At 35.1% G+C, this 72,089-nt stretch overlaps 7 protein-coding genes and 1 pseudogene across 7 annotated transcripts in view; 6 read left to right on the top strand and 2 right to left on the bottom strand.

Moving 5' to 3' along the window:
* LOC122277689 (stigma-specific STIG1-like protein 1) overlaps window positions 1-683 on the top strand; it is an 892-nt gene extending 209 nt beyond the window's left edge. The window contains exon 1 of the mRNA XM_043087780.1: window positions 1-683. This exon is cut by the window's left edge and continues 209 nt beyond it. Coding sequence (XP_042943714.1) covers window positions 1-384 — 384 coding nt within the window. The 3' untranslated portion in view covers window positions 385-683.
* Window positions 684-1,470: 787 nt separating this feature from the next.
* Window positions 1,471-2,351, bottom strand: LOC122275211 (proton pump-interactor 1-like). Its single transcript, XM_043084193.1, has 2 exons — window positions 2,076-2,351; window positions 1,471-1,978 (listed from the first exon to the last, which is right to left on the bottom strand). Exons 1-2 carry the CDS (start codon window positions 2,197-2,199, stop codon window positions 1,749-1,751), a joined length of 354 nt encoding a protein of 117 aa, XP_042940127.1. The 5' UTR covers window positions 2,200-2,351; the 3' UTR covers window positions 1,471-1,748.
* Window positions 2,352-16,248: 13,897 nt separating this feature from the next.
* LOC122277523 (stigma-specific STIG1-like protein 1) lies at window positions 16,249-17,104 on the top strand. Its single transcript, XM_043087528.1, has one exon. It carries the CDS (start codon window positions 16,362-16,364, stop codon window positions 16,839-16,841), a length of 480 nt encoding a protein of 159 aa, XP_042943462.1. The 5' UTR covers window positions 16,249-16,361; the 3' UTR covers window positions 16,842-17,104.
* A 13,860-nt stretch (window positions 17,105-30,964) lies between these two features.
* On the top strand, window positions 30,965-31,809 carry LOC122277507 (stigma-specific STIG1-like protein 1). Its single transcript, XM_043087503.1, has one exon. The coding sequence runs from the start codon at window positions 31,101-31,103 to the stop codon at window positions 31,578-31,580; it is 480 nt and encodes a 159-aa protein (XP_042943437.1). The 5' UTR covers window positions 30,965-31,100; the 3' UTR covers window positions 31,581-31,809.
* Window positions 31,810-36,285: 4,476 nt separating this feature from the next.
* LOC122275204 lies at window positions 36,286-48,284 on the top strand (annotated as a pseudogene).
* Window positions 48,285-48,431: 147 nt separating this feature from the next.
* On the bottom strand, window positions 48,432-49,893 carry LOC122275205. Its single transcript, XM_043084178.1, has 3 exons — window positions 48,989-49,893; window positions 48,800-48,847; window positions 48,432-48,709 (listed from the first exon to the last, which is right to left on the bottom strand). The coding sequence occupies exons 1-3, from the start codon at window positions 49,827-49,829 to the stop codon at window positions 48,582-48,584; spliced, it is 1,017 nt and encodes a 338-aa protein (XP_042940112.1). The 5' UTR covers window positions 49,830-49,893; the 3' UTR covers window positions 48,432-48,581.
* Window positions 49,894-64,843: 14,950 nt separating this feature from the next.
* LOC122277262 (probable WRKY transcription factor 31) lies at window positions 64,844-67,719 on the top strand. The gene is made up of 6 exons (XM_043087201.1): window positions 64,844-65,314; window positions 65,496-65,594; window positions 65,717-65,881; window positions 66,044-66,412; window positions 66,527-66,640; window positions 66,763-67,719. Exons 1-6 carry the CDS (start codon window positions 64,997-64,999, stop codon window positions 67,468-67,470), a joined length of 1,773 nt encoding a protein of 590 aa, XP_042943135.1. The 5' UTR covers window positions 64,844-64,996; the 3' UTR covers window positions 67,471-67,719.
* Window positions 67,720-70,901: 3,182 nt separating this feature from the next.
* LOC122276551 (aspartic proteinase-like) overlaps window positions 70,902-72,089 on the top strand; it is a 7,224-nt gene continuing 6,036 nt past the window's right edge. The window contains exons 1-2 of the mRNA XM_043086373.1: window positions 70,902-71,075; window positions 72,000-72,089. The exon at window positions 72,000-72,089 is cut by the window's right edge and continues 288 nt beyond it. Coding sequence (XP_042942307.1) covers window positions 72,006-72,089 — 84 coding nt within the window. The 5' untranslated portion in view covers window positions 70,902-71,075; window positions 72,000-72,005. The remainder of the gene's footprint in view (window positions 71,076-71,999) is intronic.

Here is a 72,089-nt window from a genome sequence, read left to right as displayed (position 1 = left end):
GAGGAAGACAATGAAACTACTTATAATGATGAAACTTCTGATCTTTCTCCGGCTGAAACTGGCCGAGAACTAACTTCTCTTCGAGGAGGCTCCCTCCGCTTTCTGTCTGAGATCAAACCTCGGGTCCCTATGACATGCGACAAGTACCCTAGGGTTTGTCGTGCCAAGGGCAGCACGGGGCCGGATTGCTGCAAGAAGAAATGTGTTAATGTGATGACAGACAGACTCAACTGTGGGAAATGTGGGAAGAAATGCAAGTACTCCGATCTTTGCTGCAAAGGTCAGTGTGTGAACCCCAGGTCCGACAGAAAGCATTGCGGAAGCTGCGGCAACAAGTGCAAGAAAGGGAGTTTATGTGTGTACGGGATGTGTAGCTATGCGTAAATGATGAAAGAAATCAACTCCACAGCATTCAGGATCAGTTGGCATGGCTGCAGGCGGAACTGGCTTCCTATACCTGCAAAGTAGTTCATTACATATGTAGTTTTATATTATGAATTTGTTAATGCGTGCGTGTGAATTAATAACACTAATGACGAACAATCATCAATATTTGATAGGCTTTGCCCGTTATTGATTAATGATTATTATTTTCTTTACCTAGCTTTGTGATGTAAATGGATCAGGGACTCAAGATTTCTAAAGTTCTTGTAAGAACTCAATTTAGTTCGGAATTAAATTAATGGTAAAGACATAAGCGCCATGCATGTGATCACGATCGATAAAATAGATGGATAATATCTACAACGCCGCTTTGGAGCGGTCCGGCCATTTTTATGAGAAAAACAGCCCTCCTATCATGAGGTGCCACATCAGATATCACACCAAGTAACTATTAGACCCACCCACACCGAATCACGCATAACACTTAAACATCAAACCCTCCCTCCTTTCTCACTTTCTCATTCCAACACCATCCTCACCATCATAATAGATAATAAAATTTAAAAAAATATATATCGTAATTTTTCACTTTTTATTTATGAAAATTCTGAATTTAAAAAAAATATTTTTATAGATATTTATTATTCAAAAGTATTACAATCATAAAAAAAATATTATAAAAATAAACTTATAAAATAATGTCATTTCATAATATTAACTAAATTTACTTTATAATAAAATTAAACATATTGTTATTTTATAAAATTAAATGTCTTTATACTTAAATAATTTTTCTTATTAAATATGTTTCTCAAAGATATCAAGGTTTTGATAATTTTGATGAATCTCAGAGTCGCCTTCTGCCTCTTAACTGTTCTCTTTATATGTTTTCTAAAGTTGTATAATAGCTTTCAAGACTCTTTATTTGTCTAACAAATAAGCAAGTTTTTTTCTCTTTTATTAAGGGGATTGCAAGTATGGTTGTAAAGGTAAATTTCCATTTTTCTTTTTCCAGGTTATGAATCTATCACAATACCAGAGCATCAATTCTCACTTGGTAAGAAGGTCAAACCCAAACAAAATAGAGCTTCAATGAAAGCAAGTTCGTGGATTCAGAAAACATTTATGAAATTTGATCTTAAGAGTCAAATTAAATTTGAAAGTTCATACAGTCAAACTAAATGTATGTAGCTTCTCTCTTTCTGACTGAGCTACCGGCAACATTATGATTTTAGTGTCAATCCCCTTTCAGGGATGTAACGAACGGGAATAACTTAATTCTTTAGGACTATGAACCTAGCAACTCACACACACAAGCATAGAAACTGGTTCATGGCTCTTTCTACTTAGTTCCAAGTCACGTTTTAGAAAAGATAGTAGTACCCAAGCACCAGCACCAGCAAGGCAAACACAGCAGCAGGAGCAGCCCATATCCAGTAGTTAGTGGGCTTCTTACGTTTCAGGACTACTGGAGCTTCAACACTTTCATCTACCTTTTCTGGTTCAGCAACCTCTGACTCTGCTTCTACCAGTTCTTCAGGATCACTATTAAGTGCCGAACCTGAGGCATTTTTCTTTGCTTTCTTTTCACGCTACTAAGATAACTTAATTGGAGAAGATGTGTCAATTCTAAGCCCTACAACAAACAGAAATAGTAAACCAGAAATTATGAAAATACAGTAAGTTAATAATTTCCTTAAGCTTCTTTTCAATTTCCTTCTGAATCCTAATAGCTCGTTTGGCTTCGGCTTTCTCTTGAAACTTCTTTCTTTCCATGGCCAGTTTAGCTTTTGCCATTTCCTCTTCTCTTTTCATCTTCTTCAACTTTGCTGCATCAACTTCATTGTCCTTGGCATGAGTGTCCTTTTGAATCTCTTCTAACACAGAGGTCTCCTTGTCTTCTGCTTTAATAGGCTCCAAGGTGGATTTTGGGTGTGCTGCTTTAATTTTGGTTTCCTTCTGGGGCTTTTGGCTAAGAAAAGAAAGAACCCAACCTGTTGCTAGGGTTTTCGAATCTATCGCTAGGTGAATTTGTCCGTCTCCTTGCCATAGTAGTGAGAAGGGCTGCCGTCACGAGCGATTCGAACCACTGCAGCTAGAAGGGTCCGAAGCTTTCTGGAGATGGCTGAGAGTAGAGCTGCAAATGAACAGAGCCGCTCGTGAACAATTCGAGATCGACTCGTATAAACTCGACTCGGACTCGGTTCATTTAATAAATGAGTTGTTCGTGAACATTAATATTGGTTCGAATATTAAACGAGCAAAACTCGTATAATCTCGACTCGATTCGGTTTAGGCTCGTGAACAATATTCGTATAAACTCGATTCGACTCGTTTTGAACTCGTCACAATATTCGTAATATTTATATGTATATATTTACATGTATACTTACATGTATTCTTTTATTATATATATTGTATATGCTATGTATATTATTTTTTATACTTTGTATAAGTAATATATATAAAAAATAATATATGTTGTCATTTTAAGTTTATATATAAGTAACATGTTTTATTATTTTACAATAATAATTTATCTAGTTCATAAAAGAATTATTGAGTCAAATATAAAAATTTTATAAAAATAAACAACTCTAATTGATTGCGACACTTTCTTAACTAATCATATTTTGATTATTTGACCATATTTAATATTATATCAATGATAATCGAATATTTAATATTAAATTAATAGTTTAATTATGTAATTTTTTAAATGACTTTAATGTATTAGGCATTCTTGATGCCATATGTATTGGAAAGTGACAATGAATTAATGTTATATTGATATCTAGTTAAAATTGATTAAAAGAAATAATCTCATTTATTTATAAAAAAAAAAAAAAAAAAATCTCATTTGTGCTTCAGCCAACCAAAAATAAAATAAAATTGTGGATCGGATTTTAACCGAGCTCAAGTCGAGCTACTTGAACTCGTATAAACTCGTATATTTTTTGTACTCGAGTTCGAGTCGAGTTCGATCATCATTTATTTTATACGAGCCGAGCTCGATCAGAAATTTTCAATATTTTTCGAGCTCGAGTCGAGTTCGAGCGGATATATATGCTAAACGAGCTCTTGACCCCCTGCTCGAATTCGATTCGATTCGGTTCGTTTGCAGCCCTAGCTGAGAGGAGTCGAGGAGGGGAGGGGAGGGGACCTAGAATGGGGTTTTTGAGAAAGGAAGGATCGGGGTGAAAGACTGAAAGCAAATTTTTCCAAGGATTGAGTGAATCGCGGTTTAGAAATGCAAACCATGAGACGCGTACGTGGCGACCAATTACTGGAGGGCTGTTATTTGAGAGTTAGAAGCCCGACCGGTCCCCAGGTATTCTCTAATATCTATTAAGCATTCAATGTCGTTGACCGAATAATTCATATATTCAAACAAAGATTAATGTTCTAGAACTCATTTCTTCTATATATAAAAAGTGTGTATGAAACGGAAAACCTTGTTTTAACGGTTTTTCTTATTTTTCCGTTAAAGTTAACACCGTTTGTTTTAACGGTTTGACATATAAAATGAAGATATAAATGTTATGAGAGATAGCATTCAATGTTGTTATATAGTTTATTAATCACAATAATTATAATACTTAATAGTTTATATAATAATAAGTAATTAAAGATTAGTTATTATATTTTTCTCTTTTTCCTTAACATACACACATGTATTAGGTGCATAAGACATAAATCCCTAAGTATAATATACGTGTATTATACGTTTCATTAACTCAGATTATTAAGTATTCCAAATTTAAAAATCTCATATAATATATAATACAAATGTGTTTAATCAAAGTGTTTTTTTTTCCCATGGTAGTAGGACGTAGCTTCCGTTAAGTTATATTCCACACGTGGGCTTGCTATAATGGGTACGTGACAAAGGTCGTGATCCTTGAGCTAATCAAGAAAGAGTAAATTCGGCCAACAATTTCAAAATATATTTTAGGATTTATATATATGCTATATATAGAAAATATTATACCACAAATTTTATAAAAAGATTATGTTTTAACTTTATGTTGTCCCTGATCGACTCAACCAACAGCAAAATAAGAATTTCAATGTTATCTCTATTGATCGTCTACAGGATGACATAAATTGATGAATAATAATACAAATATCAAACGACACATATTTTGAACTACCGTTTGTGTTAGACTTTTATTAAATTTTTCGTATACATCTTTGCTAAATTTATGGATGTTATAAACATGTACTGGATTATATGATATTTTAAACTAATTTTTTTATTTTCTCCAATATGCCTTAAATTATTAAGTGACATCAATAATTTTTATAAAATATATATTATTTTTTACAAATAATCATTTCATAAAATTAGACAAACGTGCTTTGCACGTTGCTCTCACCTAGTATATATATATATGCTTATTTCTTTTCCGCTAATTTAAATCTTAAGTAGCTTTTTATTCACGATGACTTGGTGACATGATGTGGGTTAATTTCATGTTGCTGTAAACTTGTGATCAGTTTTCATCGGATATTCAAATTATATGTAATTTGAATTATTAGTATTATTATTATTAAATATTCATTGCAGTATGCTACTTAAGATTTTTCTCGATGTTAAACGTACGCGCGGTGCATTTACGTATGTAAACATAGGTACGTACATATGCATGTGAACGAACACATTAATTAAGGTACGTACGTTACGTACGCGCGGTGCATTTATATACGAATATAATTTTTGGCATAAAGACTTGAAGATGTAATGCTTCGGAGTTCGGTACGCAATGGACTTTCTCGATCGCTCCACTGTTGCTAATAATGAAACAACCATATATAATATAAATATATATATAGCATGCTAACAAGAAGTGGGTAGAGCACCGTGCATGACAACCTCTAGACGTCACATGAATTAGGAGGGTCACTTCTATTGATTTGATATATTTATATTTATAGATCACTCCGTGTCTGTATACATACATACACATATATATATATATATATATATATATATATATTTGTGTGATATCACAACTTATCTCGATATGTGAAATATTTAATTAAATATATATAGTACTAGCTAATTAAAACGTAGAATCGAGATTTAAACTCAATATCTTTACCTTAATATCATATGAAATCTCCACTTATCTAAAAATTTAAATTGATAAGAATATGAAGATTTTGTTATTTAATTTAAATCTTAACAATCAATTAATTTTATTTTATTTTGGGATAATAATTTTATTCTATCACATTAGAAGATAAAATTATAATCAAAATTAGAATGATGATAAAAAAAAAAAAAAAACATTTTATATTCCATGTAATATTTTTCCATTTTTCGAACTACATGAGATATTAAGATTTGAAAATTTAGAGTTAACATACAAATACGAGAGATAAAAACAAAATATGATACACTATTTACCATTACTATAGCTTGCAACATGATATATATATATATACACATACTAGGTCAGAGCAACGTGCAAAGCACATTTATTTAATTGGGTGAGATAAGATTTTTAATAATATATATATATATATATATAATATTTTACAAAAAAAATTAATTAATGCATAATTTAATGCAAAAAAAGAAGAAGTAAATTTTAATTATTATTTTTAGATAATAATACGTTAGTTAAGTATAATATATTTCAATAGGTATATTTTGGCCAAATATCATAATGGTTAATTTATGCTTGTAGTTAAATTGTATTTTAGTTAAAAATGAAATATACAACATTATATATATACATGTAGGTACTATATACGTTCAGATTATTTTTTTTCCTCTTATTTTTTTTCTTTGATTCATTTGTTTGTTTATTTTTCTTTTTCTTTTTACAAATATATATATATATATATATATATAAAATAAAAATATCAGCTAGCACATCTTGATCATACGATCTTTGTGCTTATAAATTAATTCCTATGCTTTGCATGCATGTCTTTTAATTAACAATTAATACTTGTGGTATTAGAAGATCAAGTGGCAAAAACATAAAAGTAAAAGCAGAGTTTTTTATTGGTTTAAAAGTAAAAGAAACTCAGAGGCAAAAACGTAACTACATAACAAAAACAAGAAATATTATTATTCATTATTGTTCATATGGTATAGACACTTATTATAATAGAATATATATATATATTTATATATGCTTAATCAATTAATCATAACATCGAATTTATCAGAAGAGATCTACCCAAAAATATACTATTATTCAATAACTCATTTCACAATTCATCAATATGCATGATAGTTTTATTTCATAAAAGGTTATTAAGTTTTTTTAATTTAATTTTGATTTTTTTATTTAATTAAAATTTTAAATTTTACTATACCTTTTAACATTCACTAAATTGTAAAATAGTTGTAAAAAATATTATGTATGTATTATTAATTTTATTTTTCTTTTTAGGTCGAACACATTGAGTATGATCTAACCATTGTCGTATAATAAAATAAATATAAATGATATTTACAGTATAGAATTGTGTAAACTTTGCATATTTTTTTTAAATATTTAGAACCCAAGTACAAAAATATTACTATAAAAGAAATAATCAAGTTTTGAGAAATATTTTTAAAAGTTAAAAAAATGTTAGGAATTTTGACAATCAACCTGCCTATTTCTGTACTTTTTTTTTGAAAGTTTAATATTGGGAGCTGGAAGTGGTGGGGGGCAAGAATGAGTAATGCAATCAAACTAACAAATTTCAAAGCAATGGGGTCAGATGAAATCAATGTCGCTCAGAACCCAACCTAACTACTACGAGATATTTCTTATCTCTACACTTTGGGATACCGTTCAATTTAATTTCAAGCTCAGAAATATTAAAAATAATGATAATAATTATTTAACTAAGATTAAACACAAAAAATAAAATAAAAAGAATTCTATGTATTAGAAGATCAGGGGCAAAAACTTTTAATTAGTAATTAATACTTGTTGTATTAGAAGATCAAGGGGCAAAAATGTAAAAATAAAAGTAGATTTTTTTATTGGTTTAAAATAAAAGCAACTTAGGGGTAAAAATGCAACTACACAATAAAAACAAAAAAATTACTGTTTATTACTATTAATATGAGATAGACACTTATTATAATATATATATATATATATTTCTTAGGTAATTTTTGTTATTGGTCTCTAAGTTGTTATTAATTGAAAAGATATTAAACTTTAAAAACAGTAAATCATAAATCTATCTTAAAAAAGAATTAACAGCTTAATTTTAGTAAATTAATACTAAATAGAGCGTGACACGAAAGAATGAAGACTCAATTGCCCGTCACTTGTGTGGTGCCTACAAACCTCCAGCCTATTGGAACACTTCATTATCTTAAAAAATATTTTTTATGGAGTTTTGAGAGAGGAAAAATAAAAACTTAATAAAAATATTATAAAGTTAAAATATTATTATAATATAAATTTTGTATATTATTTTTATATTAAGATTTATAAAAATTAAATTATTTGTTGTGTCGTTTGAAAATAAGACTCAGTTACAGACAACCGGTTATGTAACCGGGTCTACACCAGATCTAGATTCATCATACTTGCCCGAGTCCAGATTGATCCGAATTTTCAAGTTTTGGGCCGGATTAGAGAAAAAAAATTAGAGGATGGGCCGGATTAGCAGCCGACAAGTCCCTCACACATATTGTGATCGCCCACTATTTTAATTTTATGAGTCAGGAAAATTCGTGGACTAGACCGAGTTGCAACAGCCGAACCTCCCGCCGGATGACTTGGACTCCCGGCTGACAGAACAGCAGATCCATCGCCTCCAAGTCAAAACTCTCGCCAAAAAGAGACGTGCAATGCAAATCAAATCCACATGTTGCTTTGCAAAACTCTTAACTTTAGAGTGCTTTTGTAACTGATTCTAATTCTAACAACGATCAATTCAAAGGCCTTTCTATTAGCTATCCATGTGGGCAATAGGCTTTGCCTTCGTCATGCATGTAAACGTAGCCTCCATACAAAAATATCCCTTAAATTTACGAAGGATGAAGTTACGAGAGAAATAGATATATGAAATAAATTTTATAAAATTATTATATTATTAAGTTGGTCTGTAAATCACATAATTCATATTATGTTAAGCACTTTCGTAGGTCATATATTTTAGACAATAATTGAATTTCTCAATTCTATAATATTTCTTAATAGCTATTTGCATAATAAATCTTTTGAGCAATCTCAAATATATAATAAATTTTATAAGGTTCACTTTATGTATTTATCTATCTTATTCCAAACTCTCAAGTTATTTATTGTTTAAACTTAAGGGAACCTGGATACGTCCTATATATACATTTTAAGAAGTGTAAATTTCTGTTGTATGTTTCGAATTTATGACGTTGGTCAAGCCTAAGAAATAAAAGTTAATAAATGATATTTACATGCAATCTTAAAGATGATCGGTGTTGGCAGCTCGGACTGGCACTTTTGATGATTTACTTGTACCAATTACTAGCAAACAGATTATACATGATCGAGTAGCATGGATGCATAGAAAGTGATGATCGTATCATACTACTATATATTATATATATATAGGAAGCATGCAAAATAAAGCATGGAGTATATGTTTGATCTATGACAAATAAATCTAGCTTTCAGATATAATTTAAAGCTGATTTAATATTACTATATAAGTTGATGATTTTGTCATGAGGATATGCATGTACTACGTAGTAACTAACGAGGGGTGATATTTCGTTTTATATTAATTTAAACGATTGGAAATATCAGGCGTGAATTAACAATAAAGATTTATTTGGTCTTTTTAATTGTTATTAATTACTCAGATCTGATACATGATGTATTTCCTCTTAAAGAAAATAATTAATTTCAGTTACGTTGAAAGATAGAGGAGATCGGAAGTCATGATCATATCAATATGGGTGGCCGGGAATCCAAACAGTTGGCTATATATGCTGTTTTATAATTAGTTAAATGCTCGACTACTAATTTTTACTACTTTATTTTAGTACGTTTTAGATTCATTTTAGCTTGGATGTTATTGATTAATGCTACATCTAGATGTTGAGTTGAGTTGGGTTGAGATGAAAGTTAAAAGTTGAATAAAATATTTTGTAAAATATTATCTTTTAATATTATTAATATTTAAAAATTTTAAAAAATTGAATTGTTTATTAAATTTTGTATTAAAATTTAAAAAAATTGTAATAATTAGACGAAATGAGTTGAGATGGATTTGGGATTCAAACTAACTATGCTAACTGCATGCCCAATATAACAAGGGAAAAGCGAGAAATTGACACCATTAGTGATGCTTCATGGAGGTCGAAGCAACATATATGACAATATATATTTTAAAAGAACCAGTTAAGAATACAATTAGAATTTTATTAAAATCATTATAAAAATTAAAAATAAAAATTATTCTCAAATAATATTACTGACACTACAACAAAAAACATTTTTTGGGATGAAAAAATTTCGTCCCAAAGTCGTCCCAACATCACTGTCCCAGAAGATATATTGGGACGAAAATCACAATTCCGTCCCAAAATATATCTTTTAGAACGATTTTGAAATTGACCGTTCGATACCGTTCGAACGATGACCTTTTTTGTCACGATTAAAATTCGTTCCAAAATGGCGTTCGAATGTTTCTCATTTACCGTTCGAACGTTAATGTATCTTTTGAACGGTTATCAAGATACGTTCAAACGATCAATAGAATTACGTTCGAACATTAAAGGAACATATCGAATAGTAGAAGAGATCGAACGGTGCTGATCAATGTTCGAACGCTATGGTAATGACCTGCGTTTGAACGTTTTTTTGAGCATCTGGTATCGTTCGAACGGTTTGGTCATTAATGTTTGAACGGCTTACCCATTAATATTCGAACGTGACACGGTCGTTCGAACGGATAGTATTTTTATTAAAACCAATAATTATAAAAAAAAACTAAATAGACATCCATAATATTTGAAAAACATAAATTAGGAACTGTTTAATTATTCACAAAAGTTTTATAATAATTGTGAAGAAATAAATAACCATGATACTAGCATTGTTCATACGTAATTAGATAATGTCATAAGCTAGACGTAAAAAACTATCAGTTGGTTGGAGGCCTGTACTGTTGCATAAGTTGTTGCATTTGGAGTTGCATATCTCTCCTGAACTCTGCTTGTTCTTCTTCATGTTGTTTGAGGCGCATTTCCATGTCTCCTTGTCTCGCCAATTGAGTCTCTAACTCTTGTTTTTTTGCAACCAATTCTTCAATATAACATGTATCAAACAAACAATGCAAGATATGTTAATTAAGTATTTATATTATTAAATAATTAGATAGTTGTTTTATATCTTTCAAAATATTTTATTAATTATAACTATTTGTATTTTAATTAACATTTTAGTTAATAATTATAACTATTTGTATTGTAATTAACATTCATTTTATTAATTATAATTCGGAATTTATATTGTAATTCAAATTCATTTGATTACTTTTAACTTTTAAGTATTTAAGTATTATTAAATCTAGATTTAATTAATTCAAATATTAAGTATTTTTGTGTTATTAAAACAAAACTATTTGTATTAACCTATAGTTGAATAATTCAACTATTAAATATTTAAGTATTATTAAATCTTAAATAATTTGTAATTTAATTCATTCTCATTTGATTACTTTAATCTTTTAAGTATTTAAGTATAATTAAATGTAGATTATAAATAATTAATTTTTAATTCAATTCCTACATTTAAAGTATTAATTATTTTAACACTGATCAACATAACGTTCAAACGGTACTAGTCACCGTTCGATCTAAGGACATACGTTCGAACGGCACACGAATACCGTTCGAACGTACTAATTCCAGATTACAGTCGTCTTCAACTTCCGAAAACCTCAACATTTACAGTCTAAATTACATCAAAAGACAGCAAACTATATGACGAACTCATTATAGCAAACAAAAACACTTATATAAAATCTAAAATGAGAATATATTTAAGGAGAATACTTGATTTGGATAGATAAACCGGAAAATCCATCTGTACCCAATGCCCAAAACTTAAATACTCTTCACCAAACGGTAAAAACAACCTCTTAATCCGAAAATATAAGAGATTGATAGAACTTAATAATATTTGAGGGCTGGATTGAAGAATAATGGCGTTGGTTGGAAGAAAATGAGCGTGGGAGCGATTGGAAGTCGACTGGAACGAGTGCGAGATTGTAAGATTCTGTCGTGTAAATGTAGAACATTGACGTTCGAACGGTTATTTAATGAACGTTCGAACGTCAAATAGATCAGCAGGAAAATTTTCCCCCTCTAATTAAACGTTCGAACGTGAAAATTACCGTTCGAACGTTTTCTTATACGTTTGAACGGTTATTTTAAATCGTTCAAACGTCAAATTAAAATGTTGTTTATTGTATTTTTTTTGCACTATACATTTAAATATAATAACTTGTAAATATACTATAGTTTAGAGACATAGTAATATAACTATATAATATATAATCAAACATATATTATATAGTTTAGTATCATATATAGTATAAAATATCATATTACATCTGGTATTATAGTCAAGTACATATATTAACCTATTATATATAACATATATATGGTATCATAGCATAGGGTTATATGTATCACATGCATATATATATATAGTGTTTATTATATTATATTATTATTATAATATTATTTAATAATAGGATATCTACTATTATATATAGTGTCATCTATACTACTAGCAATTAGAGTGTATTATAATGATACAAAAACTAAAATTGAGTATATATAGTGTCATTTATAGTGCTAGAATAGAGAATGTCATCTAATTAGCCTATAACTGTAATATAATATGAAAAATATACTAAACAAGTCATGTAATACATATACTATTAAATATATATATATTAGTTAATATCACATATAATATATATGTTATATAAATACATGAACATAGTTTCATGTATATAGTAGTCTATATTATATTAATTATACTATATAATATAACTTATACTATATACTATATAATATTCAATAGTATAATATATTTTAATTAAATATAATATAATATATACTATATATATAAAAAATTATAAATATAATATATAGTGTTTAATAATATATAAGCGCATTAAATATATTGCATTTAATATATTTAACAGTTAAAATATATTATAATTGAATTAATTATTATATTTAATATAATTAATACCAAATATTGCATTTAAATAATATTTATTATCATGAAATTTGTATTAATTAGGGAAGAGTATTAATTTTCAGTTAATACGTTCGAACAGTATTAATTTACCGTTCGAACGGTACCACGTTCGAACGATTCAAATAACGTTTGAACGGTAAATATGCATCATTCGAACGTTTATAATTTACCGTTCGAACGGTTTGTCAATTTCTCTCCAAAATAATTTTGCCTATCGCGCCAATATTACGTTCAAACGGTAACAATTAAACGTTCGAATGGTTAATCATTAATGGTCGAACGGTTAACTTATTTGGGACAAAAAATTTCGTCCCTAAGAATAGTGTTCGAACGCGTTCAAACGGTCTAGCATTCCGTCATTATTTTAGAACGAAATTCAAATTTCGTTCCAAAATCTCACTTTTTGGGACGATTTCCAATTCGTCCCAAAGCAATTTCATTCCAAAAAATAATTTTTATTGTAGTGTGAATATATACACTTATCATTATTAATCAATATAAAATATAACACAAGTGTTCGCCAAAACTCTTTAAAAAAGTCTTTTTTTGGTTTAGTACTTTCTTTTACATATTCATGAAGGCAATGTGGTAACCCTCGTCACAAGCAAAGCTTCACAAAAACATATGCCTTATTAAAGTACTTGCAGCATTAATGTCCTTATAATTCTTCTGGAAACAGCTCTGATAAGCCGGTGGGGTCACCAAAATCTATGGTTAAAGCATATTTTAAAAAAGGAAAATGTTAGAACTCCCGCTGGAGGATCCCGTTGAGCGTTACTATTCTTAGTTTTTTTTTAGTGATTAAGTAAAAATTATTTAATATTATTGTAAAATTTTTATATTTTTTAAATATTTAAAAACATATAAAAAAATGATGTGAAAAAAAGTATAAAAAAAAAAAAAAAATTTTAACCTAACGGAAGCTCAAGCGGTGGTTAGCACTATCATTTAAAAAATAAAGCCGCCACAACTGCCACTGAAATATGGTCTATTGACCACCTTTCATGTGACTAAACTATTACGTAGATTCGACGTGGTATTTTCTAGCTGTGTACAAATTTCCATTTGCTTCTGTTAATATTAATTTAAGGCTAAAACATTCTATATAATTATTGACAAGTTTAGCCGTAACAACTACAATATTTTTAAATATATATATATATTTAAAGAAGATTTGTTGGGAATTAAAGTGACAAGTACGTATTTGGTTAAATTAAGATCACATTGTCAATGCTGAGAATCATATTATTTTTTAAATATATAACAAAATTATTAAGGTCAAAATATATACTCCATGGAAGTGCTTCTGTACCGGTTTTTCTGATCATGATATGGATGGAATTATAATATTCCTCGATCGGGACGTTCTTAAACTAATTTAATTTTGACCTTTGTATATAGTACTGTTTGCAATCTTATACCATATATATATATTGATAGAAATTAATCCAAACCACTTTATTCATCAGCAAAAGTATTAATACATATCTGTATCAGCCCAAAGATTAACTGAAACTATGAAATCTGGGACCAAACAACCATATTAGGAACATATATGCTTAGCATGTTGAGCTTATAACTTGTGTGCAACCATATTTGAACGAAGATGGATCAAGTCCTTTTAATGAAGGATATAAGAGAACATATATGCCTTCATGGAGAATGATTAATTTACAATTGATCTTTTATAATTCTATATAATTAAATGAATGGTAATTTTGTACCGCTAAAACTGATCATTTTCATGTAAAATCATTACTTATATCTCAAAAACCTAACTTAATAGAAACAAATAAATTTAATTATTTATATTATATTATTAACATAGATCTCATAATGCATAATTTAACTAGTATTAGCTCCCACAGTCACATTCCTACATGCAAAATGTAACCAGCTTCATGGAAGCGTATTAATATACAGCTCACACGTACACACCGTACCTGAGTGTATGTGAAAATGTATATTCCTATTAGATGTAATATATTAAAGGTGGTCCGTCAATCATGGGAAGTAATTACGTACTAATGATGATTTGCTTCTCTCTTCTGTCGATTTCCTTGCAGGGTTGGTGGGATATAACTAAACAAGGCATGCACACTCGAGTAGTTTTAGAAGAAATCAAATACGTACAAGATCTTGACATCCACCAGCTTCATGCTTTTGATCTTGCCACGATCAATTGTAATAATATTAAAAAATAGTCAACCGTAAACATTAATTAAAATAAGAGTTTTGTTACGTATAAGTAAATTTGTATATTAATTTGCGTATTAATACTGCTGTTTTTATATTTAAAATTTAAATTAGCATAATTTTTATTAAAATTTAATTTTCTGACCAATCATGTTAGATGTGTGCGCGTATTGATAACTAAAATCGCTTACAATCAAATAATTTTTAAATAATATATTATGATATATTAATTAATAATATATATTAATTAAAAAGACCCTTAATTAGCCGGCCAGCGAAGTACGTGCTTGCATGTGAAACGAGTTTTTGGTCCGCAGAAAACAAGGGCATGAAACTTGCTTTTTCTCTCGTACTGGCTTTGAACAAGATAAATGAAAAATTCAACTGATCGGGCAAGACTGGCGTGCGTTGCCAATCAGGTTGCACGTACTCCGGGGGTTCTTAATTACCTTTTTAACTTAATCATGATCCGTACAATTAACGACAGCAACGATGAAAATTGACAGATTAAGGATGAGTGTTTTACTTTCTAGTAACAGAAATACTATTTCTAGTAGCGATGGCCGGATTGAACCCTGTTTCTAAGAGACCCATGCATAGACTACTGCATATCTATGTAATATACCAAATCTATCTCACACGCATGTATATATATATATATATATAAAACAATAATTTTACATGTATAAAAAAAATTATTAAAAATTTTTTTATAAATTGACTTGATTTCGTATCGAACTATTTTATAATAAAAATAATTTTATAATATGACGAATCACATCAGACCATATCAACTTATGATATTATTTTTATGTAATATTTTTGTGACTAAAATATTTTTCTATATATATATAATGACTACACTATATATACTATATATATATATATAGGAAAGGTACTGTACGTATACAAAGGTACAGGTAAATATCGTTTCGTATTCTTTAAATTATGTCAATTGTTTAAAATAGTTATGATACTCAAAAGTTGACTTTTTAAATAAATATTAAACCCGGATCGAGCTGATCTAATGATGAACATGTGTGGCTTAGCTAGCTTATTGATTATTACCATTGCCAGCATTATGGAAACCAAAGAAAATCAATCCAATGCTCCAGCTCATTGAATTGCTCCTAAAGGACAGGATAATGATCAATTTACGCACCTAACCGCCTGGACCTCATATCTCATTTCTGCAGCTTCTTCTCTAATATTCTCGCCTAATTTTTCGTTTAATATTTCTTCCGAAGCCTAACCTTCGTTTACTTGAATCTCATGCATGTGGCCGTTGAATTAGACCACCCCACTATCAGTAAACGGTATTAGAATATACAATATTTTACACTTTTTCCAACCCAACACGCCTACCTTTATCGGCCTCCAATCTTCTCTATAAATACCTCTTTCCCTCCCTCCATTCTTTCCCATCCAAAGCATATTCAAATTCTCTTCAATCTTTTTTTCTCCGCATTTCATTCATTCACATTTAGTTCATTCTGATTGAAATTCTCTATTCCTTTCTAAGCAAACACGTACACATAGCCACGAAACATGAAGTCTCTAAAGACATGTTTAGTGCTGGCCATTCTTATGGCTTTGGCCGCTATTTCTCTTTCAGCAATACCATCTCGCGATGAATTGTCTCTTGAGGAAGACAATGAAACTACTTATAATGATGAAACTTCTGATCTTTCTCCGGCTGAAACTGGCCGAGAACTAACTTCTCTTCGAGGAGGCTCCCTCCGCTTTCTGTCTGAGATCAAACCTCGGGTCCCTATGACTTGCGACAAGTACCCTAGGGTTTGTCGTGCCAAGGGCAGCACGGGGCCGGATTGCTGTAAGAAGAAATGCGTTAATGTGATGACAGACAGACTCAACTGTGGGAAATGTGGGAAGAAATGCAAGTACTCCGAGCTTTGCTGCAAAGGTCAGTGTGTGAACCCCAGGTCCGACAGAAAGCATTGCGGAAGCTGCGGCAACAAGTGCAAGAAAGGGAGTTTATGTGTGTACGGGATGTGTAGCTATGCGTAAATGATGAAAGAATTCAACTCCACAGCATTCAGGATCAGTTGCATGGCTGCATATGGAGCTGGCTTCCTATATATACCTGCAAAGTAGTTCATTACATATGTAGTTTTATATTATGAATTTGTTAATGCGTGCGTGTGAATTAATAACACTAATGGCGAACAATCATCGATATTTGGAGGGCTTTGCCCGTTATTGATTAATGATTATTATTTTCTTTACCTAGCTTTGTGATCTAAATGGATCAGGGACTCAAGATTTCTAAAGTTCTTGTCAGAACTCAATTTAATTGGGAATTAATTAATTAATGGTAAAAACATAAGCGCCATGCATGTGATCGCATTGATAAAATAGATTGATAATATTCATTGAGCATTCAATGTCGTTGACTAAATAATTCATATATTCAAACAAAGATTAATGTTCTAGAACTCATTTATATATATGCTTATTTCTTTTCCGCTAATTTAAATCTTAAGTAGCTATTTATTGATGACTTGGTGACATGATGTGGGTACTTAATTTCATCTTGCTGTGAATTTGTGATCAGTTTTCATCGGATATTCAAATTTGTAATTTGAATTATCAGTATTGTTATTAAATATTCAATATTGCAGTATATATGCTACTTAAGATTTTTCTCGATGTTAAACGGAAGCGCGGTGCATTTACGTATGTAAACGTAGGTGCGTACATATGCATGTAAACGTACGTATTAATTAAGGTACGTTACGTACGCGCGGTGCATCCTATCGTTTTAATTAAAGTACGTACGTATGTAAAGTTACGCGTGGTGCATTTTTATACTTTTTTCGCGATGACGAATATACTTCTTGGCATAAAGAGTTGAAGATGTAATGCTTCGGTACGCAATGGACCTTCTCGATCGCTCCACTGTTGCTAATAATGAAACAACCATATATAATAGAAATATATTTATATATATATATATAGCATGGTAACAAGAAGTGGGTAGAGCACCGTGCATGACAACCTCTAGACGTCACATGAATTAGGAGAGTCACTTTTTTTTTTTTTTTTTATTTGAATTAGACGTCACATGATAACAGGGTAGGAAGCCTCAACATTTATCCCAAACAGCTAAAAAAATACGACGAAAAAAAATGGAGAAGAAGATCTGGGGCCAATGATTTGACCTCTACCATTTTCCCACTAGGGGAAGCCCCTTGAAATGGTTGTGATATAGTTCGATAAATAGATTGTCATACTATGACCGAGAGTTCTAGTACTGAATAGATATGTGCTACATGTTGCTGATCTGGATTGACTGGGGGAGACTTTAACTACATTTTTCTCACGATCCATGATTAAGAGGAGCAATAATATAGGAAGATAGCAAGCGAAAGAAGTGTTGAATCGTTGGCAAGTGATTGCCAAGAATTGTGGGGGCGTGTGAAGACCATGCGCCATACTAGGAGAGTGGAGGTTGGTCGGATTTAAGAGATTCAAGGTCTCTGATCTCAAAAATGTTGTGTGTGGTGGTGGCAAGCTCTTTTTGGTGCGGTGGCATGTGGATCTCACACTCGATTTAGGCCGCACATGAGACGTAAGTCCCACTCTTTTCAACAATATGCTTCTACCATATGAATGATCGGTGGCTGGAGAGTCCATTGCATTCTAGTTGCACAGAAATTGGCAATGTTGTATGAAACTACCCGATTATTCAGGATCCAACAAAGAGTAGTTTGTTGGACATTGATTTCATGGCCTAAAACTTTTGTTAAGTAGTACTTGGTTGGGAGGAATATGTGCTTTTCTTATTGAAATAGGTAACCTACTTTGAATTGCTTGAATAGCAATAAAACAATCTGACCATATTCTGTTACTCAGAATAATCTTTTTTGACCTTTTAAAAGCGAGTGTTAGGACCTTGTAGAGAACGAAATCTTGCTAGAGGCAATCGGATGAGTCACCAGCTTTGCCGGACCCAGTTTTGACAAACATTATGCAAGCCTAGCCCATACATACTCTAGAGCTAAAGCTTGTATGCACTTTCCTTTGCTGGAAACAGGAAAAATGTGAATTACTAGCATTTCCAAGTAGCCAAAATTAATTTCGGGTTGAACTGGTCGTCTTTTTGACATTTACATTGTGGATGCAGAAAGGTTAACTTTCTTTACATGCAATCAAATGAATTCTTATTAAATGAAATTCAGCAATTGGCGAGTGAGTGAGAAAGTTAACCTTTGTGTACCTATGCTCGGCTTCTTCTTTCTTTTTATTTTTCAATTTTAATAATATTTTAGTAATTATTATAAAATTAATTTTTATTTTGTTTTATTTTATTTTATTTTGGGATAATAATTTTATTCTATCACATTAGAAGATAAAAATAAAAATAATAAGAATGATAAGAAACAAAAAAAAAAAAAAACATTTTATATTCCATATAATATTTTTCTATTTTTCGAACTACATAAGATATTAAGATTTGAAAATTTAGGCTTAACATACGAATACGAGAGATAAAAACGAAGTAAGATACACTATTTACCATTACTATACATGATATATATATATATTTGTTAGGTAATTTTTGTTATTGGTCTCTAAGTTGTTATTAGTTGAAAAGACATTAAACTTTAAAAACAGTAAATCATAAATCTATCTTAAAAAAGAATTAACAGCTTAATTTTAGTAAATTAATACTAAATAGAGCGTGACACGAAAGAATGAAGACTCAATTTCCGGTCACTTGTGTAGTGCCTACAAACCTCCAGCCTATTGGAACACTTCATTATCTTAAAAATTAAAGATTTTTTATGGAGTTTTGAGAGAAGAAAAATAAAAAAACTCAATAAAAAAATTATAAAATTAAAATACTATTATAATATAATTTTTATATATTATTTTTATATTAAAATTTAAAAAAATGGAATTAATTTTTGTATTGTTTGAAAATAAGATCGACCCAGTTACAGACAACCGGTTATATAACCTGGTCTCTACCAGATCTAGATTCATCTTACTTGCCCGCAGAATTTTCAAGTTTTGGGCCGGATTAGAGAAAAAAATTAGAGGATGGGCTTGGGGGTATCAAAATTACCAGCCGACAAGTCCCTCACAGATATTGTGATCGCCCACTATTTTAATTTTATGAGTCAGCAAAATTCGTGGACTTGACCGAGTTGCTTTGATTTTCACTGCAAAACAGCCGAACCTCCCGCCGGATGACTTGGACTCCCAGCTGACAGAACAGCAGATCCATCGCCTCCAAGTCAAAACTCTCGCCAAAAAGAGACGTGCAATGCAAATCAAATCCATATGTTGCTTTGCAAAACTCTTTTAACTTTTTGAGTGCTTTTGTAACTGATTCTAATGCTAACAACGATCAATTCAAAGGCCTTTCTATTAGATATCCATGTGGGCAATAGGCTTTGCCTTCCTCATGCATGTAAACGTAGCTAGCCTCCATTCAAAAATATCCCTTAAATTTACGAAGGATGAAGTTACGAGAGAAATAGATATATGAAATAAATTTTATAAAATTATTATATTATTAAGTTAGTGTGTAAATCACATAATTTATATTATTTAAACAGTAAAATTTATCTTTTAAATCAAATTATGTTATACATATAAACACTTTAGTAGGTCATGTGTTTTAGACACAAGCTTGAGAATTGAATTTCTCAATTCTATAATATTTCTTAATAGCTATTTGCATAATGAATATTTTGAGCAATCTTAAATATATAATAAATTTTATAAGGTTCACTTTATGTATTTATCTATCTTATTTGAAACTCTCAAGCTATTTATTGTTTAAACTTAAGAAAACCTTGATACGTCCTATATATACATTTTAAGAAGTGTAAGTTTCTATTGTTTGTTTTGAATTTATGACGTTTGTGAAGCTTGAGAAATTAAAGTTAATAAATGATATTTACAGTCATAAAGTTTGCAAGTGTTGCATACTCATTTTTAAAAAAATAAAAAAATATCTAACTCATATAAAAAAAATTATTTTTTAATTATAAAATACACAGCGCTTGCACATCCCATAACTATATCTAGCATTATTCTTATTTATGTTATCTAATGTATATTTAGTAGCATGTCGATCGAATATATATATATATATATAAATCAATAAGCAACAAGAGTTCTTATACTCATCACATTTACGCCACACACTTGTAAATGGAAAAAAATAAAAAGATAAAAGAAAATTAAGTGTGTAGTATAGGGATGATCATGAGTAGAAATTTTCTAAGCAATATACGCGTAAGTGATATTGTGTTTATAAAATAAGTATCTGAGGACCACATGAATGCGATTTTAGTGGCCAAATATATATAGCCTAGGAATTCTAGCTAGGCAAAGTAGTTTGGATTAAAAGATGAGATGAGATGATTTTAGATTAAAAATAAAAATTGAATAAAATATTGGTATTATTGTTTTGAGATTTGAAAAAGTTGAATTATTTATTATATTTTGTGTGGAAATTTAGAAAAATTGTAATAATGAGATGAGATGAGATGAGATGCTTTTCAAATTCAAACAATTTTCCCCTATTTGGGTGATCAAGGGTATTAAGTAATTTCCTAAACGTACGCCTACTACAATGCATCTATATTCGTCAATCAAGAAATACCTATGTACCCGTCTTCCGTTTCTTCTCCTTTTTCTTAAATTCTTTCTTACATTTGGAATTTTTGGATCAAATTGCAGGCCAACTTCCATTTACTTGAATCTCATATAGCCGTTGATAGAGACCTCCAAGAAGAACCTAGCTAGCTATACATTTCCCTATATATATATACTCCCCTGTTGTAAGTAACTTCACATCCTTTCTCGAACCCAATCTGCTCATACGCTGTCCAGAACTGAACCCTATACATATATATATACTCCCCTGTTGTAAGTAACTTCACATCCTTTCTCGAATCCAATCTGCTCATACGCTGTTAAGAATTGAACAAAAGCTCAGTTAGGAACTTGATAAAAGGAAAAATTGCAAAACCTGTAACGCTTCTTCGAGTGTCAACACATCCTACCCAGTCACTGTCTGAAAAAGCTTTGAGCTGTAATTCTGATGAAGTGCTTTTGTTCAAGTATCTTAGAACTCGAAGTGCTACTTGATAGTGACTAATAGCAGGTTTGGCAAGAAACTGACGAAGAACTTGAACAGAATATGCAAGATCAGGTCTTGTGATTATTAAGTACAACAATCTTCCAACGAGTCTTCTATAACCTGAGGGATCTTCATAAAGATCAGAATCAGTAGCAGTAAGCTTTAGATTAGACTCCATTGGAAAAGCAGCAGGCTTGGCACCAATAATACCAGTATCTTGCAGTATGTCTAAGACATACTTCCTTTGGCATAGAGAAATGCCACTTTTAGATCTAGCCACTTCCAAACCAAGGAAGTACTTGAGCTGCCCTAAGTTTTTGATGGAGAACTTATCATGCAGAAAAGATTTGAGCAGCTGAATTTCTTATAAACTATCACCAGCCAGTAGAACATCATCTACATGGACTAATAATGCTATGAAAGAAGTTGCTGATTTCTTAATGAACAATGAACAATCAGAATGGCCTTGAACAAAACCATAAGTGAAAAGAGGAGTAGATAGTTTAGCAAACCATTGTCGAGATGCCTGCTTTAAACCATAAAGACTTTTGAGAAGTTTACAAACTCTGTTAGATTCTTTGACAATCAACCAAGGGGGCAATTCCATATACGCCTCTTCATGCAATTTACTATGTAAAAATGCATTATTCACATCTAGTTTATGAATATGCCAGTTTTTAATTGCAGCAACAGCAAGTAGCATTCGAATTGAAGTAATTTTAGCTACTAGAGAAAATGTATCAAAGAAGTCCAAACCTTCTTGCTGAGTATAGATTTTTGCCATCAATCTGGCTTTGTGCCTTTCTATAGTTCCATCAGTCTTGTATTTAATTCAAAATACTCATTTGCAGCCTATGGTTTGTTTATTTTTAGGTAGAGTAACAAGTTTCCAGGTTTTATTTAACTCTAAAGTATCAAGTTCATTTTTCATAGCAACTTGCCATTCAAGTAATTTAGTAGCTTGTTTATAGGTTTTGAGTTCTTGAGAAGTTGAAATAGAGGCTAAAAAGGTTTTATGAGATAATGATAATCTGTTTGCTGAAAGGAAAGAAGAGATGGGATAGAGATTACCTTTATTAGGAGAACAACTAGTAGAGGCAGATGTATGGTTTGCATTTGAAAATGAAGAAGCAGTACCACAATAATAATCATACACAAAACTGGGTGTTTGTTTAATTCTAGATGATTTTCTGGTGTCTTGTTTGTTGGAACCAATTTGATAAGGAGTAGGATCAATTTTAAGAAGTTGCTGATCATTAGATGGAGATGGTTGATTAGAAGAGTTTGGCAAAGTAATTTGTTGAGAAACATCATCAGTGTTGGAAAGGTGCTGATCATTGAGAGAAACTGAGTCAATAGATGATGCTAGTTCATTAGAAGAGCTAGGCAAGGTAGATGAAGGATTCTGAATAGAATTAACTGGAGACCTAGTATGAGATAGATCATATATAGTATAAATCTGAAGGAGGAAATAAAAATGAGTTTGTTTCAGAATTAGATGGAATGACTTTAAAAGGAAAAATAGTCTCATGGAACACAACATTTTTGGAGATGAATGTTTTGTTTGTGTTAAGGTCCATTAACTTGTAACCCTTAACATCAGAAGGATAGCCTAAGAATACACATTTTGTAGCTTTTGGATCAAATTTTTGTCTATGAGCTGTGAGTATAGATGCAAAGCAAAGATAACCAAAGACTTTAAGATGAGAGAGATTAGGTTGTTTCTTGAAAAGCATTTCAAAAGGTGTTTTGTTTTTAAAGAGAGGAGTTGGTATTTAGTTTATGATGTGTGCTGCTGCCAACACACAATCACTCCAAAAAAGTTTAGGTATGTTTGCTTGAAACATTAAAGCTCTAGCTGTACTTAACAAATGTTGATGCTTTCTTTCAACAACTCCATTTTGTTGTGGAGTTTCTATACAACTTCTTTGATGTAAAATATCATTTTCATTGTAAAAGTTGGTGAGAAAGAATTCTGATCCATTGTCTGATCTTATGGTTTTGATAGAAACATTAAATTGTGTTACTACCATTTTACAGAAATTTTTAATCAAAGATGAAACTTCAACTTTGGTCTTAAAGCATGTAAACCCAAGTACACCTTATGAAATCATCAACTATAGTTAGAAAAAATCTAAAACCAGAATAAGAAATAGTAGCAAATGGACCCCATATATCACAATGAATCAAGTCAAACATTTTATTGGAAGTAGTTTGAGATATAGGAAATGAAAGTTTTCTTTGCTTTGCTAAAGGACATATTTCACAAACATTTGTACAATCAAGAGTTATTGATGATTCTATTTGTCTAAGAGAAGATAATCTCGAACTAGAGACATGGCCTAGTCTATAGTGCCAAAGGTCTAACTATTTGTGAGTAATGGTAGAAACAGAAGGTGAAGAATTCAACTGAGATTGAGAACATGAGTAAGCTTTTGAAGAAGCTTGAGATAGGTAATAGAGCCATTGTTTTTCAAATGCAATCTCAATCATCTTCTTCACTGATTGGTCCTGTAAAAGTCGATAAGAACGAAAGAAACATATAGAAATATTAGACTCTTTGGTTAGCTTAGAAAGAGATAATAGGTTGAATTAGAAACTAGAGACACACATTACATTATGCAGTTGTAATGTGTTTGAGAGGCACACAGTACCAATATGTGTGGTTGGAACATTATGGCCATTAGGAAGATTGATAAAAGTAGTTATTGGTTTAGATGTGAAGGAATATAGGAGAGGTGAACAGATCATATGATTTGTTGCATCCAATATCCAAGAAGAATTACAAGAATGAGTAGAAGAAGCAGAGTTACAAGAAATGAAATGTTTACTAGAAAATTCAGAATTGGTAACAAGATTTACAGCTGCTGGTGAGGCTATACTTTGAGAGGAGGTTGAATTTGCAAGTGATAGAAGCTTTTTAAATTCTTCAATAGTTAAAGAAAACCTTGAATCCTCATTACTGTTTTGAATGTAGACCTCTCCATTTGAAATTGCATCATGTGCAGAAGGAGAATTTCATTTTCCTTTGGATCCAGTCCATCCAAGAGGATAACCATGCAGTTGAAACCACTTATCAATTATATGCCCATTGTATCCACAATGAGTACAATACAATGAAGACTTCTTGGACTTGTCTTTAGAAAACTTGGATTGAGCAGGTGGCTAATTAAATTGCTTGGCTAACAATGCATGTGTTTCACTACATGCAGAGTTAGTAAGCTGCCTTTAACTCTCTCTTCTTGAAGCAACAATGAAAAAACTTTAACTATGCAAGGCAATGAAACAACAAGGAGTAATTGACTCCTAACTGAGGCATATGAGTCATTTAACCCAACAAGAAACTTCAACACATAGTCAGATTGTTGTCGAAGCAGCAAGAAATTGAAAAGATCACAAGTACAAGATGCCATCTTTCCACAGGTGCATTTTGGAAATGGCCTATAACTGACATATTCATCCCAAAGAGTTTTAAAGGCACTAAAGTACTCAGTAATAGATGAAGAACCTTGACTTATGTAGCTTAAAGACCTTTCAAGATGGAAAACTCTAGGTCCATCACTTCTTAAATATTTGGTTTTTAATTCATTCCAGAGATTAACAGCCAACGCTACATAAAGCAAGCTATTCCTTATGTCTTTAGAGATAAAATTCATTAACCAAGAAACAGATTATTAGCATGCAGCCAAGCTGTATGAGCAAAACCTTGATCAGCAAAGGGAGCAGTAATCAAACCATCAATGAAGGCAACCTTGTTTTTGACAGTCAAGGCTATGGTGATGGATCGACTCCAAGCAACATAGTTGTCTCCAACAAAAATTTCTAAGACTAAAAGGGCACTTGGATTATCACTGGGATGAAGATAAAATGGGGTAGAAGAATCATCGGATGGATTTTGAGGAGTGGGAATGGGAGTAATCTGTATAGAATCCATATCAAGAATTCAAAGAAAGAATGCAAGAAACAGAGTATAAGGGCTATATTATATTGAATTGAAGAAAAGAAGTGAGTTTGTGGAAGCAAGATTGAATTTTCAATATGATACCATGTCAAGAACTGAACAAAAGCTCAGTTAGGAACTTGATAAAAGGAAAAGGAGAAGTGAAACAGAGGAGAAAAGGAAACTTGCATGAGAAAACTATTGAATTGAAAAATAGTCTTAATGAATCTTTACAAAGTGTTACACTGTATTTAAAGACTAACAAACTTAAATAACAAAAATAACAGAATTAATAGAAAACTAAAACTAATTCTTCTTCTCTTGCTCTTCTTTGGATTTTAACTCCATATTCTCAATGTGTGAGGCTATACTCCAACATACTCTCTCTCTCTCTCTCTCTCTCTCTCTCTCTCTCTCTCCACATATACATGCGCATTCACATTTATATACATTAAGGCAATGAACTTCTCGACAAAAATCATGCTGATCATGGCCATGCTGGTTTTTATAATAAGGACAGCCATTGCTCTTTCATCAGCAACACCAACGTCCATTAACGAATCACATGTCAATGCAAAGAAAGATGATAAAGCTGATTATGAGCACTCTTCCTTTCTCAAAAGAAATGGTCACTTCCTTGCCCAACAGGTCAAGGCCGTGAGGAGTACTTGCAATAAGTACCCTAGAATTTGTCGTGCCTCGGACAGCCCGAGACCAAACTGCTGCAACAAAAAATGCGTTAATCTGATGGCTGACAAACTCAACTATGGCAAGTGCGGGAAGAAGTGCAACTACTCTGAAATGTGCTGCCGAGGGAAGTGCGTAAACCCTTCTAGGGATGCGAGAAACTGTGGTCGGTGCAACAACAAGTGCGGGAAGGGAAACTCATGTCTGTACGGATTATGCAGCTATGTTTAAAGATGATCGGTGCTGGCAGCTCAGACGGGCACTTTTGATGATTTACTTGTACCAATTACTAGCAAACAAATTATACATGATCGAGTAGCATGGATGCATAGAAAGTGATGATCGTATCATACTACTATATATTATATATATATATATATATATATAGGAAGCATGCAAAATAAAGCATGGAGTATATGTTTGATCTATGACAAATAAATCTAGCTTTCAGATATAATTTAAAGCTGATTTAATATTACTATATAAGTTGATGATTTTGTCATGAGGATATGCATGTACTACGTAGTAACTAACGAAGGGTGATATTTCGTTTTATCTTAATTTAAACGATTGGAAATATCAGGCGTGAATTAACAATAAAGATTTATTTGGTCTTTTTAATTGTTATTAATTACTCTGATCTGATACATGATGTATTTCCTCTTAAAGAAAATAATTAATTTCAGTTACGTTGAAAGATAGAGGAGATCGGAAGTCATGATCATATCAATATGGGTGGCCGCGAATCCAAACAGTTGGCTATATATGCTGTTTTATAATTAGTTAAATGCTCGACTACTAATTTTTACTACTTTATTTTAGTACGTCTTAGATTCATTTTAGCTTGGATGTTATTGATTAATGCTATATTTGAATATTGAGTTGAGTTGGGTTGAAATGAAAGTTAAAAGTTGAATAAAATATTTTGTAAAATATTATCTTTTAATATTATTAATATTTAAAAATTTAAAAAAATTGAATTGTTTATTAAATTTTGTATTAAAATTTTAAAAAATTATAATAATTAGATGAAATGAGTTGAGATGGATTTGGGATTCAAACTAGCTATGCTAGCTGCATGCCCAATATAACAAGGGAAAAGCAAGAAATTGACACCATTAGTGATGCTTCAAGGGAGGTCGAAACAATATATATGGCAACATATATTTTAAAAGAGCCGGTTAAGAATATAATTAGAATTTTATTATAATCATTATAAAAAAATAAAAAATCTTATTCTCAAATAATATTACGGAATATATACACTTATCATTATTAATCAACATAAAATATAACACAAGTGTTCGCCAAAACTCTTTAAAAAAGTCTTTTCTTGTTTTAAAAAAATCTTTTTGTGGTAACCCTCGTCACAAGCGAAGCTTCACAAAAACATATGCCTTATTAAAGTACTTGCAGCATTGTCCTTATAATTCTTCTGGAAACAGCTCTGATAAGCCGGTGGGGTCACCAAAATCTATGCTCAAAGCATATTTTAGAAAAGGAAAATGCTAGATCCCCGTGAGGATCGTGCTGGGAGCTACTGCTCTCAATTTTTTTTTTTAGTGATTAAGTAAAATTTTTTAAATATTATTATGAATTTTTTATATTTTTTTAAATATTTAAAAACATAAAAAAATGATGTAAAATAAAACATAAAAAAAAAAAAAAAAAAATTTAACATAGCGGAAGATTCCAGTAGTGGCCGTATCACTATCATTTAAAAAATAAAGCCGCCACAACTGCCACTGAAATCTATGGTCTATTGACCACCTTTCATGTGACTAAACTATTACGTAGATTCGACGTGGTATTGTCTAGCTGTGTACAAATTTCCATTTGCTTCTGTTAATATTAATTTAAGGCTAAAAAATTCTATATAATTATTGACAAGTTTAACAGTAACAAATACAATATTTTTTAATATTTATATATATATTTAAAGAAGATTTGTTGGGAATTAAAGTGACAAGTATTTGGTTAAATTAAGATCACATTGTCAATGCTGAGAATCATATTATTTTTTAAATATATAACAAAATGCTTCTGTACCGGTTTTTCTGATCATGATATGGATGGAATTATAATATTCCTCGATCGGGACGTTCTTAAACTAATTTAATTTTGACCTTTATATATAGTACTGTTTGCAATCGTATACCATATATATATATATTGATAGAAATTAATCCAAACCACTTTATTCATCAGCAAAAGTATTAATACATATCTGTATCAGCCCAAAGATTAACTGAAACTATGAAATCTGGGACCAAATTACAACCATATCAGGAACATATATGCTTAGCATGTTGAGCTTATAACTTGTGTGCAACCATATTTGAACGAAGATTGATCGAGTCCTTTTTATGAAGGATATGAGAGAACATATATCCCTTCATGGAGAATGATTAATTTACAACTCACGTTCTTTTAAATTCTATATTAAATGAATGTTAATTTTGTACCGTTAAAATTCATTTTTAATGAAATGAAATGTTTATATAAATTGTAAAATAATTGTAAAAATAATTGTAAAAACGTTGTAGGTGTATTATTACCATTATCTTTCATTTATTCATATTTCAGTTATATTAAAATTAGACCAAGCCAAATCTATATTTTCTAATATCATGTAAAATCACTACTTATATCTCAAATACCTAATTTAATAGAAACAAATAAATTTAATTATTTATTTATGCATAATGCAACTAGTATTAACTCCCACAGTCACATTCCTACATGCAAAATGTAACCAGCTTCATGGAAGCGTATTATACAGCTCACACACAGCGTACCTGAGTATATGTGAAAATGTATACTCTTATCATATATATGTAGTATATTAAAGGTGGTCCGTCAATCATGGGAAGCAATTACGTACTAATGATGATTTGCTTCTCTCTTCTGTCTATTTCCTTGCAGGGTTGGTGGGATATAACTAAATAAGGCATGCACACACGAGTAGTTTTAGAAGAAATCAAATACGTACAAGATCCTGACATCCACCAGCTTGATGCATGCTTTTGATCTTGTCACGATCAATTGTAATAATATTAACAAATAGTCAACCGTATACATTAATTAAAATAAGAGTTTTGTTACGTATAAGTAAATTTGTATATCAATCTGCATATCAATATTATTGTCTTTATATTTAAAATTTAAATTGACTTCATTTTTATTAAAGTTTGACTTTCTGACTAATCATGTTGGATGTGTGTGCGTATTAGTGCGCACAATCACTTATAATTAAATTTGTTTTTAAATAATATATTAATTAATAATATATATTAATTAAAAAGACTCTTAATTAGCTAGCCAGCGAAGTACGTGCTTGCAGCTGAAACGGGTTTTTTGTCTGCAGAAAACGGGCATGAAACTTGATTTCTCTCTCGTACCGGCTTTGAACAAGAAAAATGAAAAATTCAACTACTAATCAGGCAAGACTGGCGCGCGTCGCCAATCAGGTCGCACGTACTCTGGGGGTTCTTGATTACTTTTTTAACTTAATAATATCCGTACAATTAATGACAGCAATGATGAAAATTGACAGATTAAGGATGAGTTTTTTACTTTCTAGTAATTATCGCCGAATTGAACCCTATTTCTAAGAGACCCCTGCATTGTTAGAGTACTGCGTATATGTAATACGTACACCAAATCTATCTCACACACGCACGTATAAATATATATATATATATAACAATACTTTTACATGCAAAAAAAATTATATAAAATAACCTTATAAATTAATGTAATTTCATTGATCTGATCTGTTAGATCTATTTTATAATAAAAATAATTTTACAATCTGACGAATCATATCAATTTATGGGATTACTTTTATATAATTTCTTAATGATCAGGATAACTAGTAATCTACGTATACAAAGGTACATGTAAATATCATTTTGTATTCTTTAAATTATGTCATTTGTTTAAAATAGTTATGATACTCAAAAGTTGACTTTTTAAATAAACATTAAACCCGGATCTAGCTGATCTAATGATGATCATGTGTGGCTTAGCTAGCTTATTGATTATTACCATTGCCAGCAATATTATGGAAACCAAAGAAAATCAATCCAATGCTCCAGCTCGTCGAATTGCTCGTGAAGGACAGGATAATGATCAATTTACGTACCTAACCGCCTGGACTGCCTCATATCTCATTTCTGCAGCTTCTTCTTCATTCTCGCCTAATTTTTTAGTTTAATATGTCTTCCGAAGCCTAACCTTCGTTTACTTGAATCTCATGCATGTGGCCGTACGTTGAATTAGACCACCCCACTATCAGTAAACGGTATTAGTATATACAATATTTTACACTTTTTCCAACCCAACACGCCTACCTTTCTCGGCCTCCAATTTTCTCTATAAATACCTCTTTCCCTCCCTCCATTCTTTTCCATCCAAAGCATATTCAATTCTCTTCCATCTTTTTTTCTCCACATTTCATTCATTCACATTTAGTTCATTCTGATTGAAATTCTCTTTTCCTTTCTAAGCAAACACGTACAAATAGCCACGAAACATGAAGTCTCTAAAGACATGCTTAGTGCTGGCCATTCTTATGGCTTTGGCCGCTATTTCTCTTTCAGCAATACAATCTCGCGATGAATTGTCCCTTGAGGAAGACAATGAAACAACTTATAATGATGAAACTTCTGATCTTTCTCCGGCTGAAACTGGCCGAGAACTAGCTTCTCTTCGAGGAGGCTCCCTCCGCTTTCTGTCTGAGATCAAACCTCGGGTCCCTATGACATGCGACAAGTACCCTAGGGTTTGTCGTGCCAAGGGCAGCACGGGGCCGGATTGCTGCAAGAAGAAATGCGTTAATGCGATGACAGACAGACTCAACTGTGGGAAATGTGGGAAGAAATGCAAGTACTCCGAGCTTTGCTGCAAAGGTCAGTGTGTGAACCCCAGGTCCGACAGAAAGCATTGCGGAAGCTGCGGCAACAAGTGCAAGAAAGGGAGTTTATGTGTGTACGGGATGTGTAGCTATGCGTAAATTATGAAAGAAATCAACTCCACAGCATTCAGGATCAGTTGGCGTGGCTGCATACGGAGCTGGCTTCCTATATATACCTGCAAAGTAGTTCATTACATATGTAGTTTTAAATTATGAATTTGTTAATGCGTGCGTGTGAATTAATAACCCTGTCACTAATGGCGAACAATCATCAATATTTGATGGGCTTTGCCTGTTATTGATTAATGATTATTATTTTCTTTACCTAGCTTTGTGATCTAAATGGATCAGGGACTCAAGATTTCTAAAGTTCTTGTCAGAACTCAATTTAATTGGGAATTAATTAATTAATGGTAAAGACATAAGCGCCATGCAAGTGATCGCGATTGATAAAATAGATCGATAATATTTATTGAGCATTCAATGTAGTTGACGGAATAATTCATATATTCAAACAAAGATTAATGTTCTAGAACTCATTTATATATATATATATGCTTATTTCTTTTTGATACGCTAATTTAAATCTTAAGTATCTATTTATTGATGACTTGGTGACATGATGTGGGTTAATTTCATGTTGCTGTAAACTTGTGATCAGTTTTCATCGGATGTTCAATTAATATGTAATTTGAATTATTAGTATTATTATTAAATATTCATTGCAGTATGCTACTTAAGATTTTTCTCGATGTTAAACGTGCGCGCGGTGCAATATTTACGTATGTAAAGGTAGGTACTTACATAGGCATGTAAACGTACGCATTAATTAAGGTACGTTACGTACCCGCGGTGCATCCTATCGTTTTAATTAAAGTACGTACGTATGTAAACTTACGTGCGGTGCATTTATATACGTTTTTCTCGACGACGAATATACTTTTTGGCATAAAGACTTGAAGATGTAATGCTTCGGTACGCAATTGACCTTCTCGATCGCTGCACTGTTGCTAACAATGAAACAACCATATATAATATAAATAAATATATATATATATATAGCATGGTAACAAGAAGTGGGTAGAGCACCGTGGATGACAACCTCTAGACGTCACATGAATTAAGAGAGTCACTTTTATTGATTTGATATATTTATATTTATAGGTCACTCCGTATCTGTATACATACATACATACAGGTTTAAGTGATATCACCACTTATACCAGCGTGTGAAATATTTAATTAAATATATATGATACTAGCTAATTAAAAAGTAGAGTTGGAATTTAAACTCATTATCTTTAATTTAATATTACGTGAAATTACCACTTATTTAAAAATTTAAAGTAATAAGATTATAAAAATTTTGTTATTTAAATCTTAACAATCAATTGATTGATCACTTCATGAATTAGCTACCAGGAACTAAAATCCTCTAAATTAAGTTATTAATTAAGGAACTCTTATAGAATTTCTTAATTAAGGAGAAAGGCTCCCAGCCGGATGGGTTTGAAACCCATTTTCACACCAGCCACTAATATCGCAACACGTTGGCATTTCTAACACAATTTTCTTGCACCCGGCAACACCAAACCGATTACTTTCTCTCCCTCTCTCTCTCTCGCTCCATCTGCCCTCAACAAAATCTATCCATCGAACTGGGTTTCAAACAGTCAGCACTCTAAAGTTTGCTCAGAGTGTCTCGACTATTGAACTCGGAGCAACTCGTCTGAACAGGGAGAGCAGAGTCGTTATGCAACTAAAGGAACAGGTAGACATATTCATTACAAAAGGATTTGCTTCTACTTCCGTTTGTCATTTTGGACCAAATATTGCTGTCATCCATTGCAAAATTATCTGGATTTTTTCTATTAGTCTTCTATATATCTAGCAGATTTTGGGCTTTAACAGAGCCGTATTAGTTATCTAGCACTAAGACCTACCATGGTTCATCGCAAACTGTCATAGGTCAAGTTAATTACTCTAACACTCGTATTTTTTTTAATATATATCTTGCAGATTGAGAGCCTAAAGAAGGCATTGGCAAACAAGGAAGCTTAGAGTATGCAGTTAAACAAAACAAAGGAGTCGAAATCTCCCTGTGAGAAACCAAGAGCAGTGGTTGAGAGAACTCCTCCACGTCCTCGAAGACTGAGCATTGAGAATTGTGGCACAAAAACTAAGAAACAAATGAATATTGAAGATAGGAAGGGAATCCCTTCTATGCCAACTCATTCAAGAAGATTGAGTTTAGAAGGTCCAAGTTATATTAAGAATGATAATTTGCAGGTAGAAGTGTCAGATGATGGAACAAAGCCTCTATCATCTAAGACAGTGTCGGCGCAGAAGTATAGGCACATTCAAGATGAAGATGCGGTCACGAAGCCTTATGTGCATTTTAGCAATGGAGGTTCCATGGCATTGGATGCATCCTTCAAACTGGGCAGATGGAGAGAGGGAGAGAGACGGAGAGAAAGCAAATAGGGAGTGGGTTTGGTGTCACCAGGTGCAGAATAATTGTGTTAGAAATGCCTACGTGTCGAAATGTAAGTGGCTGGTCCGAAAATGGGTTTCAATCAAACCCATCCGGCTGGGAGCTTTTGGGTAGCTAGCTAGCTAGTTATAAATATCTGGATCTCAACATTTTTCATTTTATATATATATATTTCAGATTTTCTTCTTAATTCTTGATTAATTGCATATATGTGTGTAAATGCGGAAGTACTAGTAAATCTGTATATATATATATATATATGTATATAAAGTACTAATATTTTGAAAAAAATGATTCAGATTTGAAATGTTAAAAATGGAGATCTACATAATTAAATCAGATCATGAATCTGTGCACGAGTCAAAAACCACACGTACACACACAGAGTTTGCACTTAATAAGTAGTGCTCTAGTTTTGACAAACCAACTACTCTAACTTACTGCTATTTTTTTTAAGCAATTATATTATAAATATATAAAACACTTATAGGATACAAGAGATAACATGGTAGGAGGCGTCAACATTTATCCCAAACCAGCTAAAACAATACAAGAAAAAAAAGAAAAGAAGAAGAAGAAGATTTGGGGCCAATGACTTGACGTCCACCATTTTCCTAATGACTTGACCTCCACCATTTTTCCATGGGTTTGATATAGTTCAAGAAATAGATTCTCATACTATGACCGAAAGTTATAGTACTGAATAGATATGTGCCGCATGTTGCTGATCTAAACTGACTAGAGGAGACTTCTACTACATTTTTTCCACGATCCATGATTAGGAGGGGCGATAATATAGGAAGATAACAAGCAGAAGAAGTATCGAATTGTTAGAGGGTGATCGCCAAGAATTGTGGGGGTGTGTGAAGATCGTGCACCATACTAGTAAAGTGGAGGTTGGTTAGATCTAAGAGATTCGAGGTCGCTGATCCCAAAAATGTCGTGCATGGTGGTGGCAAGCTCTCTCTGGTGCAGTGGCATGTGGATTTCACACTTGATTTAGGTCACACATGAGACATAAGTCCCACTCTTTTCAACAATATGCTTCTACCATCCGAATGATCGGTGGCTAGAGAGTCATGTAGTGCAACACATGGCGGTCATGGGTGGCCAGAAAACAGTAAATCAATGCTTTTCCAGGCTATAGTTGGAAAACAATGGAAAAATCGGAAAAAACATTATAGGACAGTGTCATGACTATAAAGACAAGAGGAGGGTGAGTGGAGTCGAAACTCCAGCCACCTAGTACCGGACGATAAGTTTTGGACCTTAGGGAGAGAGGCTTTTTGCTGAAGAGAGAAAGTAGTATATGCCTCCAAAATAGCTAACTGACTGCCAATTAATTAACTAACTTGTTTAACGTCTAACTGAAAATATTATAAATTACGTACAACTGATTTGCTAATACTAATTATGGGCTTATATATAACACTTCAATTAATAATACCGTGTAATATATATATATATATATATATATATTAAGCTAGCACTTCATCGTTGAGTTGTCTGAAGATTAACAAATTATTTGACCTCACCGGCCTGAACTAGCTAGATTATCATCTCTTAAATAGTACTGCGACTGTTGGTACGTACTTGACCGAATTTATTATTAATTTGTAATTAATCTCGACACAAATTGGCTGCATATATAATTTATTAGTGGTCGTATCGATCGTTGCCGGCCGACTGAGTGTCTGATCATTTGATTTTTCAAAGAATTACAAGAATCAAGCTGCCGGCCGGTACGTGCCGCCTTAGTGAAGAAAAAAAAAAAAAAAGATTAGAGGAAAAAAAAAACTGGGAAATAAGGTTGATGACCAGTACCACGTGGACATATATAATGGTCATGTTGCGATCATATGTATATAACCGATCGGAACAGCTCGATCCCAACCATCTCCGGCCGCATGTTTGCAGTTAGGTACTAATAATTATAAGCTGCTGATGATGATCGAGGCCGTTGACATTCATATATAATTAATTAATTAATAAATTAATCGTAATAGGCAGCAGTAGTACTCTTGGAGATCAGTTGAACTAGCTAGGCCTTATGTAAATGTACAATATCATGTGAAGTCACTGATCATGTATAGGGCAAGTAATGTCAACCTGAAACCTAATTAATTAATTAATGATCAAAGCTCGTGCACCCACGTCTTTGTTTAGCTCCTGTAAGTCTTGCCCAAAATTATAACAGGTCGAAAAGCAAAATCAACCCCTATTAATGAATCGTATGCACCACATTCTCAACCCCTATTTGAACTCTTTGATCTTTCAAATCTGATCACACCCACAAAAGCTAAGCTAGATATGGCCTCTGATCTCCTAGTAATAATCATATTGCTTTCATGTTTTCTAGCACTCTTGGCTTCAACTTCTGAAGCGGCCGATTACACCCCACAACCCTTGAGCTCAATCTCCAACAGTAGTGCTAAGCTCACTGAAAACATTTTGAACGTAATAGACGCATGCTGGCGTACCAAATCGAATTGGGGGCTGCCAACCGACGTTCTCTGGCTGATTGCAGGGTAGGGTTCGACAAAGATGCAATAGGAGGAAAGTTTGGGGCAATATACATGCTCACTTATTGAAGCTGCTGCACATTGATGCCGATGCAGTTTTTCAATATACTCTAGTTTTAGTCTTTTGTTATTTTTAGCCAACTCAGTTAATGCCTTACTTTGGAACTATCTGTCATTAGTTGCTGATTGTTTCAAGATTACTTATAAGTTGTATTTGGTTTATGGCATACGTAGAACATATTTAGAATCAATCAAACAAGTGTTGGTTGAAGTTCTCCTCTATTTTTTACAGTGTTCTGTTTTCTTAAAAGCAACAATTGGCATTAGAGCAGGTTTAATCTTCTTGGGAAAAATGGCTGCCCCTGGTTCATCCACTTCAATTCCTATTTTTTCTGGTGAAAATTATGACTACTGGAGCATAAAAATGAAGTCTTTGTTCTTGTCTCTTGATCTATGGGATGTCATCAAGTCTGGAGTTCCAACAGCCAGTGAAAACTCAAGTGGTGATGGTTCAGTTTCAAGTCAAGTCAAGCTGGAAAAACAGAAGGATGCAAAGGCATTATTCACTCTGCAACAAGCTGTAAGTGAATCTATATTTCCAAGACTAATGAGAGCTACAACTTCTAAACAAGCATGGGAAATTTTACAACTTGAGTTTCAAGGAAATAGCAAAGTTAAAACTATTAAGCTTCAAGGGTTGAGAAGGGAGCTTGAGAATCTTAAAATGAAAGATTCTGAAACTACCAAAGAGTATTGCTCAAAACTCATTGAAGTTGTTAATCAAATGAGGGCTTATGGAGAGGCCATAACTGATGAGAGAATCGTACAAAAGATCCTCATTAGTTTAACTGAGAAATATGACTCGATTGTTGCTGCCGTTGAAGAATCTCGGGATCTCTCTACACTTTCAGTTACTGAACTGATGGGTTCTCTGCAAGCACATGAACAAAGGCTTGACAGGAGGAATGAAGCTACTCTTGAAAATGCATTTCAGTTGAAAGTCAATCTTAAAAATCAGAAGCAAAAGGATTTCAAAAAGGGGTATAAGGGCAAGGCAAAAGATGGAGAAAGTCATTAGAAAAAGTATGCTACAAAAGGTAATTTTCAACCCTGTGGTATTTGCAAGAAAACTAATTATTTGGAGAAAAATTGCTTTCATCGTGGCAAAGCTCAGTGTACAAATTGCAAAAAGTTTGGCCATGAAGAAAAGGATTGCAAGTTTAAAGACAAGAATCAACAAGCAAATTTTACAGAGGATAAGGAAGAACAGTTGTTTTATGCTTGTCAAGTGGCTGCTGAACAGAAAAGAGAATGGTTTCTCGATAGTGGCTGTAGCAACCACATGACACCAAATTCAAGTCTATTTTCTTGGATTGATGATTCTGTTAAGGTAAAAATCAAACTCGGAGATGGTGATCTGGTGGAGGCAAGAGGGAAAGGCACAGTAGCTTTGGAAACCAAAAGGGGAACCAGATTTATAAATGATGTGTTGTTAGTTCCAAGCCTTGATCAAAGTCTGCTAAGTGTTGGACAGATGATGCAAAACGGATACACCCTTCACTTTGAAGATGATCAGTGCACTATTTATGATATAAAGAACAAAAATCATGTGGTGGCTGAAGTGAAGATGGGAAATGGGAGAAAGTTTCCTATCTATTGGCAATATCCGAAGGCTCTTGTGGTTAAAAATGATGAAACTACCTTATGGCATCAAAGGTTTGGACATTATAACCTTAATGCACTAAGGTTGTTAAATCAAAAAAATATGATGAGAAACTTACCTCTTCTAGATCAAAATATGGCCGTGTGTGAAGGTTGCATGTTGGGAAAACAACATAGAGAATCCTTTCCAAAAGGAGAAGCATGGAGAGCCAAAACAGTTTTGGAACTTGTGCATACATATTTATGTGGTCCTATGAGAACTCCTTCACAAAGTCAAAACAGGTACTTCATCTTGTTTATTGATGATCTTTCTAGAATGATTTGGGTGTACTTTCTCAAAGAAAAATCAGAAGTATTTGAAATTTTTAAGAAATTTAAATTGCTTGTTGAGAACCAAAGTGGCAGAAAACTCAAAACTTTGAGAAGTGATAGAGGCACTGAGTTTAACTGTAAAAAGTTTGATGAGTTTTGCAAAAATGAAGGGTTGGAACACCAGTTGACTGTTGCCTATACTCCACAACAAAATAGAGTCTCGGAGAGGAAAAATAGGACTGTTATGGAGATGGCCAGGTCTATGCTAATGGCAAAAGGACTTCCTAAAAAGTTCTGGGCTGAAGCTGTTAGCACAGCTGTGTATCTCTTGAATAGATGCCCTACAAAAGCTGTGAAAAATTTAACTCTCATTGAAGCTTGGAGTGGGATCAAACCTACTGCTGAGCATCTAAAAATTTTTGGATGTATTTGTTATATCCATGTCCCTGAGCAAAAAAGGCACAAGTTAGAAGAAAAGTCAGTAAAGGGAATTTTCTTTGGATACAGCTCTCAATCCAAAGGATATAGAGTCTTCAATTTAAAAACTCAGCAGCTAGTAACCAGTAGAGATGTGGTGTTTGATGAACACTCAACCTTGAGTTGGGAGAAAGATGAAGACTCAAATCAGCCATTCACTATACCAGAAACTGAAGAACCTGAAGTGAGGATGGAAAATGATGAAGATAATCAGCCAGCAACACCAACGTCAGCACAAAGTTATGATAGCAACTTTGAAGTTTTAGATCAATCTTCACCCGAGTCACCTAGAAGGTTAAGATCTCTAAGTGAAATTTATGAATCTTGCAACTATACCTCTTTGGAACCTGAAAATTATGCAGCTGCTGTGAAAGAATCAGTTTGAGTTGATGCAATGAAGGAGGAGATTAAGATGATTGAAAAGAACAATACCTGGGAGCTTGTTCCTCGTCCAGACAGCAAAGAAATCATTGGAGTTAAATGGATTTACAAAAGGAAGCTTAATCTTGATGGGTCATTAAAGAAATGCAAAGCAAGATTGGTTGCTAAAGGGTACTCACAATAGCCTGGGATTGATTTCAATGAAACCTATGCTCCAGTAGCTCGATTGGACACCATCAGAACTGTTGTTGCACTAGCAACTCAAAGGAGTTGGAAGATCTCTCAACTTGATGTTAAATCAGCTTTCCTCAATGTAGAACTTGAAAAGGAAGTGTATGTGGAGCAACCCGAAGGCTTCAAGAAGGAAGATGACAAGGTGTTTAGACTGAAAAAAGCTCTATATGGGCTTAAACAAGCACCTAGAGCATGGTATAGCAAGATCGATGGTTACTTTGGAGAACAAGGCTTCAAGAAAAGTGTGAGTGAATCTACACTTTATGTTCAAATCAAAGGTAAAAATCTGCTCATAGTCTCCTTATATGTTGATGATTTGATCATAACTAGAAATGACTCAAAGATGATTGAAGAATTCAAGCTAGAGATGATGAAGTCTTTTGAAATGAGTGATTTGGGTTTAATGCATTACTTTCTTGGTATGGAAGTATGTCAAGATGATGGCATTTTTATTTCTCAAAAGAAGTATGCTGAAGATTTGCTTAAGAAGTTCAATATGTCTGATTGCAAATCAGTGGCAACTCCTTTAATTGCAAATGAGAAATTCAAGAAGGAAGATGGGGGGAAATTGGCAGATGGTGCTGCTTATAGAAGTTTGATTGGAAATTTGTTGTACCTCACTTCTACACGATCTGATCTCATGTTTGCTACAAGCATGTTGTCTAGGTTTATGCAAAATCCCAGTCAAGTCCATTTTGGTGCTGCAAAAAGGGTGTTGAGATATGTTCAAGGCACTTTGAAGTTTGGCATTTTGTTTAAGCCGTGTTCTTATTCAAAATTAATTGGATATACAGATAGTGATTGGGCTGGTTCAATTGATGATATGAAGAGCACTTCAGGATTTTGTTTCAATCTGGGATCAGGTGTTTTCTCATGGGGCTCAAAGAAACAAGGATCTGTGGCTCAATCTACAGCAGAAGCAGAGTATGTTGCTGCTGCCAATGCTGTAAATCAAGCTATATGGCTGACTAGAATACTTGAAGATATGTGAGCAAAGCAACAACTTCCAGTTGAGATTTTCTGTGATAATAAGTCAGCAATTGCAATGGCCAAGAATCCAATTTATCATAGCCGAACTAAGCACATAGCAATCAAGTATCACTATGTAAGAGAAGTTGCTGCCAAATGAGAAATTAAGCTTAAATTCTGTAAGTCAGAAGAACAAATGGCTGACATCTTTACGAAGGCACTTCCTAGAGACAAATTTCAGAAGCTGCGTATGATGCTTGGAGTTTCAGAAAAATGCATCAAGGAGGAGTATTGAAGCTGCTGCACATTGATGCTGATGCAGTTTTTCAATAAACTCTATTTTTAGCCAACTTAGTTAATGTCTTACTTTGGAACTATCTGTCATTAGTTACTGATTGTTTCAAGATTGCTTATAAGTTGTATTTGGTTTATGGCATGCGTAGAATATATTTAGACTCAATCAATGCAAACAAGTGTTGGTTGAATTTCTCCTCTGTTTTTTACAGTGTTCTGTTTTTTTAAAACCAACATCACTACATCTGAAGATGACCCCGTGAACCCTAAACCAGGCACACTTCGATATGGTGTCATCCAAGAAAAGCCACTTTGGATCATTTTTGCGAAGGACATGGTGATTAAGCTCAAGAACGAGCTTATTATGAATAGTTTCAAGACCATAGACGGCAGACGTGCTAAAGTGGAGATTGCATACGGCCCATGCATCACGGTGCAAGGTGTTAGCCACGTTCTTATACATGGAATTAGTATTCATGACTGTAACCCCGGCAAAGATGGCCTTGTTAGGGACAGTCCGACACATGTTGGAGGTTGTCGAGGCTCCGACGGAGATGCCATTGCCATCTTTGCGTCTTCGAATGTTTGGATCGATCATTGCTTTCTCGAACGTTGCACCGACGGCCTCATTGATGTAGTCCATGCATCGACTGAGATCACCATCTCTAACAACTACTTCTTCCAACACGATAAAGTACATCCTCATCTATTTTTTATTTAATTTGTACCGTACCTAATGCATGATAAGGCAAATAACATAAAAGCCTCACAGGAGGACCAACACCACAATCTGACCATAGAGAAATCACCCCACAATGTATATGCTCCTCTGCTGTAATATCTTGTAAATTCTAGAAGGAATCACTTATAACCGAATGTACAGGTGGACCAATAGTTGAGAGGAATGTACTCTATAAATAGCTCACTGTATTGCTCTGTAAAGTGTGGAAAACAAATACAAGAATACATTTTGAGTAAGACGATTCCTTTTGACTTTTTCTCAAGCATTTGGTATACTCTGATATTTTATTCAATATGGTATCTAGAGCCAGCCAAGGCTAACGTCTCTTCACAAATTTTTTTTTTTTTTTTCTCTTCCTCTTCATCTTTTCCGTTTTACATCTCTCTGTTTTTATTTCTCTTCTCTCATGGCTTCCGAAAAACACAACTCAGAAACAGACTCATCCCTTTCCCTACCTACTTCACCTCGTTCCCCACCCATTCCACCTCCAGCTTCTAATCCCGTTCCTACCTCCACCATAATATCAGCTGCAAATCATTCCATCAACATCAAGCTTTCTAAAGATAATTACCTCCTTTGGAAAGCTCAAATTGTTCCTTTCTTGAAGGGTCATCAACTCTACTCTCATGTTGATGGTTCCTCTGTTCCTCCACCTCGGATGATCAACAACGCTGAAAATCCTGAGTACACTCGATGGGTACTTCAGGACCAGCTTATACTTTCTGCTCTTAATACCTCACTCTCGGATACAGTCCTTGCGCAGGTACTAAACTGTAGTACTTCAGCTGAGGTCTGGTCCACATTGCAGAATATTTATGCGGCTCATTCATCTGCTCACCTTTTTCACTCGCACTTTCAACTTGCGACCTTGAAAAAGGGTGCCGACTCCATCACAGAATATTACAATAAGGCTCAAGCTCTTTCGGCCTCACTCAGTGCCGCTGGGCAGTCTATTTCCTCTGCTCAATTCGTTGTTTATCTTCTTGCTGGGTTAGGGTCCGATTATGAGTCTATAATCACCTCCATCACCACTCGTCCTGAACCCCTCTCTCCTCAGCAGATTTTTAGCTATCTCTTAAATCATGAATCTTGTCTACTTCATCAGAATCAAAATATTTTGGCTTCAACCACCATTTCTGCAAATTCCTCTGCTACTAAAATGATTTCCGGACAGTACCAACGTGGGAGAAACAATCTCTCTCGTGGTGGGCGTCGCGGTAGAGGGACTGGCCGTGGGCTTCTCCTGTCCCCACATTATCCTCGGCTTGACTCACGGCCCATTTGTCAAATTTGCCAAAAAGTGGGTCACATAGCTCTCACATGTTATAATCGTCTGAATCAATCCTATCAGGCGTCACCCCCTTCGTCTCTTGCAGCAAACTTCAGCTCACTACAGCCCCCTAATTCTTCATCCACTTACTGGTTCCCGGACACTGCTGCTACCAACCACTTTACTGCAGATTTTGAAAATCTTAACTTAGACTCTATGGCATATCAAGGTCCCGAGCAAGTCAGCATTGGTGATGGCACAACTCTTCCCATTCACAACACTGGTTCCGCTCATCTCTCTACTACTTCTAGAACTTATATTCTCAATAAAATTTTGCATGTTCCTTTGATTACAAAGAATTTACTTTCCGTTCGTCAATTTTGCCTTGATAATCATGTTTTCTTTGAGTTTCATTCTTCTTATTTTCTTGTGAAGGATCTACAAACCAAGGAGGTGCTGCTTCAAGGTCCAGTTAAGGATGGTCTTTATGTTCTCCCGCTTCCACCCCCACCTTCATCCAAACCATCTCCTCAAGTCTACCTTGGTGAACGTACCTCCTCTCAACTTTGGCATGCTCGTCTTGGCCACCCGTCATCCCGGACCACCTCCATTACCATTCGCAGATTTCAGCTTCCTGTAATAAACAAATCTGCATCTCATACTTGTTCAGCTTGTTCTCAAGCTAAATCTCATGCATTACCTCATCCTCCATCTAGTTCTCGTTCTTCAAAGTCTTTTCAACTTTTGTTTTTAGACGTTTGGGGACCTGCTCCTATGCTCTCCTCAAACGGTTGTCGCTTTTATCTTTCTATTGTGGATGATTTCTCGAAATATATTTGGATCTTTCCACTTCAAACTAAGTCCAATGTCTCTACAATTTTTTTGGCTTTTTTACGTTACGTGACTAACACCTTTGCCACCAATGTTGCTTCGGTCCAATCCGATTGGGGTGGTGAATTTCGACCCCTTCGTCCAATTTTTCAATCATATGGTATAACTCACCGACTCACGTGCCCATACTCTCATGCTCAAAACGGAACTGTTGAGCGGCGTCATCGTCACATAGTTGAGACTGGTTTGTCTTTTCTTGCCCATGCTTCAGTTCCTCATAAATATTGGTCTGAAGCTTTTCAAACTTCAGTATATCTAATAAATAGAATGCCCACTCCCATTCTTTCCGATAAATCTCCCTTTGAAGTTCTTTTCAATAAAATTCCCGATTATAATTTTTTACGTGTTTTTGGTGTGGCTTGTTGGCCAAATCTCCGTCCTTTTAATCATCACAAAATAGACTTTCGGTCACAACTTTGTGTCTTTATGGGATATAGTCCTGATCATAAAGGCTATTGTTGTCTTCATCTACCTACCAGTCGAATGTATATCTCTCAAGATGTGCGCTTTGATGAGTCCTTTTATCCTTTCCTCACCACGCCTCAACTCACTCCTTCAAATTCCAAATCTGTTCCTCCGGCTACGCCATCTCCCTTCAATCCATTTATTCACATTCAGTCCACTTCAACCTTGTCTCCTATACACGGTCCAAAATCCCATCCTACATTGCCAATTAATTCCAACATCTCCCAGCCCTCACCAAGCCCGACCAACATCACAACCACATCCAGCCCATACACTCATTTAAGTCCACTCGGTCCAACCCATTCTACCTCTCAGCACTCACCCAGCCCGAATACTTCCACCAACCCATCCAGCCCACACACTAACTCAAGTCCAACCCATTGCTCGGCCAGTCCAAACCCGACTTCTTCATCTTATTCCACTAAACCTAACACTCCTTCCAGCACGCCGTCATCCCCTTCACCCGAACTACCCTCTTCATTTTCTGCAACACCCATCAATGCCATTCCCTCTTCTCATCATCCCATGCTAACCCGTACTAAAACTCACACATATTGTCCCCGTCTACGAACCGATGGCACCATCCCATGGCCATCCAAGCATTCCATTTCTCTCACTCAAACCAGCCACTCTAAACCGACCCTCCCCTCCCCTGTTTCTGCCTCTATACCCGAAGAACCCTCCTCCTATACAGAAGCAGCTCGTTTTCCTGAATGGAGGGCTGCCATGGCTGTTGAATTTGATGCCCTTCTCCAAAATCGCACATGGGACCTCGTACCCTTTTCTTCCTCTTATAACTTGCTCGGTTCTAAGTGGGTTTTGAGAACAAAACGCCGGTCCGATGGGTCTCTTGAGAGGCGCAAGGCTCGCCTTGTCGCCAAAGGCTTTCATCAACAACCCGGTCTCGACTACACGGAAAATTTTAGTCCGGTAGTAAAACCAGTCACCATCCGTCTCCTTCTCTCTCTTGCCGTTACCCATAAATGGCCTTTACACCAACTAGACATTCAGAACGCATTTCTTCACGGTGACCTTGAAGACGATGTCTACATGCAGCAGCCTCCTGGGTTTGTCAATCCTGAGCTCCCTCATCATGTCTGTAAGTTACGGAAATCACTCTATGGCTTAAAGCAAGCTCCTAGAGCTTGGTTCTCTAAACTTTCAGATCGATTGCTCACTCTTGGTTTCACTGCCTCTAAATCAGACAGCTCTTTATTTATTCTTAAAAATAAATCTGAGTTCATTTATGTCTTAATTTATGTAGATGATATTGTTGTGACTGGTTCAAATTCTGTGTTAATATCTCAATTCATATGTGCTTTACGTGCTTCTTTTCCTGTTAAGGATCTTGGACCACTGCATTATTTTTTAGGCATAGAGGTCATTCGAAATGAATCTGGTCTTTACTTGTCTCAGTCTAAATATATTTCAGACCTGCTTTCTCGTACAAACATGCACCAGTCGAAACCTGTTTCCACTCCTCTCTCGGCTTCTATAAAACTTACTGCCCTTGATGGACCTACCTTTGAGGATCCTCATTTGTATAGAAGCATTTTAGGTAGTCTACAGTACTTGGCTTTTACTCGTCCCGACATCTCATTTGCTGTCAATAAAGTGTGTCAATTCATGCATTATCCACGGTTGTCCCACTGGCAAGCTGTAAAACGCATACTTCGTTACCTTCAACTCACCAAAAATCTTGGTCTTCACTTTGGCTTGAAATCTTCTCTTACGTTGTCTGCTTTCTCCGATGCTGATTGGGCCGGGTGCCCGGATGACCGTAAGTCTACGGGAGGATATTGTATTTACCTTGGTGCTCATCTTCTTTCTTGGGGCTCTAAGAAACAGCCCACTATAGCCCGGTCTTCCACTGAAGCCGAATATAAGGCTGTGGCAAATAGTACTTGTGAGATTCTGTGGTTATAATCGCTTCTCCAAGAATTGGGAATCTTCCTTGAAGAAGCACCCACATTATGGTGTGACAACTTGGGTGCTACATATCTCTCTCTCAACCCGGTTCTACATGCTCGCACTAAGCATGTCGAACTTGATTATCATTTTGTTAGAGAAAGAGTGGCTGCTAAAACTCTTCGTGTCTCCTTTATCTCCAGCAAAGACCAACTTGCTGATATTTTTACAAAGGCTTTGTCTTCTGCTCGGTTTTCACAACTACGATCAAGCCTCACTCTCACTCAAGTGCCGCTTGCATCGAGGGGGGCTGATAAGGCAAATAACATAAAAGCCTCACAGGAGGACCAACACCACAATCTGACCATAGAGAAATCACCCCACAATGTATATGCTCCTCTGCTGTAATATCTTGTAAATTCTAGAAGGAATCACTCATAACCGAATGTACAGGTGGACCAATAGTTGAGAGGAATGTACTCTATAAATAGCTCACTGTATTGCTCTGTAAAGTGTGGAAAACAAATACAAGAATACATTTTGAGTAAGACGATTCCTTTAGACTTTTTCTCAAGCATTTGGTATACTCTGATATTTTATTCAATAATGCAGAACTCATCATCTGGTAAGAAACTTTTCAACGTTGCTTTTTATAAACATTCACCCCGCGCCCACCATACTGCACCACGCAGTCATTTTTTTTTTAATACAAGTACGACACACATGCATATGCTTTGTTTCATGACTCTCAAAACCTAATTGGTTTCTAAATCGAACACATCTTACTATATATAGTTTTGATATTTGAAATATTCTGGATTGAATATACAAAGGTACGTAATTAACGAGTATGTCAAGAGATGAGTAGTAGATCATATCATTAATGTAATGCCCCACTAAATCCCACAATGTAATATTGTATGAGAATTAGTTTATAAGGCTAAATGAGTATGATAAAGATGCATTTACTGTGAAATCCCATATTAGATTCCCTAATTAATTACTATTTGAAACTAAGTTTTATAATCATTAAAGAGCTCTCGTTATGATCTTGATTAGTTATTTTAAAGTATAAATTCATACGTGGTTCAACTTTTACGTACTGGCCGGCATATCAGATTTTTCTTTTTTTTTTTCATTTTTAATTTTTCTATCTGAATATAATTCTTTACGTACGTTCATTATGGACAAAGGCAAAAGCTGTACCAAAAACTGAATATTTGTGTACCATTTATTAAATTGAAATCATAAAAGGGTAAAGACAAAGAGCATCGTCGTTATTGTTTATATGACCATGCTATGATTATATACAGGTGATGCTGCTGGGACACAATGATAAATTTACTGCAGATAAAGTCATGAAAGTCACGATAGTCTTCAACCGTTTTGGTGCCGGGTGTATTGAAAGGATGCCCAGGTGATCAAGCACTGCTCCCAGCGTCTCAATTTCTATATTTTCTGAAATATTAAGTTCCAGCACTACTTTCTTCTCATACCAATTAGTACAAATGCAGGGTCAGGTTTGGATATGCCCATGTCGCCAATAATAAATATGAAGAATGGCTTATGTATGCAGTTGGCGGCAGTGCTAATCCAACCATCTTCAGCGAAGGAAACTACTTCAAAGCTTCCAACATTCCCTTTGCCAAACAGGTGTGTATATATATATATATATATATTTATACATACCAGGCTGAGCAAGATGTTCACTTAAACGATTTGACAGCAATCGAGTGATCATTACCAAAACAATTCTTTTTTTTACTACATATGGCTTTAGATTTTCATATGGTATAATGTACGTGGCTCTTGATCGATGACAGGTCACCAAAAGAGAGGCAAGAGGTGCCTGGAAGGATTGGAAATGGAGGTCTTCTAAGGATGTATTTGTCAATGGTGCTCATTTTGTTCAATCCGGGTGGGGAAATTGCTCTCCATATTACTCTCGAACTCAATCGTTTTCAGTCGCTCATGGATTGATAGTCCCTGCTCTGACTTCCAGTACTGCTGGTCCTCTGCAATGTGTTGCTAGTAAAGCTTGCAAATTTTAGTTAAAGCATTTTCTTGTAACCTTTTTACTTCTTTTCCTCCCTGAAGTGATGTACAACTTGCTTCTTGGAAGCATAAATATTTTGATGTATCTCGTTTACCACTCGAGAGTATCTGAAGGGACTTTAATTTTTCCTGAAGGCTTGTAATCAATCTTAAAAAATGATTGATAAGTAATAATCTCAACCAATCGATTGTGTTAGAACATCATCCAGGAGATGAGTTTGCACCCTAATTATGTTTCATTTTTTAGTCAAAGAAGTTAATTATGAATGATCCGTAAAGCTAGCAATTCCATGGGCTCTCTTAACATTGCAGTATGGACAAACAAAACTGAAGCTATCAAAGAGACAACGATAAAGTGTAAAAGAAATTAAAAAAGAAAAAGAAAAGGAAAAGAAAAGAAAATGTGTGTGGTGGTCGAATATCTTCAGAAACGCCTATTCTCATTGCTTTGAACCCCACATGTTACTGGCGCCTTAGCTCTCACTTTCCTCCAGTAAAATATACCAGCTCCAATTCCTATTGCCCCAGCAGCTGAAACTGCGGTTACCGTGCCTGCAAAATAATAAAACATAGTACAGCTGAAGCAACTCACTTCTCAAAACCTTAACTTTAAGAATTTCATATCCAATCTCAAATTAGCACCTGCAATAACTCCAACCCTCCTATTATGCCCAGAAATGGCTTCTTGATCTGCACAATGGCACCCAATCTTAGTTCACATAAATCGTGCCACCCACGGAAATTAAGAACCGAAGAATTATATATAACTTCATATATACAATTGCATTTCGCATCAAATAATCAGTTCGTTGTCAAAAGCCTTGAACGTACCTTTACAATAAGTAGTGACATTTCCTTCCTCGCATAGGCACAAGAAATTCTGCTTCCGAGTATCAAATCCACACGTCCCGCCTCCCTTCAGAGTATCCTGGCACTGAAGGCAACGAGTGGTCACCGGAATATCAAAATCAACCCTAATCCCATATTCAGCGACTTGATCATAAGGTTGAGGTTCACCAATATTTTTCCAGTACACGCTAGTATAACTAGCACAAAAAGTAAGCATCAGCCTTAGGGACTCAGTGGCTTTGGGATAGTAAGAACAGCAAGAACTGCCACTCAATGCAGAGGGGCAATCTGGTAGGAGCCTGCAGAGATGACTAGCACTGTCACAAGAGGAGTCACACCGATCGGGAAAGTGATCACAAAACCTAGGCTTTGGCTGAATGATCACATCCTCTTCGCTGCAGTTGAAAAAGAGGTATTCATTCTGAGGGGAGAGTGAGAAATGTGTGCTTGTGTCAAGGCTAAAAGGCCTGGTTGGACGGAAGTTATCTCCATCCAGGCAATTCCACATGAAAGGATCAGTGACTAAAATGTGAGTATGGGAATAGCTCACATTACGAACTGGGTATCTCCCAGAAGGTGTTCGGAGCTCAAGTATTCCGGCGTCGGAGCAGACAAGCATGTGTCGGTAATAAGGGCTTCCACAACCATCATCAATCCCGAAAGGGTAGTTGATAGGAATGTTGCCACAAGAGGTTCTGCAAAGGCTGGCTTGAGCTGTTGCGAGGCTGAGAAAGGGGAGGATAAGCTGAATGATTAAGAAAAAGAATGAACAAGTTGCAGGCCTAGTTTCTGGTTGGGATTTGTGGGTGAACAGAGAACCCATGATAGATGATAGCTAGAGGCCTAGAGGGTTTCCCTTCTAAGATTTATGCGGTTTAAGGACAGAAGTCGGATGAGTAAAGGGATGTTCTGACACACAGAGAATCTCTAGGCTGCTCTTTAATCTTTCGCTTTCTTTCCTTTTTCTTTTGTTTTCTTTTTATGCAGATGTTGCTGTTTTTTTAAACTTCTCAAATAATCATCTTTATTTGGGCCTTTTTCTCTCTGGTTTTTGAAGGGGAGACTCGATACGATAGTGATGATCATGAGCTATCATGTGAATCTTTAAGAGCAGAGGGATTTAATTCTTCATCCCTTTTACTTAGATCTTATGTTTTTCCTTTTGACAGCAAAACCAATATTTAACAAAGCTCGCGGAAGATGAAATATATTAGTTTAGCCTCAGAGCCAAGCCCATGGCTAAAAGCAATGTAATCAGGTCAATCCAACAGGTTGAGTTAACACATATATCACTGTCATTCTCTGTATTTATTAATTAATCCTTATTTCAGATATAGTATTCATGTATTGATCTACAGTATGCACTTGCTATTCAATAACTGAAGGTACCGACCAAAGAAAAACTAACCCTTAACCCAATTTGGGCAAAGAGGATGAACAAGTTTTTGTCATCAACACGTCTCCTGCCTACTTCAGGTGTGTGTTTAGGCTAAAATTCTAGATGAAAAAAATAAGGTTCATCATCAGTACTGAATTTAAGATTTTAAAGATCAATGTTACAAAGTTAGAAACGAATGCAATAACTCTAGCCCATAGCAGGCAAGGCCCAAATTAAAGAGAACTTGCACCGGACTGTAATATTAATTAGCACCACATTCTAAAATGGATCCACTTCACAGCCTAGGCCCAGTAAAAGCTGAAGCCCACTAAAGTAGGCTAGCTCAATGCCAGAGTTGGCAAATGGCAACGCGCACCCATCTCGCTAAAATTTCATATCACACCCTTCAATGGAATTCTTCGATCAAAAAAATTTACTTGTAGTGATTGCTAATTAATTGCGTTATAGAACTTATTATGCTTTTCGGTTCTCAACTAATATAAAAACCTTCTGGGGTTAAAATCTACCTAGCACATATGGCATTTTAGGCCAGCCGCCCAAAGGGTCATCATCAAGGTGTAAATAAAAGACAATAAGGGGATAAGGAAAACCAAGTGTTACATGGAAAAGAGGGAGGTGACGGGAAAGAGAGAAAAAGAAGAAAGAAAAGGCAAAATAAGTTAGACACGCAAGGTAGGAGTGACATAAAGTTGATTTCCTTATATACCACTAATAGAGCCACAATAAAATGGATATGAGATCTGAGGGGAAATGGGGACTTTGGAGCAAGGATGATGAGACCACATAGCATCATCTTCAACCTCATCAGAGGGTTCCAGAGATATTATCTTCTCCAAAGAAAGAGGTCTCAAACCTCCATTGTATAGAGATAAGCGAGAGATCACTAAAGGCTGTAAAATACTCATATTATAATGGATTTATCCTTTCAACAACTCATAGACGTAAGTCTTTTACTGAACTACATAAATTTGTGTCTCTATCTCTATTTATATTTTTTATATTTATTTTCTATTCACTGCTATGGATATATATATAAAAGCATCATACCACCACCGCCATCGTGGATGGGCTTCAGACGTAATTATCAAGTTTTGGACTATCTCAGTAGGCCAAGAATGACTATTTCTCCTGTTCTGACCAATTGTACTGCATTAACACCTCCCACATTAATTGAGTCAAACTATAATATTATACAGTTAAAACTTAAATTATTGAATTGATCTTTTAATGAATGAATAGATAAGACTTTCTCGTTTATTCCCCCTGATTGATTTGGGATTTGTCTAGTAATTTTTACGATTGGATGTTGTAATATGTATGTCAAATCATTTTCATATCTGTTGGTTATTCATTTACTAATGGTTTGTTTTGTGTTTAAGTGCATGAAGGGCTCGTGGCTCGAACTGGCCCCGTGAAGCTTAAATCTGCCTTCAACAGGCACGTGAGGAGCTTGTGCCTTTAATCCGAGTATATGAGCTGAGCCATTGGATCCGATACACGTGTTACAATCCTGATGCACCATATATATATATATATATATCTTGTTCTCTTGTAACCCTAAGGCAAAGTTCATTTGGTGTATCGGTTGAGATTAAGAGGCAGAGAGGGAAAGGGGAAAAATTCTAGGGTTTCTAGGGTTTGTGCTTGAGGGAAGAAATCGGTGTGATTTCTTTGTGAGATTTGAGTGTTTCCGGATGTATTTGAACTGAGGCTTTTCTGTGATTGATTTGATTCATCAATAAAGAGCTCTGAGGCCATTCCTGCCGTGGATGTAGACCATTAGGGTCGAACCACGTATCTCGGTGTGTTCGTTCCTTGCTTTCTTACTTCTTTCTATTTTCTTGTTCTTATATGATTTCTGTAATATCCTGATATATCTGTTTTTGCTTATCTTGTTGATCCATGAGATATATCTAATCTGGAAGATGCTATATCTGTATTGGTAGATGGATCTGTGTTGGTATAATGTGGTCTTGTGATCATAGCTGTTATATACATATGTTGTGTTTGATGTAATCTTGAGCATTCTGTTTTAAAGTCACAAGAGAAAGAAGTACGTGTCTTTTGTTTTTCTGTGAACAAGACTTTTATATATATAGATTATTAAACAGTGAATTTCCATATAAATCTTGGCATTTCTTTGTAACTATAAAACACAAGTTTTATAACAATTGGTATCTAGAGCCTAGGTTCAATGGGGACCATGAGATTTGATATAGAAAAGTTCACTGGTGACAATGATTTCGGCCTATGGAGAATAAAAATGAGAGCACTGCTAGTCCAACATGGACTGCAAGATGCTCTCCTAGGTGAGAAACAGAAGGGCTCTTCCTCAAAGGAGGAAGATAAGGGGCTTGTCCAGAAGGACATTCTCCAGAAAGCCCATAGTGCCCTTATCCTCTCTCTTGGGGATAAAGTCCTGAGAGAGGTGGCTAATGAGGACACGGCTGCAGGCATTTGGCTGAAATTAGAAAACCTATATATGACAAAGTCTTTAGCAAACAGATTACACAAGAAAACAAGACTGTATACCTTCAAGATGACCCCTGGGACTCCAATAGGACAGCACCTAGATGAGTTCAACAAAATCATATTAGACTTAGCCAATATAGACATTAAGGTGGAGGATGAGGATCAGGCCATCCTCTTGATGAGTTCTTTGGACTCATCATACCTAAGTCTAAAAGAAACCATGATGTATGGTAGGGACTCTTTGACACTTGATGAAGTACAATCTGTACTTCATACTAGGGAACTTCAAAGTAGGGGAGATACCAAACAGAATCATGGGGAAGGCTTGTCTGTAAGGGGTAGAACAGAAAAGAGAGAAAGGAAGGGTAAAACTGAAAATAAAAGATATAGGTCTAAGTCAAAGGGGAAACAATTCAAATGTTTCCACTGTCACAAAGAAGGGCACTTTAAGAAAGATTGCCCTGATAGGAAAAATAATCCTGGAAATAAAACCAAAGAGGCAGGGGATGCCTCAGTGGTTTTAGATGGATATGAGAGTGCTGAGATACTCACAGTGAGTGAGGTTGATTCAAAAACAGAGTGGATAATGGACTCTGGATGCTCTTTTCATATGTGTCCAATAAGGGAGTGGTTTGAGACATTCTCTGAACAAGAAGGGGGACATGTAATTTTAGGTAACAATAAGTCCTGCAAGGTCATGGGAATAAGGTCAGTTAGACTTAAAATGCATGATGGAATTGAAAAGGTTTTGAGTGAAGTCAGATACATACCTGAATTAAAGAGAAATTTAATTTCTCTTGGTATGCTTGACTTGGCAGGTTATTCTTTCAAATCTAAGGCATGGGTACTTAGAGTTACTAGGGGTTCCTTAGTTATCATGAAAGGAGAAATAAAAAATGGGTTATATACACTACTTGGGAAAACAGTAGTTGGGGAAGCATCCCCAACTCAAAACATAGTTGAAAACAAAGCTGTACTGTGGCATAGGAGGCTTGGGCATGTAAGTCAAGGGGGGCTTTTAGAACTACAAAAACAAGGGCTGCTGAGTGATCCAAACCTAGGAAACTTGCCTTTCTGTGAAGATTGTATCTATGGAAAGGCAAAGAGGGTTAGTTTTAAGTCAGCAACCCACAACACTAAGCAAACCCTAGATTATGTTCATTCTGACCTATGGGGACCAGCAAGAGTAAATTCACATGGTGGGGGAAGTTATTTTCTCTCTCTAGTGGATGACTACTCTAGGAAGGTTTGGATTTACATCCTTAAAAACAAGAGTGACACCTTTGAAAAGTTCAAGGAGTGGAAGACCCTTGTGGAGAACCAAGTAGATAGAAAACTCAAGATCTTAAGAACTGACAATGGTCTTGAGTTTCTCTCAAATGAGTTTAACATGTACTGTCAAAAGGAAGGAATTCTTAGGCATAAGACAGCGAGGGAAACCCCACAACAGAATGGCTTAGCTGAAAGAATGAATAGAACCATATTGGAAAGGGTAAGGTGCATGTTGTCAAACTCAGGGCTGCCCAAAACATTTTGGGCAGAAGCTGCCACTACTGCTGTACATCTTATTAATAAGTGTCCTTCATCTGCCATAGGTTTTAAAACTCCTCATGAGTTATGGTTTGGAAAACCTCCAAAGTATGACTACCTAAGAGTTTTTGGGTGTGTTGCTTATGCACATTCAAAAACTGACAAGTTGGAACCTAGTGCATCTTTATAGGGTATCCTGAAGGTGTTAAGGGTTACAAGCTGTGAGTAGATGGACCAGGAAGATATAATAGCATAGTAAGCAGGGATGTGACCTTTAATAAGTCACAAATGGCTCGGGTACAGGGAGAAAGGGTAGACCAAGAAACTGTTAAGTCCCCAAGAGGATCTCAGATTGAGGTGGAGCAAGTAAAGGCCCAATCTGAACCTAAAATTGGGGAAAGTAATCACCCTGAGGAAGAAGACTCAGGGGACATGGTTCAAGGTGGAGCCAACTCCTACAATCTAGTAAGAGATAGGCAAAAGAGAGTTATTAAACCTCCTATAAGGTATGGACAAGCTGATTTAACTATGTATGCCTTAACAATAGCTGATGAAATAGTTAATCAGGAACCTAAAACTTATAAAGAGGCAATGGCTAGCAAGGATTCCCCCAAATGGATCCTTGCTATGCATGAGGAAATGGAATCTCTAAATAAAAATAAAACCTGGGTTTTAGTGCCTAAACCTAGAGGGGTTAAGCTGGTTGGATCCAAGTGGATCTATAAGAAAAAGGAAAGCATGCCAGGGGTAGAGGGGACCAGGTATAAGGCTAGATTAGTAGCCAAAGGGTTTACACAGAGGGAAGGAATTGATTTCAATGAAATCTTCTCACCTGTGGTTAAACACAGCTCCATTAGGCTACTGCTAGCTTATACAGCTTTTGAAAACTTGCATCTAGAACAGTTAGATGTTAAAACTGCTTTTCTGCATGGAGAACTTGAAAAAGAAATTTATATGCAGCCTCCTGAAGGCTTTACCAAAGAAATTAAAAATAATCAAGTGTGTCTTCTTAAAAAATCTTTGTATGGTCTCAAACAATCACTTAGACAGTGGTATAAGAGATTTGATACACACATGATTAATAATGATTTTAAAAGGAGCTGCTATGATAGTTGTGTCTATTACAAGGAACAAAAGAGAATATTTATTTATCTCCTTTTGTATGTTGATGACATGCTGGTAGCTTGTAAGGATATTGTTTTAATTGATCAAGTTAAAAGCATGCTAAAATCAGAATTTGAAATGAAGGAATTGGGTCCTGCTAAGAAAATTCTAGGAATGGAAATTGAAAGAGATAGGAATGCTGGTTTGCTTTACTTATCCCAGAAAAATTACATTTCTAAAATTCTCAACAGATTTGGTATGGAACATGTTAAGCATGTAGCTACACCCTTAGGACAACATTTCAAATTGTCAATAGATCAAGCCCCTAAAACAGACTCTGATATTAGTTTTATGCAACAAATCCCTTATGCTAGCATGGTGGGAAGCATAATGTATGCTATGGTTTGTTCTAGGCCTGATCTAACCTATGCAGTGAGTGTAGTTAGTAGATTTATGGGGAACCCAGGAAAATCCCACTGGCAGGCCATTAAATGGGTATTAAGATACCTGGCTGGTACTACTAACTGGGGTCTTACTTTTGGGAACAATGTGAAAGAAGGTTGTGAGTTGGCTAGGTTTGTAGACTCTGATTTTGCTGGGAGCATAGATACTAGGAAGTCTTTAACTGGATATGTATTTACTGCTTTTGGGGGGGCTATTAGCTGGAAATCACACTTACAATCTGTGGTGGCATTGTCCACCGCAGAAGCAGAATATATAGCATTGACAGAAGCTATTAAAGAGGCCATATGGTTAAAAGGGATTGCAAGTGAATTAAATATTTTTAGTGGTAACATCATAGTGCATTGTGATAATCAAAGCACACTTCACTTAGCTAAAAACCAAGTTTTTCATGAGAGGTCTAAACACATTGATATACGGCTTCACTTTGTAAGAGATGTTATAGAATCCAAAGTAGTAGGTGTGGAAAAGGTCTCAACTGAGGATAACCCCTCAGATATGATGACCAAGTCAGTCCCATGGTCAAAGTTCAGACACTGTCTGAACTTAGTAGGTATGGAATCAAGAGTCAGTCCTCATTAGGAGGACAATGCAGGAATGAGCCAATGATGAGGGTTACTTGTAAACATTAGGCAAATAAATGTTTTGCCAAGGTGGAGAATTGTAATATGTATGTCAAATCATTTTCATATCTGTTGGTTATTCATTTACTAATGGTTTGTTTTGTGTTTAAGTGCATGAAGGGCTCGTGGCTCGAACTGGCCCCGTGAAGCTTAAATCTGCCTTCAACAGGCACGTGAGGAGCTTGTGCCTTTAATCCGAGTATATGAGCTGAGCCATTGGATCCGATACACGTGTTACAATCCTGATGCACCATATATATATATATATATATATCTTGTTCTCTTGTAACCCTAAGGCAGAGTTCATTTGGTGTATCGGCTGAGATTAAGAGGCAGAGAGGGAAAGGGGGAAAATTCTAGGGTTTCTAGGGTTTGTGCTTGAGGGAAGAAATCGGTGTGATTTCTTTGTGAGATTTGAGTGTTTCCAGATGTATTTGAACTGAGGCTTCTCTATGATTGATTTGATTCATCAATAAAGAGCTCTGAGGCCATTCCTGCCGTGGATGTAGACCATTAGGGTCGAACCACGTATATCGATTTGTTCGTTCCTTGCTTTCTTACTTCTTTCTATTTTCTTGTTCTTATATGATTTCTGTAATATCCTGATATATCTGTTTTTGCTTATCTTGTTGATCCATGAGATATATCTAATCTGGAAGATGCTGTATCTGTATTGGTAGATGGATCTGTGTTGGTATAATGTGGTCTTGTGATCATAGCTGTTATATACATATGTTGTGTTTGATGTAATCTTGAGCATTCTGTTTTAAAGTCACAAGAGAAAGAAGTACGTGTCTTTTGTTTTTCTGTGAACAAGACTTTTATATATATAGATTATTAAACAGTGAATTTCCATATAAATCTTGGCATTTCTTTGTAACTATAAAACACAAGTTTTATAACAGATGTAATTAGCCAAACCTAAATTAAACATTCTCGAAGTATTAAACATATATTATATATATATATATTGGAGCACGACATATAAAATGTAAATACAGTACCGTTATGTACAAAAGGCCGTGTTCTTGTGATAATCAGCTTCCCGGTCAATAAAGTATACAGATAATATAGTTTCACATGATGATTATGTGCACTGTTTTGGTCTTTTTTAGACTAATCTCCTTGAAATTAGAATATTATTAATTAATCTTTTGGCAGTATGTACACATATATATACCCAATAATAGCTAAGTATCGAACAAATTAATTGAATTATTTTCTTCCATTTACATCACGTATGTAATTTATGACTCATTTTTCTTCTCTCCCCAACTTCCATCATGTGAAGCACGCCCTATTAATCTGTCCCAACAACTGGGGCGAAACCTCCAATGATCGGCTACTCAATGAGTCATGAGAGTAACAGGAGAACCAGCCTAACTATATTCAGGAGTATTACAGTACTAGCTTCTAGTATGAAAATTAAACATCATGAATACGTACAAAAGATCATAATATAAATTAACCTCCATTAATATAATAATATTGCACCATCAATATAGTCAAATATTATATATATTATATGGTCAAGAAAATCCATTTCTAATTATTATTATTATTATATATTGTCGCCTTCCATGAATTGGCAAATTGCACCAAGAAATTACTTCAATTTTCTTTTTGTGTGGACCCAAAAAAACAAAAAAAAAAAGTTTCCTATAAAATTTTGTACGTGAGAGCTAGCTAGCTAGCCTGAATTATTGATGCAATAATCTAATTATAATCTTATATATGCAAAACAAAAGGAATTAGCTCGGTCAATCCTTCATCGCTATAAGAAAAATAGATTTTTGTGATCAATTTATTGTAACCAAAAGACTATTTACAACTAATTTTAATTAAAAATAATCATTTCGCTAAAATTAATTGATCGCAAATAAATAATTTTTTTTATAGTGTCGATGGATTGCTAGGTTTTTGCCATATGATAACAATGTATAATAGGCTAGCTCGCTAGCTGCTTCAATATATATTTATCTCACACGGTTATAATGATCATCTTTTTAAAAAGGTCGACCCAATTAAGTCATTTTATGCTCTTAATTTAAATAATTAGTACATATTTGACGAATATATATTATATAGATGGCCAGGAAACGAACAAGCTAGCTCATGCGGTTAGGTAATTAAGTTGACAGATTAAAGGTTAGGATCTGATCGATCATCAGAGCATATACTATATCTATATATATGTATATATATTTAATAGCCTCGATTGGGACTGTACCATTGAATATGACTTGGTCTGAAAAGATATAAGCCATATGTATCTATATATATTTTATATATATTTAAAAAATGATGTAATTAATCACATTAATAAAATCCATAAAAAATACGCAAAATGACTTCAAATCAAATTTTTGTTATATTCATTCAATTCGTCAAACCAAGAAAAAGTCGTGGAATTTCAGACCAATTCCGTGGAATGGTGTGAAAGGTATCTGTGCAATTGGCCAGCTAAGTCTATTTTTCTGATCTTGGCGTTAAGGGGGGCGGGGGAACGTTTTCTCATTAAACTCCAACGTCGGTCATTGGCCTAATTGTCCCTGAAAGGTCTGGAGGCTGTTATTTAATTTTGACGGTCCAAAACAAGCCACATGAGTAGATGATACGCCTAATTTCAATGGTCCAAGTTTCAGCTTTTCGGCTAATTAGCCAAAGTATGTTGAAAATTGAATTTTTAAGTACACTTAAATTTAATTATGCATTAATAATAGCTGACTTATAATAGCCTAATTGTGTCAGATCCAAGATAATTAATTAAGCCTGTCCAAGCTAGCTACCTATATTAATTATTTATTTGGAAAGTTTCAACATGTTTCTTTTCGCTCGATCGGTCATGCACAAACCAAACGATTCAAACCTATATACATACCTCGTCTTCGCTGTAATTGAATTGGGTTTGATCAAGAGCTAATTCATAATATAATATACAAATACTAGATATTTATAAAATAAAAACAAAAAAAAAAACTTAATGTTTTTTATGAATAAGAGGAGTACTAAAGCCATAGTTTTAGCTTAAAAAAAAAATTAAAAAACTATATATGTAAAATATTAAATTATAGTCGTCAGCTTTGATTTGTCGGTCTGAAAGGGGTGTTGAAACTTCAGAGAAATGTGTTTGAACAGGTAGCGTAAATAAAGGAAAAGGAATTAATTTTATGTATAATCAGTCGTCGTTACAATCGAAAGTGGTTGAAAAGATAATCAAACTAAGATGACTTGTCCAAATAAAAGAATAAATCAAGGCTGTTACCCAAACATGAATGATGAATATTGCATGCATTAATAACTCTAGTGTGAAAAGCATCTCTAAATAAATTAATTATTTCTCGATGTACGCAAACGATCTCATTGCCGTTCACCGCATGCGCGCGTATATGCATGCATGGTTCTTGATGGGCCGATCGAGTTCCTATATATTTAATTTCTTTATAAATATTAACCCTAGCTGTCCAACCTAACCACCACACACCAAATTTCTACATGCTAAAGTAAGCCACGTGCATGGGTGGCCGTATACTACTGCTGAATGATATTATATATTGCTGATCTCAGTCAACTCGATATTGATCGATCGATCTGTCCTTTTCTTCAATGCCGATTTTGTTTTCGGTTTGGTTTGAAAACTACTCTAAGAAGTATATATTAATATTAATATACATAGCTATATATATAGGTTATTGACATTTTGAGTTGCTTTCGGATGCATGCTATACATGTATATCTAAATATATAAGCATGATTAAAATATGAAGTGAAATTAATGGGGGCTATATATATGTATATAATCGAGAGCTCTTATATCCCAATATATATGCACTGAATGATGATGCTCCCCCAGACCCCGGCCCCCAGGCCAGTAATTATACCCCACCAAAGAAAAATTAAGGAACATATGATAAAAATATTATATATATATATACATGCATGGATTCAAATATTTTCTTTGATCTACACTAGTAGTAGTACTATCTTTCAAGAATTTCCATGCGAATGAACGTGGTTTATATATATATATATATATATATATATATTTATATATGTGGTCCTTTAATTCTTTTGCAAAAATGAAAGAGTACTGCTTGTTCTCGCATATATACTAGCTAGCTAGTAGTCTTGCGGGCCGGCCACTATTATTTTCATTAGACTTTAATTTTCGTTTTTTAAAGAGATGCACGTTAGGTTAGTGTGTTAAATAAGATATTGAAAGCTATTATAATAGGAGAAAAAACAACGGGGGAGAAGAGATCAAGAAAAGATAGATTAATTAAATAATTTTAAAGCCGTGCATGGTTCAACGTTAATGGCGTCCGTCCACAGTACTGATTAAAAAGCCCTGAGGGTCAAATCTTTTTAATTAATGCAAGCGAGATTTCTAACCCAAATAGTGAGACTAGACGTTCTAGCAAGTCTTAATATAATGCATATATAAACTGTGGTGGCTGATAAATATGTACGCGGTAATTACGTACACGCGATCCCTTCTCAAACTAAATAAGGTGTGAGTTTGGAAGAATGATAGATTGGATTATAAGATCACTACATGCCTGAAGAAATTCATGGGCTTTTTACAAGAAGAAATTTGGCAACGATCATAATTTTATTGTAGATACCAAATAATAGCTTTTTGCAACAATCATCGAACGCAAACCTAGTGTTACGTATAACTGAGACAAATTGTTCAGGATGCATGGTCAGTACGTTCCCGGTTCGAAACGTCCCAAATTGAAGTTTCAAAAGATCTAAATCAGATTAGGAGCTTGATATATTTATTGGCCATGCGTTAACATGTCAAATTGAGAAATTAGTTCCCAAGCTATAGCTAAAATCAATATTTCCGACGTGAGTAGAAAGAAATTGATCATATAAAAGGGAGATCGATCCAGAAACATGCATATATGCAATGGACAATATATAAGAGGAAATATGATTTTTTGTTTTGGGGAATTGCATCCAATTTAGAACTAGATTCGTAATATGGAGAGGTCAGCTAACTTATGAGTTGGATAATTGATCTGGAACACAGATATAGCTAGGGTAGATCAACCGAGTTTGAGTACTGGGTCTGAATCTATGAGCACAAAACCGTATAACAAATAGGTTGGTTTGAAACAAATCGAACCTGGGAAGGATGGCTGTGGGTCAGGAAATCAGTAAGTCAATCCGGGTTGACACGAATGATTGTACCTGCATGCATGTTCCTTGAGGGTAATTATCATGATGATCTTGTAGTACTGCCAGCTTAGGGCCGGGTTAAATGTTTATATACCTAACTTGGTCGCTATGAGTATTAATTGATGATTTCTTTTTTCTTTCTAATGAGAGAGAGAGAGAGAGAGAGATAGAGAGAGAGAGAGAGAGAGAGAGAGAGAGAGAGAGAGAGAGAGAGAGAGAGAGAGAGAGAGAGAGAGAGAGAGAGAGAGAGAGAGAGAGAGAGAGAGAGAGAGAGTAGTTTGACTCTTCTGATGATTCAAGCATTTTTCATCAAGCACGTTGGGTAGGTGAATGTGTGGTCCGGGTGGAGTACTTTAATTTCTTCGAGCATGCATAATTTAGATGCCATTTCTTTGATTCAGACCCATCTACCATAAAGTGTTGGGGAGAAAATTGAATAGACCAAATTAAGGGTTAGCTAGCAGTTCGCTCGCTAGTTTTGACAATATTATAATATATCCAGACAGGAAATAAACTGGGGCACGTACGTACTAGAATAAACCACCCAAAAAAGGTCGCTAAATCTGAACCCATGGGCTATATATATATACACTGTATATTTTCACCATGTTCTAAACCTGCTGTTTGAAGCAAATGAACAAAACACAACTTTCCCATACCCTTTTGAATTAAGTGGACGATCTATCTATAATATATTTCTATCTCAATGACTAGTTGCATGCATGTTCTATACTTTTTCCTCTTACTTTGGGCGCCGTATGTTTGAACAAAAACCTTTGAAATCCTGTCCAAATTTTCCTAATAAGCCAATGCCATCTGTGCATGCATGGAGAAATTCTCCACTAGTTGATTGATAGATTCTGAGACGGCCACTAACATCGACGTACGTATGTATACATGAGTTGGCTGATGACTAGGATCGATAACTTATATATTAATCATGCATGGTGTTGAAAAGTAGTACTACTGTGCGCGTCGTCATGATGTCTTCCGAATAAATCTTTTATCAGTCGGTCAAGTTTTGGCCGACATTTTTGTATTTGCCAGACCAATTAATTGAAGATTTTCAAAGTCTGGATGTTGAAGTTTCTTTAGATCAGATTTATAATAAAAACATCGGTTGGTCAGTCAAGCTGGTAAAAGAAAGGAAGCTGGCCAGGGCAATTCGTTTTTTCTAAGATGGGATAGAATATATACTGCAAAACCCATTACTTTTTCGCTTTCGTCGTGAAATTTTCAAAAGTAACGTTAAGTAGGATTAAAGAAAGTAAAGTGAAAGTAGAACGTCACAACAAGTTGGAAACTTGCCCTGGTGCATTGCAACGGAGAAATTAAGGTTCGAAAACAATTAGGTTTATATAGACAATATATCTAACAGTAATATTATATTATATTACCAATTGGAACGTAATTGTCGTGCTATTATATATTTACACACACAGACAGACACAAATTGCATGCATGTTGATCATCAAGGTTTGAATCATCTGATGACTACGTACTGACTTTTCCCTTCAGGAATTAAGGAACTAAGGTGTCCAACCAGCTTATAAAATAAGGGTATTTCATGACAATTAGTTTAAATATGTAATTAATTAACCTGTATAGAAAATGCATTATTTGAGATTTGAAACCCATATTACTTTATATTAATATTTTTTTTCTCCTTTTATCTTGGGATCCCAATATAATTTTGATGCAAGATATGATTAATGAGAGAGCCTAAAAGTCAAATGCGTAACATTGTCCATGAATGAAATTTCAAAATGACAGAGTAATCTGTATGAGAAACTTGATTTTCCGATTATGACGTACATTACCCAAAATTAATATCTAATACGTACAGGCTGCGTTTAGCACTTATAAAACAGATATTTAAAGTAAGAGGACCACCTTCCTTCATTTTTTTTCTTGGATAATGATAGTGACTATTGGCGTAATCACGATCATGCCAACTCACGATCGAGCTTGTTGATTTCCAACGACATCCTTTATCTGGTTAATTGATTTTCAAAACTAAATTATATAAAGAGTCACGGGGTGAATTGCGCGCCTAAGCATGCATTTAGGAAATTGGTACTACTACTGTCAATTCTGCATGTATAGCACAATAAAAGCTAGCTTAGACTTTAATGGCCTCGTATGTTCTGTTCAGATTTACAAGCTGTTTGTTTATTAACATTACCCAATAATGTTAAACAAGTAACGCGCGTCTATCCTGAATGCAGGTGCCAGTTAAACCAGTCAGAACACAAGGGGGAAAGGATGGGGGTGGTGGCAAAAAAGTCAAGTCCAAGCTGCAAGGGTCCCACCGGTGTAAAGAGTCAAGAAGGGGGGTTTCCTCTGGGGCAGATCTGAAACGTGGTGTCTCATGTCATGCTACGTGGGGGCCGCCCAAAGACTGAGCCACCGCTCCAGCCGGTCCTCGGTTTCTCATACAGAGCGAGAGAAAGAGAGAGACGGGCCGTCAAATTCGTTGACTTGGCTGGCCTTTTCTTTCTTTTCCTCACGTGGAACGCGCCGCTTCATTCGGGGCGGTGGATTCATTTCATTTTTTTTGCTTTTGATTATATGAACTAGTCAAAACTCTTTCCCCACACGAAATGTACGCGAAACTACCCTCCCAGTCCCCACCTCCTCTTGGCTCCCCCATGCTTTCTTCCTATCTGGGTCGGGTTATCAACTGCCAATAGTTTTGCTCACCTGACCCGTATCCGGATCCCATCGAGTTTTCTTTACAAAATTAGAATAAAGAGTTTAATAATCTATGTGGGATATATGTTTGAAAGTCGACCGATTGAGAGTTTATTTTGACTTTATTCAGTGTAAAAAGTTCAAACTCGGGGCAAGTTTATCACAATAGGAAGAAACGGGGCAAGACCAATGAATTGAAATGCCCGAAAGTCGGGTGTCGGGAGGGGCCCCACTGCCATCTGGCAACCTGACGCACTGCCTGACGTATATTGTCAAGTTCCCATCAAATTGTGTCTCTCTCTCTCTCACAGACACACAGAAGAGCACAAAATCCAAACCCTTTTTATAGCCGAGCCCATTGCACCGGTAAAAGACTTCACAGACTTCACCCCGCATCCTCCCTCACCCAGCTTTTCTCATCTCTCTCTCTCTCTCTCTCTCTCTCTCTCTCTCTCTTTTAGAATCCCTCCTTCTGTCTCTCTCCCTCTCGCTCCCTGCGTCTGCAACTTTTCTGATTTTATGGACAAAGGATGGGGTCTCACCCTTGACTCCGACTCCCTCGGCAGCTTCCTCCTCAACAAGAACAACAAAAACAAGCTATCCCACGATAGGATGTTCCCCGGTATTCAGTTTCCGGTGCCTCTTGACCGTAGGGAGGAGCAGACAACTCCACCGCCGTCCGATGAGAACCGGTTTTTCGTCGACGAGGTTGACTTCTTTGCGGATAAGAGTAGGTCAGGTTTTCAGAAAGACGATGTTGATGATTCCAAAGCCATTGTCAAGAAGGAGAATTTTCATGGTGAAGCGGCTCCCAGGCGGCCTGATTTGGATGTCAACGTACGTGCTCCGATCGAATTCTGTTGATTTTCACTTTCTATACATATATATATATATATATATTTAAAAATCGTGTATTGTATATTCGATATATATATTCAACTCATGTTAGATATTTGCTAGTGATGTTAAATAGTGTTTGCTTTTCTTGTTTTGATTTTGCTTTTTTGGCTAAATATAGACTGGGTTGCACCTTCTGACCGCTAATACTGGAAGTGATCAATCAACGGTGGATGATGGGATTTCATCAGACACTGAAGACAAGAGAGCAAAGACTGAGGTAAGAGAATGTTCAATCTTAAGCAATAATTATACGGGATGATTAAGAAAAAACCCTTTTCTATGTCTTTTTAGTATGCTTTATGACTTTGGGATGATAAAGGATTTCGCATGTTGCTGCAGCTGGCACAGTTGCAAATAGAGCTCCAACGTATGAATTCGGAAAACCAAAGGCTGAGAGACATGCTTGGTCAAGTAAGCAACAATTACAGTACCCTACAGATGCATCTTGTGGCAATAATGCAACAGCAACAGAAGCATCAAGCCGATAGCAGACAAGGGCAGGAGGTAATTAATCAATAATTTTTAACTTTTTTTTTTTTTGAACAAATCAATAATTTTTAACTAATTGCCTGAATAGCTTTATTTAATTTTCTAACATTTATTATATTGTAAGATATTTTCAAATGACTCAGTTGATTTACTATATTGGTATTTGGTGATCATCAGGTTGTTGAAGGTAAATCTGAAGAGACAAAACAGGATGTTGGAGGTGTAGTTGTGCCTAGACAGTTTATGGATCTAGGCCCTGGAGCCATAGCTGAGATAACCGAGGTATCTCAGTCTTCATCGGAAGACCGAACCATTTCTGGATCGCCTAGGAACATTAACACCGGTAAGAGTGAGATTGTCTCATTTGATAAAGATCAGGATGGCAAAAAGGTTGGTAGGGAAGAGAGCCCGGAGTCCGATACACAAGGTTGGGTTCCAAATAAGGTTCCCAAATTGAATGCGTCCAAGGCAATTGACCACCAATCCACAGAAGCTACGATGAGGAAAGCCCGTGTCTCAGTTCGTGCACGATCAGAAGCTCCTATGGTACGTTAAAGTTATAAATCTTGTTTCAAATTAAGTTTGATCCAACGTCATTAAGGGTCTCCCTTTCTGTCATGAATATTAAGTCATTAACATATATGATTTGAACAAACACAGATCACGGATGGCTGCCAATGGCGAAAATACGGACAAAAGATGGCGAAAGGAAACCCATGTCCCCGGGCGTATTATCGCTGTACTATGGCGGTTGGCTGTCCTGTCCGCAAACAAGTACGTTTTATTCTTTTTTGTGGATTCAGTTCCCTTGCAGAACTTAATTAGCTATTTATTGACATGCTTTAATTGAAATTCCAGTTAAGACTAACGAATTCTACTGGGAATTAATTTTTCAGGTTCAACGCTGTGCTGAGGACCGAACGATTTTAATAACCACTTATGAAGGAAACCATAATCATCCGCTTCCACCAGCAGCAATGGCCATGGCATCAACCACAACGGCCGCTGCCACCATGTTGCTATCGGGATCCATGTCGAGCGCAGATGGGTTGATGAATCCAAATTTGTTGGCAAGAGCTATTCTCCCTTGCTCATCGAGCATGGCGACGATCTCAGCTTCAGCGCCATTTCCTACTGTGACGCTGGACCTTACGCACTCCCCCAACCCGTTGCAGTTTCAAAGATCCCCTTCCCAGTTTCCGGTTCATTTCCAAGGCCAACATCAGACCTTTGGGTCAGTGCCAACCCCACCACTGACTCAGGTTCTTGGTCAAGCACTCTACAACCAATCGAAATTCGCCGGCCTTCAGCTTTCCCAAGAAATGGGAGCTTCCCAATTATCCCACGCCCAAAACCAAGCAGCAGTACCCCAACTACCGACGTTGCACCAAACTCAACCGCCTTCTTTGGCTGACACGGTGAGTGCTGCCACCGCCGCTATCACCGCTGACCCAAACTTCACCGCAGCTCTTGCTGCGGCCATCTCATCTATCATAGGCGGAGCTCATCCGAACAATAACGCCGCCACCAACAACAATAGCAACAGTGCCAACATGACAACAAACACGAACAGCAACAAAATCAGCAGCTTTCGTGGGAATTAGAAGTTGTTGATCTGATAATTTTCTTCGTCCTTAATTGTTAATTATTTTCTCCTTGTCAAGTTTTTCTTCCTTTTTTTGGGCGGGATGAGAATGTGATTACATGTTCATATTTTTTTTTTTGTCCAAGTTGGGGGAGGGGTTAGAACACGAGTTCTCATTGTTTCTAGCAAATTGTTTCATTCTGAATAATTTTATTCAACTTTCTCGATCGTAAATATACGGAAGAAGAAAAAAAGTTTGTTCCTTAAATTATCACATTACATGGCTTTCTAGATGTATAATTACTTCTTATCTTTATTTAATTTCTTTCGTCCCAACCAATCCCAGAAACGATATCAATCTCATCGATGAAGAAAGAAAGAGGGAATAGTACCACGCTAGCTTCCGTGGTATATTCGTTAATTTTCTAGTCAAGAAATACGGCCATGACTGTTTGACACGTAAAAGATAATGTGCAATAAATTATAAATCGACCTGAAATCGTAGACCAAAGAGAGACTTCCAGGCAACTACGTCTGCGTGTGATGAAAATGAATGCTGTTGACGTCAAACTTCATGCAACTAGTTAAAGAAATGGGATAAAAGAAAAGAAAAGCTTTTTAATTCAAGTTGTTGGGAGTTTCGTGGAACATTGTGAATGCGAGCTGCTATTTTTCAATTGGACAACTGGGATACGTTTTTTGACTTTCCGTGTACCTTGATTGACATCACGTTCTGCTAGCTATCATATATCCAAAATCCAATCATGTGAACAGAAGATAATAAAAAATTGAGCGTGGAACTTTGAGAGTCGCTCACCGTACGTACCTCATCCACCGTACAAAGGTCTTTCACCCTTTCCGAACGCCCCCATCGAAGGGGCGAGAAAATGGAGATCACGGACGCACAAAGAATAAAACGCAAAAAAACAAGTCTTTTTCTTCTGATACCGCGTGTTTGCGTGTGAATAGAAATACTAATCTCATAATATTTCCCTTTCGTGTAGAAAGTTCCGGTCCATGCTAGCTCATGGTACATATCAAAGTAATTTCGGAGTCAGTGCACGTGATATTCAGTGAGATATAATACGGCAAATGGATATATACTTTCCATATTTGAAATCTTGTGCTCGAAGATAGTCCAGAAAGAAAATATGACAATGTCTGCCACATGAATTTCCAGTCCATCGTGTCATTGAATGTGAAATTTCACAGGCCGTGTGCTTGATTAAGTAATTTCTATGTTCACATTGGTTTGGAAGATATAGAAAGTACGTAATTTATAATATGATCCTTTCAATAATAATAATAAAAAGATGAAAGAAAGTAAATTGGACACATGAATGGCACCTTAATTATTATTCGGACTGACAAGGAAAATCTTATAATCAGCAAATTAATTCAATGGCAATTATTTCTGGCAACGTCAGTAATAATAATAATAAATAATTTGAATTCGAAAACCCCACTCCCTTTATTAAATAAAAAAATAAAAAAATATTGATAGATACGGTACCGATCCCTCCAATTTTGTGAGAATTTATTGTTTTTTTTTTCCGGCCCCTTGGTTGGCTAATTATAAGGACCAATGACCATGGTCGTGTCTTTAATAACTTCCTAAACCAAATTTTTGATGATCTGCGAGTCAATTGATAACATGCCCTTACTCGATCCCTTCAAAAGTCCGAACCCTAATTCCCAGAGTAACTAAAATACTTACCAAATGCACCATTGTACAGGACTCTTCCGGCCCATTGATTATCATTATCGGGTTGAAGATATATAGGTCACGACTCCCGACTCTAATATTCTTCTTGGAAAATACATCAATGATCAACCCGAGTAATGATAAGAGTTATTACTAAAAAATTTATAAAATAATGATACTTCTAGATCAATTATTTTATAAAAAAATTCTATAATACGCGGACATGGCAAGTCATGTTCCAACACTCGCGTCATAGGCCCAGGCCCCAGCTTATTTATGTTTCACACATGCAGTCTGCATCTCAAGGCCCAAATTTGGTATAGAATGACTGTTGTTCATTGGACTTGAAAAGCCCACGAAAAAGACCAAGCCCCAATATTATATATACACTAGTTCCGTGGAGTAAAAGTGCAGCTATAATTCTGTACACGCAATGTACAACACCGACCACCACCATGTACCGTCACGGATTTGTCATCAACAATCAAAGAGCCAACTGTCTTAGCATTCTTCTGTTGAAAATTTTATTTTATTTTTTAATTTCCTTAACCCATTAAACAAAAAAAATTAAAAAAATATTAAATTGAGGGAGCATATTACGAATATCATTTTCATCTTGCAACTACCATGATACCTTTAATGGATACCCAATTTCCAGGCCTGGACAAGAAAAGAGGCCTAGATGTGATCGGATGTATGGGCATTTGGTCCAGATCAAGACTACTTTTTAATGTCAAAAGAAGAAAAAGAGGTAGAAGCTTTTTGAACGGGAGACGATTGCCACATTCATCATCATGTGGTCATGATAATGTATGAAGATGCATGCTAGCTTTTTGCTCAACTTTTGCAGTCCAAGAGCCATGTAATGTCAATCCCTTTCTTGCACTCAAGGATGGGTACCTTTCACTAGTGAGTAGTGTGAGTACCTTGCGCACCATCATCGGTTGAGATCATTCTTAAGTTATTTAGCTAGCTAGGCTTGCTTCTTTTTGCTTCTTTAAGCCCATGACCAATCCAAACCTACCATGACTAGACGTTGGTTTCTTTGCCTTTAAGGTATGGCTATAGATGGAATTCATGCCTTGTGAATTAATGGGTGATCCACAATATTCAATATTCCTTAATTTGAGGAATGTGGAGGGCATGGATTAATTAATCCTTTAATCAAGCAAATGACATACCAACGGAAGTGTTCTTATATATAAATATAGGTAGCATCTTAAGATAAAATATAAATTTATTTATTTATATACAAAAATTTCATATACGGTCGCACCTTGCACGTTCCCAAGTCACACTATATCCTCACTTCCAACAAATAAAAGGAAAAAATAAAGTAACACGTATCTCAAACTTCGCCAACGGGGCAAATGTGGGAGGTGTCGCGTGCCGAGTGTTTGCCAAACTGCATGCTTCGTTGCCACGTAAGCCTTCCGTTACAACCCCACCTCCCCAAACAACTCTATTCTATTCTCTATCCTACCGCATCAGACTTTACCACCAATCGTCATCTCGCACACCCCGATCTCTTTCCGTCTTGTCCACGATCAACGGTTTTAACTCCAGATCTCAGATTCAGCACTCTAAACGCGGGAGTATCTGATTAAAAAACCGTCATGCTCTTTTTCGGGCCAGTCGGAGAAACGGTTCCATCGTGGACCGAAATCCAACGGTTACAATCCCATCTCTGTCAGAAACTTCACGGAGAGGCACTCGTTCTTTGCGTTGCAGGAAAAGCCTGGAATTGCGCCTCCCTCTATATAAAGAGAGTAAAAGCATGGCTGGACCTGGTGGGTCTAACCCAGTGACAGGCAGTTTTTCCGTCCCTTTCTCTCGCCAAGTTTAAATCCCATCTTCGTTTCCCTTTCTCTTTTCTCTTTTCGTCAACTTTCCTCTCCTCTGCGTTTGCTAATACGGGAGTAATTCTTCTCTCTCTTTTGCTTTTATAATGTCTCAGATTATCATTCCATTGCTGTTTTACTTTTAATTGCTCAAAAATTATGCTGTTTCATCCATGCGAAGAAGGAAGCGATGGAAAATTGTTTCTGAAGCTTTTTTTCTTGGTTTTGATAGAAATGTTGGGTTGGACGATTATTTACTTGTTTTGTGGATTACTTTTCTGTATGACAATCGACGGTTTCAGTTTGTGGTTATTGTTCATTGACGCGTTCATGTTAGTGTTTGGAGTATTTGCATGCAAATTTTGCAATTTGTTTTGGTGATTGTGTTTTTTTGGTCGAAAGTACGGATTACTTGTAATGCCTGTCCTTATTAAGCTCTGGTTGGTTGGCGAGAAAACAGCGTAAAATCAAGATGAACGAAAATCTGAGTTTTATTTTATATTGTTGCTCAAGAGCTTTCGTCTGCAAACGCCGTAGTTTATAGAAGGTCTCTTCAACTCATTTAAACTAATATTGGATTAGGCTGTGTTTCTGGCTTCTTCTTTTTCATGTCGGATGACTTCCACTCCCCTACCCTTTTGAAGCAAGTAAACAGTAATCATGCTTGATTTGCTTACATTTCCTTATGGTTGGTTGCTCAGAATATTGCCGAAACGATAGAAATGCGGTTTAGAATCACTCTGTATTCTCTTTTATACTCTGGTTAACTAAGCTCAAATGTTAGTATCTGAAGCTAAAATATGTAACTGACCTTTAACTAAGACAATAATTCAGCAATGAAACACCTTTTCAGATGTTTTGTTTCTTTCGAAACAACTCACGCATTCTCCAAAGGGTTTTTGTTAACCCACATATTATATATTTATATATATATATGTCTGTTTGTTTTGGCCCATTAAGGCTTTTGCTAATCTTCATTATTTTTTCGTTGTGGACCAATAGGTAAACATGGGAACCAACTTGCAAGCAGTCGTGTTATCTCTGTTTATTTCGACCATGTTGTTTTCTCTGGTCACCTCTGCTTCCAACAAT

The sequence above is a fragment of the Carya illinoinensis genome, chromosome 9 (assembly GCF_018687715.1).
Source record: "Carya illinoinensis cultivar Pawnee chromosome 9, C.illinoinensisPawnee_v1, whole genome shotgun sequence".
Classification (NCBI taxonomy): Eukaryota; Viridiplantae; Streptophyta; class Magnoliopsida; order Fagales; family Juglandaceae; genus Carya; species Carya illinoinensis.
The sequence above is the reverse complement of the archived record's forward strand: the minus strand, read 5'-3'. Positions and strand labels throughout refer to the sequence as shown.

Coding starts and splice junctions, on each gene's coding strand:
- LOC122275205 (XM_043084178.1), bottom strand. CDS start 49,829: ATGGGTTCTCTGTTCACCCACAAATCCCAACCAGAAACTAGGCCTGCA. Junction 48,848..48,988: donor TGTCACTACTTATTGTAAAG/GTACGTTCAAGG, acceptor GCCATTGTGCAG/ATCAAGAAGCCATTTCTGGG. Junction 48,710..48,799: donor GAGGGTTGGAGTTATTGCAG/GTGCTAATTTGA, acceptor ATTATTTTGCAG/GCACGGTAACCGCAGTTTCA.
- LOC122277262 (XM_043087201.1), top strand. CDS start 64,997: ATGGACAAAGGATGGGGTCTCACCCTTGACTCCGACTCCCTCGGCAGC. Junction 66,413..66,526: donor CACGATCAGAAGCTCCTATG/GTACGTTAAAGT, acceptor GAACAAACACAG/ATCACGGATGGCTGCCAATG. Junction 66,641..66,762: donor GCTGTCCTGTCCGCAAACAA/GTACGTTTTATT, acceptor TTAATTTTTCAG/GTTCAACGCTGTGCTGAGGA.
- LOC122275211 (XM_043084193.1), bottom strand. CDS start 2,199: ATGAAAAGAGAAGAGGAAATGGCAAAAGCTAAACTGGCCATGGAAAGA. Junction 1,979..2,075: donor TGAAAAGAAGCTTAAGGAAA/TTATTAACTTAC, acceptor AGTTATCTTAGT/AGCGTGAAAAGAAAGCAAAG.
- LOC122277523 (XM_043087528.1), top strand. CDS start 16,362: ATGAAGTCTCTAAAGACATGTTTAGTGCTGGCCATTCTTATGGCTTTG.
- LOC122277507 (XM_043087503.1), top strand. CDS start 31,101: ATGAAGTCTCTAAAGACATGCTTAGTGCTGGCCATTCTTATGGCTTTG.